Consider the following 71,875-nt stretch of genomic DNA (forward strand, 5'->3'; position numbering starts at 1 on the left):
TCTTGACTATCAGGAGAATAATGTCCTTGTTCCAAGCAACAGAAGCCAGAACCTGCAGCATCTGCAAATACCTTGGCATGTTCACATTCCACCCACTAGATGTGCATCCGCCTCATTACTCCCTGGAATGTGCCATATGCTGGGAAAGCCACTCCCATCAAAACAGGCCTCAGAAATTTCATGTTGGGATACAGTAATGCAGCACAACACCTCTGAGATGTCTCTCTATGCTGCTTCTACTCCAAACCCAACTGCGGCTCCAAAATCACGAAGCAGCCTGAAGGAAACTGGTTATCATGGGCTTCCCCAGAGAGTTACTACTGTGATATCACAACTCTAGATCAAAAAGTGAAAGATGGAGGATCTTTCACTTTCTTTGGGAATTTGTTCCAATGGTTAATCATCCTCCTGGTGAAAACTTTCTTACTCATCATGTTAATTTGCCTGATTCTGGTTTAATTTGCTGTGGGCTCTGGTCATTTGACTTCCTCTCTGAGAAAGTGCTTCGCCATTGCAAACAAGGCACCCCTTATTTTTCTTTCTTTTGGGGAGCAACAGAAAGCCTGGAAGGGTTTACCCTGAAAGTTAACATTCTCCTTCTTCTTTTCTAGGTCTGTGTCTTCCACAGATGAGTCCATAGCTGACTGAGAAGCTAGCTGAATGGTGAAATAACACTGAAATGAAACCTCCTAATTGGCTTGTTTGTGATTCTTTGCTCTTTGTTTGTTTTTTTCACATCTTTTAACTCAGACAATTGACAATCTCTTTGTTATATTACCATCCTCTTAATTAAGGCCTGAGGAAGTTCCCATATCACATTTGTGGCAAAAGTGTGGAAAAATTTGAATCCAAAGCCCATGACTCCCGGCCTTCGTCCAGCACTACACAGAACAATAAAAAGCCTGACTGGGCCTTCACTTCACTCCCTTAGGGTCTTCTCTCACGCTGTGCTGATATGGGTGTGGGATGCACGAATTATGCACCCTGGGCAGCCTGGGCCCCAGGATAAGTATTATTGGAGTTTTTAGAGATTTCAGAAGAAAAAAAAAGTTTTTCTTGTCCAATTACGTGCCACTTTTTCTGATTGCCAGGGAAGCTGCTGCCTAATCAGCTGGACTGGCTTCCCTGTGTACCTTTATCTGGTTGTCATCCACACCCAAGCTGAGAGGGAGTTTTTAGAGCTGTCACAGTTGTTTGCCCATGACTTTTCCATGCGCATATGTAAACCTCATGAGTGTGCAGGCAAAGGGGTGTGCCTTGTGCAGTGAGCTAGAAAAGGAGCTCCCCTGCTGGCGTTCCCCACCCAGGCACAAAGGCAGGTTGTTCTTCCTTTGAATGAGAGTGACTTTCAACTTCCTGCCCAAAAAATTTTACTAGTGAGACAGAATGAGGCTGAGAAAAAGAAGGTTTAGTTGGGAATCTCCAGATGATGCCTGGGCCAGCTCATAGCGTTGTTTCACAATAAGGCCTCACCTCTTCCTATTGGATGGGTCACAGTCAGCTAGGGTGACCTAACTGGGCAGGACAGCCCCAAAATGTAAAGATCAAGTTCTGGTTCTAGGTTGAAAACTCTTGGACAACATGAATTCCCCTTGAGTCAAACCATAGCAGTATCATGTACAGGGATCCAGGTTTTCCATTCCCTGCTTGGGGCTGGGGGTAGTGGGATGCAGGAGCACCATGTGCCTGTGTGCACAGGCACACAGGCACGTGGCCAGCAATACAGCCAGGCAGTGATGGACAGCAGCTCCCCCAGCTGCCTGCAAGTAAGTCTATGGGTGGGGGAGGAGCACAGGCAATATGGGGAGGGGGCAGATTGAATCCCCTCATGGTGAGGGAGGGAGTGGGGCAGAGTTGGCAGCTAGGGCTGGGGGCTCTGCCCAGACGGGGCAGTGAATGGGGCCAAGGACATGGGACCAGGGTGGGAATGAGCAACTGCGGGGCCCAGCCAGGGGGTAGGACAGAGCCACAGGCAGCTCATCCAGGGAGTGGCGGGGGGGCTGGCTCCCCACCACTGCATGCAATCCCAAGGAGGTGGGCATGGGGGGGCACATACCCCGCACAGATTTGTGTGGGGGGCAGGGGCAGTTGTGGGCTGCCCTCGGCAGACACAAGGCTCCCCATCCCGCTGCCCTCCCCCAGGGACCTCCGTAGCCCAGCAGCAGGACCCAATGTGGGAGGGTAGAGCCAGGGCAGGGAGGCTCAGTGTTTCGCTTTTGCATTTTGAAAATGCTAAAGTGAAACACTGAGCCTCCCTGCCGTGGCTCATCCCTACAGTCAGCCTGCCCAGAATGAGCCCAAGAAAATGTTCATTGGGGGCACTATACATCTCCAGTAGAAACAGCACCGCCGGCGAAGACTTGTGCACTGACTACCCTCAGCTGGGAGAGGCATGTCATTAGGAGCAGCTAATAGAAGCAGCTGTCACTCTTGCGAACATTGTTTAAGAAGTGAAAAACAAAACCCCTAAAATAATTTTATCACCAATGGCACCCCTCCAAGAAGTGCTAGCGGTAGTTGAGGTGGTGGTGGTGGTGGTGGTGGTGGTGGTGATGGTGATAACCTCATATCTTCAGTTTGGATTAAGGCTAGAATTAAGAAAAAAAATTAGGGAAATATTTTAGTCCCCAGCAAAATCTAGTCACAATTTGTCAAATACTTACAACGAAAAAGAAATATGGGTGGAAAACCAGAAGTGAAATCTGTTGACTTTTTAATGTTTTTTAAATAAAACATTTTTATTTTTTTATTTCAAAATAATTTTTCCCCTTAAAATTTGCTTAAATTTAATAACAAATTTAAAAGAGTTTAAACAAACATCAAAACATTTTGAATTTTCAATTTGAGCAGCCAATCAAAAAGCCCATTATTTAAACAGATCTAATCAGGGTAGGGAAAGTAGGAGCAGAGAAGGATCTAAAATCTATTAAGTGACCAGGAATGCTACTGAAGTATCTAACTTTGGTGGCATAAGTATTACTTAGTTAGCTAAAGTTGGGTTAGGACTCAGGCCTTGTTGCCATATAGATGCCTAATCAGTAAAACAGAATCTGGATGAGAGTTTCTGCACATTATTTTTTTCAGGAATTGCTACTGCACTTTAAAATTCACAACCTATTTGTTCCCAATTAACTTACAAAGATAGAGTTAACAGATTGAGAAAATTTAAGTTGTGCCTTTTGTTTTCTTAAGCGGAGAGCAGGAAGACATAGAGGAGAGAAGAGAAGAGAGGAGAGAAGGATGGGTATTTAAGCATGCTACACTGAAACAGGTCTGATTTTAGTTTAGCGTTTCTATAAAAAATTTATGAGAGTCAGTGGAGCAGTGGTAAATTCTTCCCATCTGTGGTTTATTCCAGTGTTGGGTTGCAGGATGAGTTCTCTGTTATTCTTTTGTTTCATTCTTTTAGACGCTGTGTTTTATTTGATATTCGGGGGGGGGGGCTGAGGGGGGGTTGTTTGGGGTTTTTTTAACTGAACCTCGGCTTGCCAGGGGTAGTAAAACAAACCAGCAGCTACACATTTTCTTGAAGGACATATTCACAAATAGCCCAAAAGCACATTGTAACACCTCAATCTGGAAGGTATGGCAACTACAGCAAGGCCTGGATCTAAGGGAGAGTTCTTATCTTTCAGGACAGATTGGGGGGGGGGGGAGGAAGCACTTCTGGCCTCAGTGTCTCCTGGGAATCTAGCAGTAGCTAGGGGTCCAAGAACACCTCTGAACTGAGCACCTTGGAGACTAAAATAGGAAAAGCTCAATTCCAACAATATGAGCCTTTCCTGTCTTTTCCTCCAGATCCTTCTCATTTGGAGTACAATGCCAAAGGAGATTATAATAGTTTGTAAATGCCAAAGACCATTTTTATGATTCATTAAGACCATTATAGCCCATATATAATTGTCTATAATGTGAAATAGGCCATTATTATGGTCTATGGGCATTTGTACACAACACAGGGATTTAATTCTCCCTAAATTGAAGCTGTGGTCAGAGCCTGATGCTTACCTGCCTCCCCAGCAATGGAGAGGCGAGAGCAAGCTGCTAGCAGGCAGAGTGGTCCCTGAGCTGCAGGGCGTGGGGGAGCTGGTGCTTCCTGCATTGGCACACCCACCCCAGGTGGCACCCGGGTTGCTGCCAGGCCGCTTGCATGGTCTGCCTGCACAGCCCCTGAGCCGCACTCTGTGGCTGTAGGGTAGGAAACTAAAACTCCCCAGAGGTGTTTTACTTTGCAGTGCCCCAAAGTCATTCGCTGTGTCCCAGAGTCATTTAAGGTGCATCATGCTGCTGAATGTGCTACAGCAGTGGAATTAATGTGCAATACACCACCGAATGTGCAAACAGCAATGCCATTAAAATGGTGCAAAAGGCATTTAACCCACTTTAAACCCACTTTAAAGTGTCATGTACAAATGCTCTGAAATGCCAAAAAATCCTTATCCTTTGATCTATATGCCAGTCTACAATGGCAGCACATGGTCAGGGTCTCATTTTTTTTATCTCCTCTGAGCTCCATCCTTCTTTCCTAGTTCCAACTGGAAATGGGAATATAAGTAGAGATTCCTCCTGCAATCTAGGGCTGCAGGAAAAAGAAACTACAAAAATCTTGCATAGTTTCACTGTGAAAGATCTGATTTTTAAAAGGTCCCTTAACTCTGTGGTCAGTTTTGAACCCCCAGCACTTTCACTATCAGTTTTGGTATCTGTATCTAACTTGTCACTAGCTAGTTCAGTAGACAGATATGCTAATGACAGTATTAGCTTTAGCCCCATTATAAACACTATTAGAAAAAAATGCAAAAAAACAGAGTCCGCCTAGTATGCACGGCTGTCCAAAACTGCATCTGCAAAACTAAAAGCTACTCTGAAAATCTAGGCACAGTGGGCATTTATACTTGTGCTTGGCAGAGGTGGCGGGGGCACTTTAATTAGAGTGGCTCCAAGAGCTACTCTAATTAAAGTGCCCAGAGTGTCATGTGTATCAGTGTCTGCGCACAGAAAAATGGCAGCGGGGGCACTTTATCTAAAGCTCGCTGAATGAGCTTTAGTTAAAATGCTCCCACTACCATTTTTCAGCACGGGGATGCTGATACATGAGACACTGGAGTCTGCTGGAGCATGATAATTACCACGCTCCAGCAGACTCGATTAATCGAGTCTGCTCCGACATGCTGTAATTACAGTGCATTGCTACACATATATAAAACTCAACTACACTTGTAGCTGTGGTGAGAAAACTTATACTGTATTTGGCTCTAGCTGGAGCCTTCACTTCCATCTCCACTGAGCCAAACTTACCAAACATTGTTTTCTGATGCATTATCCTTATTGCATCCCCTATTCCATCTACATAGCACCCTTAATTGCAAGAAGACAAGCAATAAATGCCATCTTCTGCAGCACAGTAAGAGACAGGAGGAGGTGCAGTAACTGGCTCTAGGGTTCATGCACAAGCTGTATGGTTGATGTACACTGTTGGAGTGTTATGGGAAGGTTCAGTGACCATGGGCAGCATTGCTGCATATGCTAAGCGTGAATTGCACTATTTGGTATCAGGTGATTGATGATCTGGTGATTGTAGGTGCAGTGTTTCCATGCACAATTGAAGGATATAACATTTTGTTTTAAACTGTAGCTAGATGTGCTAAATTCGTCCTAAATTCAAAAATAGTTTCAGCTCATTGTTTGGTGAATAAACCTCAAAGCTTAACCAGGGCCTACACCCCATTCCAGAAGCATATTTATTTACAGCTCTGGGCACATCTCTGTGTGCACCTCAGATGCTCTTGCACAGTCCTGACATTACGGGTTTTAAAGCATACAGTGCCCAGCACTGGAGGACACCTACTAGGGTCTGAAGTCTACTATGGTCTTCTCACTGCTCTGAGAGTTGGCTGAAGGCAGGTTCCAGCCTGGAGACTTCAGGCCCTCTCCAGCCAGATGGCTAATGATAGAAGAAATAATGCTGCAAAGGTAAGCCAGAACAGAGGTAACTGGAAAGAAACCCCAGTTTCTTTCCTGCACAGCTGGCTTCTGATGTGACAGCAGCTATAGCTTCACCTATAACATGCTGAGAGAACGTAACCCAAAGAGATCCAGCCAGGACCAAACACAGAAACCAAGTGCAAGCAAAGGTCTTTAAAGTTGTTGTGACGGAGGGGTTCCCATTGCTTCCCAACTGTCTCAGATATCCATACAGATGGTAACTTCTGCTTCCACATTACTGGGAAGAGATTAAACAAAAGGTTCCCAAGATCACATTCCTGTTGCAGCTCATTAGAGCATTCTAGAAAATGGAGCAGACTCCAAGTACTGACATCCTGACAGTGAGGAGGTGAATTCCTCCTTTGGGAAGCTCAGAGATGGCATATAGTTACGACAGGAAACGTGCAACAGAACTGGGTCTGAAGGAAGACAGCAGCACATTCTCCTGCCCAATTTGATTTTGTTTTAATAGGTCAATCTCATCCATCCCTCCTCACATCAACATTTTTGTCTCCCATTGCCCAGCTGTGACTCCTTCCCCTCAGCACCCCAGCCCCAGCTGAGGACCTGGCTCTGTGATGCTGCTTACGTCTCCAGTTCCAACTCCGCTATGTACGATCCCAGCCATAAATGCAGGGATAGCCACAGAATCACAGAGAACTAGGGCAAGAATGGGCCTCTGGAGGCCATTTAGTCCAACCCCCTGCCTGAGGCAGGATCACCACTATCCAAATCATCCCACACAAATCCTTGTAGTAAAACAACACACTCAACCTCATCACAAAATTACAAAGCATAGCACCATAACCTGCTATAGGTAAAGCAGAAAGACAACCGTGGTCAGTGTCCTGCTGCTACAAAGGTTGTTAAAATGCACTTAAGAGATCTCAAGAAGAGGGCCATGCCCCCATCTACAGAGGAAGACAAATGCCCCACAGTCTACACCAATCTGAGCAAGGAGTAAAATTCTTTCCTGATCCCAAATTTGGAGATCTCAAGGGAGAGCTGCAGGTCCAATGAACAGCACCCAAAAGCTGAAGGGAGACACAAAAGCTGCTGTGTAGGAAATCTTATCATTTGTCCTGAGTAGCCTTACAGCTGGGGTTAGATTACTGCCATGCTGTAACAAGGGGGGGTGCTAAAATGGCAAAACCACTCCTCCTGGCCACCACCTGGTCCCCATTGTGTTGCTCCCTTTGGCCTGTGAGGGTCCCACACTGTTATCTCACCCGCCACACCTTGATGTTATAAATTGGCAGAGAGGCTGTCCCCAGATGACAAAGAGGGTTTGGGATGGTAGGCCCTTGTCAGGATTGAGGCCCCTCTGGCCTTTTCCCACTTTACTCTGGCTGAGCCCCTTAGCATGGGTCCATTGTCTGAGGACCACAAGCTCCCAGGTCCCAGATCTGGCCATGCCCTCATAGCTCTGGGCCCTCTGGCCCCTGCTTAGGCCCTGATGGGCTCTGGGTGCCTCAGCCCCTGGTCTCAACCTCTGCAATCTCCGGGCTTGTGCCTCCAGTCTCTGTAGTCCAACACAGAGTCCTTCCACCATCAGCAGCACCTTGGATCTGGGGTGTCCCTAGGCACCCTTCTCAGTTGCGTCCTCCATGCCTACATCCACAACCTGGTCCTCCAGTATAAACGAAAACCAAAAACATGCATATCTGCTCCAAACAAAAAGGTTCCCCATGAGTGTCTGTTCTGAGCTTGCCCTGCAAAAGCCCTTGCTAAAGTGCCTGAGGCACTCATCTACTTATCTACTCCTGGTTCAGGATACAGGGTTTCCTCTACCTCTACTACAGCTCCAAGTCCCTCCTTTACCACCCAGGGTGTTTATAGATGTGCTCCGGGATGCAGGGGGGGAGTGCTTTAATTAGTGAGCCATGCTAATTAAAAGCGCCCGAGCGTCATGTGTATCAGTGTCTCCTCACTGACAAATGGCTGCGGAGCACTTTGAACTAAAGCTCATTGAACGAGTTTTAGTTTAAAGCGCCCCACCACTGTTTTTCAGCACGGGGATGCTGATACATGTGACACTGGAGGTTACTGGAGGGTGTTAATTTCTGGGTGGATTTGCAGCACGTCACAGCAGCCTTGTTGCACATCTATAGGAGCCCTCAGAGTCCTTCCTCTGGGCTCCCCAGCCTGGCTTCTGCCTGGAGCTTTGCCTCCTGCAGGACTGTCCCTCTGGTTTTGGGTTTATGTTCGTAAGTCCCTTCCTGGGTCACTTGACTCCACTTCCACCCCTGGCCTGTCAGTCGCTGCTTGCACCTGGGCTGAGCAGTCATTTTGTTTCAGGGTTTCCTGCCTGCATTAGCTTGTCCTATACAAAAAACTAGAACTCTTCATTCCAAAATGATACCTTTATTTAGTCCAACTGGAAAATGGCAAGAAAACTGTCCTTTTCTGCAAGCTTTTGGGATCAAAGTCCCTTCGTCAGGCTCTGGGAAAAGTGTAGATAGTACAAGATGGTAAAAAGTCCCCATAGGTAGGAAATAAACTTCATTTTTGCACAGAGGGAGCTGAAGATGAAAGGCTGTCACTCTGGGTCCATGAGAGTGTCTTTGTGAGCTGTGCTGAGTAGCTCTTTGATGTGTTGTTCAGGTAGAATTCCTTCCCTGGAGGTGTCAGATGGTAGGTAGGGAGGCAAAAAAAACTTCCTTATTGTTCTGCAATGAAGTTTAAAATCAAAAATCGGCTAAAATTCAGCATCTTCCATGTTTCAGGGGTGTACTTGGTAGCTGTGTTGGTCTGAGACAAAAAGACATGCAAAAAACTAGAACTCTTGGATCCTGGGCATTGGGGAGAGCCAGTTACCCCTGGTCTCCCTCCCTTCCCCTTTTACTAATGGGTAGGGGCCCCATTACACATGCCCATGCCCCACTGGGCAAAGTGTGAGGGGTCTCCTTTCCTTCAGAGGCGTGGGAGGCTAAAAGCCAAGCCCACTTGTCGAGCAAGTGGCTGGGGAGGTTACACGTGCAGTTGACTTTGCCCCTTTGCTGGATAGCTGGGATCACTTGCTTAACATCCTTGTGTAATCAGCTCCTGCCACCACTTTTCATTCCCTCTTAGTGCAGCTCCTAGAGTCCCCCTTCCAGGGACTCTTGACATAAGCCTTGAATGTGAGTCCCTAGAAATGTCTGGTGTTCATAGCAGTGAAATGATCGCATTTCCCAGCTTCCCTCACCTCTGGGGAGATTTTGTTTGGTGAACACCCACCTTGAAGCTTCCCTACACATGTGCCACCACCACGTTGATCTGAGCTCACCCTCCTGTTCCCCACGAGCCAGGACAGAGTAGCTGTCACTTTACCAGGATGCAGCTGGTACAGGAGGAAAAGGAGATTCTCCGCAGTGCTTCCATTTCCCGACTAGGAATAAACAGCTCAAAGAAACTTGGTCTTCACCCCAAATCTACCACCATTACTGTGCTGCAGGAAGTCAACACATCCCTTCATTTCACTTCCCAGTGACATGTCCAAGCTCCTACATGCACAGGGCAACATGATCCTGCTGCTACTCTGCGTTTGGCCTACCCTTAGGGCTGGTTGAAATGCACCCTGGCCACATGCTGTCTGTGTCCCAGGAAAAGCAGCATTCTTGCACCATGTGCCTCCCCCATGCACACCTTTTCCTCCCCACCCCCACCCCAGCACAGCTGCCTGTGCCAAAAGAGAAGCTTGTTGCCTTCTTCCCCCACCGGAGAAGTAGTTTCCTTCTTGCAGAGCCACACAGGAAACACTGCACTATTTTTAACTCCATCCGAGAGTGCATTGCACAAACCTGGGGAAAAACCTTCTGCACTCAATCAAAAACATGTAAGCAAACAAGCAGGCAACCCCCTTCAGCACCTAGTCCCTAAGCTGCAAGTTGGCTCTCCAACGGACGCTGTCAGCCAGCTTCAGAGAGGGGTAGTTTATCTGTTAGTCTGAAGTCAAGCAAAAGGCAAGATAGATTTGAACCTTATAAACTAAATCAGAGGAACATAGCAGAAGTTTTTGTAAACAGAAACTTGCTTACAAAAGCATACACTATGCATCTCTGATCCAGTTAGTATATAAGGTGCAGATCTACCCTACTTTAGGGAAGGAAACATCCTGTGGTAGGAGAGGGAGGGAAGTTTTAAATACCTATTGTCACTGTTATTGTTACAGTTTTGAAACTGCGGCAAGTTTTCAACCAAGTACTCCATAAACACGTTTTTAAGCAGCACTTTGACACCTACTTACATGCAGTACACATTTTTTTTTTTTTTAATTTCATTTCCAGGGCCAAATCAATTCTGAATTAAGTTCCAAATTTCAAATTTCAAGTCTGGGGGTACTACCACTCCAAGTATCATACCTCCTAGACTCATCAGTCTAGGGCTTCAGATGCTCCTAAATATAAGATACTTACCTGGCGGCAGAGATACCATGTTCTTGGCCTTGAATGACTCAAGTGTAGTTAGGGGGTAAAGGCCTATCCCTTGCACTGTGGGCAGGCTGGCCCCTACAAGAGTCCAGGCTGACCCCTACAATGCCTCCAAATGCGAGGATCTTGGCTACACAATTTATGATGATCAGGGATTGCTCTTGGGCTTTCCCTCTAGCTTGCTTCTTTGGCCTTTTCATAGTTTCATAGATGTTAGGGGCTAAAAGAGACCTTGCAGATCATCAGGTCCAGCCCCCCTGCACTTGGGCAGGAAAGACTGCTGGGCAAGCAAGACTATGGGGCATGTCTTATAATAATGCCAATAACTCTGGGCTTGGGGCGTAGGAGGTGCACACAAGTGCACGTGAGATTGGCAGTGCACTCCCTGAGATTGGCTACCGCTGCCGCCAGTCTGCAGGTGATCACAAATTGCCAGTCAGCGCTTGCCACCTGCTCTCACCACCAACACTGCTGCCGCTCACCACCACCATGCCCCCACTGCCAACAACGCTGCCGCTGCCTGCAGGCAGTTGCCAGACTTGAACAATTGAGCTCTGCCCAGTTGATGGAATTTGGAACTGATTTGGCTGATTTGGCCTGAGGCAAGAAATAAAAAAAAAAAAATTGTGATCGACAAGGTGGTTTTCCCAGGGTGAGGCCTGTCCATTGCACTCTGGGCATGCTGATCCCTGCAATTTCCCCAAGGCAGTTCTCCTAAAGTGAGACCTGTCCATTGCACTCCAGGTAGGCTGACCCCTGCAAGCTTTCCCAGTATGGGAAACTTAACTACACAATTTGCTGGCAATGGGGGACTGTTTTTGTGTTTTCCTCCTAGCTTGTTCCTTGGCCTTTTGTCTAGGAGGGTATCTGAACCCTGGGGCATCCAGCCCTGGGGCTTGCATATAGGATGCCTGCCATGGATCTAGGGAGTATCTGAAGCCCCAAACTGCTGAGTTTGCAAGGGAGGATACTTGCCCAGTGGTAGAGCCACCCAGACTTGAACGATAGAGCTATGCTCAGCTGAATTTGGAACTTAACTATAGGGCTTTGCCCAATTGAATCTAGAGCTGGTTTGGCTGATTTGGCCCTTGGAATTAAATATATACAAGAAAAAAGATGTGGTACGTTCTCGTCAGCATGTTTGCCAAATATGGGCCATGTGTTTTATAGTCATGCTGAGTGTTAGCTGCATTCAATCAACTTCATAGTTGGTTTCTATTACTTAGCACATGTTGGTTTTAGCAGTAGTTCAAAGATAGACAATGTATTAGTGCAGTTTCCTTGTATGCAAATATAAAACAAGTGGCTTTCTTTCCCCAGGCTGGTTGGGGAAAAAAACCTCATCTTGTATTTGAACAAACATGGTAATTATTAGGAAGAACTTTCTAACTCTGGTGGTTAAGCACTGGCTCAGGTTACTTAGCAACATGTGAACCACCCTTTCTAGTGGGGACCCTTGCTGCTCTGATTGAAGTTTGTAGCATAACGGGGGCAGGCAAGCAGGGCACTAACTCTGGGCACCAACTTAGGAGGGGCATCAGAATTTACCCTCACCCCTGTGATCTGTGCCCTGACATCAGAAGCTGCCCCACAGTGTTGCTTTTGCAGCAGTATCCGGGTACACAGACACTGCACTGCTGCAGTAAAATCAAAACTAGGGCAGGCATCCCATGCTGCACAGGCATTGGCAGCTGAAGCAGCAGCAGTTGGGGACTGTTTTTGAGCCCTTGGCTTAGGTAAGACTTGTAAGCTCTTCCCCCGCTCCCCAGCCCTCCACCATCGAGATGGTTACAAGGCATAAAGGAAGGGAAACCTCACTTCAAGCCCGATGATGGATTCCCCAGCAGTTCCATTCTTTCCCTGCAAGATATGAGCAACTCTCACAAGCCACTAGGAATGATTCTCCTTCTGGAGAGAGGATGAAACTCCTCAATTTCTAAACACAGGTCTGTGATGATCACCTATCACTGCCCTTTTTTCAAGGCACAGTGCAGTCCTCCTCACTCCGCTATGAATCAAATCCTCCTCCCGCTCTCACTTTCCCCACTTAATTCATCTGCCTTATCTCGATGTTACCAGCAGGCAGGTCCCTGAAGGGAAACAGGACCAAAACCCCTCAGGATCTCCTGGTTTGTAGTGTCCTACAGCTTGGCCTCCCCTCTGCCATGTCCTTTGGGGTTTATTACCCATTCTCACCAGACTCATTCCCATCAGTTATATCCCTTTAGCCTCTGCCAGGTGTTTCCCAGCACCAGCCTTTCCCTAAGTCTGTCTTTAGTCCTTTGAATAAGCCTGACTAGTCCCAACCTTTGCTTTGGACTGCTTGAGTGCCTATAGACATGCTTGGGGATGGGGGAGCATTTTAATTAGAGCAGTTCCTGCAGAGCCGCTCTAATTAAAATGCCTCTCTATCATGTGTATTAAGCATCCTGTGTTTCAAAATGGCCATGGAGTTGGTTTAACTAAAGCTCATTCGACAATGAATTGAGTCTGCGCCGACATGTTCTACTTAAAACGTGTCAGAGCATTTCTATAGGCACCCTTAGGCCTTAGTCAGGTATTTCTTTCATTCTGGCCTTTCCCCAAACCTACTCACTGTCAGCACCTTTGGTCCAGCCCTTTCTGGCAGGAACTTGACTCTCTTCTGCTATTAGAGAACTTCTACCCTGTGCTACTGCAGCCCTCCCTTTATATCCTCTAAGGCAGAGGTTCCCAAACTTTTTCTTATTGTGTACCCACTTCCAGATTTACCAGCTGCCCTTGTATGCCAACCAGTATGTTTTATATTTTAACCCCTTAAAAGTCAAATATTATTATAATGAAAATTAAATCCACCATTACACACTTTTCCCATGTACTGCCCAGACATGTCTTGTGGACCTCCAGGGGTATGCATACCACCTTTTGGGAACCCCTTTTCTAAGGAAAGGACCTTCCAGTCTGTTTTATCCCTTTTAAAGTGCCCTGTGTCTCCCTCCTTGCAATGGGGACATAAAGACACCCTCATAGTTCAGGCATGTGCAGACGTAGGTACTATTATAAGATACAGCTTCCTCACTCTTCCACCTTGCCTCCACTCCTACCTTTCCAATCTGAATCCACAGATTTCAGGTGCTCTGAGGCTCAAGGCTCTTCTGATCAAAAGTCTTACTTCAGCTCATTTGAAAGGCAGCAATTAGACAGTGAATGCCCCAAAAGCCAGGACTGTTTGGAGCTAGGGCAGTGGTTCAGAACTATCTTCACCCCAGAACCACCTGCACCTGAATTTGGGGGAGCTGACATTTATTTTACATTTTTTTATTACAGTGTTATTTATTTTTAAATCCTAGTGCTCAGAGGATCCAATGCAGGCACAGAGCCTGCATTTAACCAGCAGGCAGAACAGAGCTTCAAAATTAGAGAGCGCGCGAGCCATATGCCATACTGGATGACATGGCACAACAACAGTAGGTCTGGTCATAGCCATTAGGACGTATCTGAAAGTATTTTCCACATGGTCACAGTGTGAGTTCCTTCATTTTGGAGTCTCTAACATAGAGCACAGTTGAAGCATGCCAAATCAGTTGCTGCTTTTGATTAAAGTTTTTCTATAGAATAGATACACCTCATGTTCAGCTAGAGAAATCATTCCTGAAATATAAAGCTCTGAGTACAACAGGTCTAAGCTGGGAACCCAGAAGTTCAAGAGTTAATACAGAACCTGGCGATTTCCTCTCTGGAGTGCTGTGATAGTTGGCTTTGTTTTAAGGCAGTTTATTACATTCATGCCCAGTGCTGATTATGAACCATGTGGCTGAGAATGGGATTTTAATCACAAGATAAGAGACCATGGGATAAAAATACTCATTTATTATTATAAATGGAGAAGGATTTGGAAATGAAAAGACAATGAGATCTGAGTGGCAGCCAAATGAAATGTGAGTATGACAGCTGGACATGTTCACAATGAAGTTCCTTTGGAGTGCAGCAGCAGAAGTATGATACAATAATGCAATCTGCTGTATGCCAGCTGGGCACTGTATATGTGGTATTCTACAGAAATACTGCACCCCGGTCTGGGCCAGATGGACATTGTATATGGAGTACTTAAAGAAACACTGCACCTTACTTTGTGCCAGAAGCGCACTGAACGCAGGATACTTTATAGAAACACTGCATCCTACTCTGTGCCAGATGGGCGCTGTATATAACAAAGGAGGCCAACCTGTAGAAAAACAATCCACATGCAGCATGAAGGCAGTTTTGTGTGGCTCAAGTGAACTCACTGAAGATGTGGGCTGAATTTGTAGCATTTCACTTATGATTTAGGAATGATCCCAAATTTCATCTCACCTGCAAACCAGCTCAGCGTGCACCTGTTCTGTTCATCACATCCTCCATATATACAGTGGATTTTCACCTGTTTGGACAGGTAGTGACACAATTATGCAATAGGTACATTATGAGAATAAGCAGCTGACTAACAACAACAGTGAATCTTAGATACAACCAAGATATACTAGAAATAAGTGGCTTCTTGTAAACCATCATAAAAAAGAGAACTTATTTCTGCTCTTTCAATAATTCAGGGGAGGAGCTGTATTTCTTCTTAAAGGTTTTTGGTAAATGTATTTGTCTCATTTGCCATGCCAGCTTGTCTGCTTGCAAGAAACAGAGCCAAGCAGCATTTCACAATGCTGCAGAAAAAGTCCAGTCATCAATATTTTCAAACCAGTAATTTAAAAAAAAGTGAAAGTAGAAGAGCTAAAAACTGCCCTGAATGTTCAACAAGTGGTTTTCACTAAACCCTCAAGCAAATCTAATGCTGCAATTATCACATCTTTCAAAATAGAAAAATCCTTGCCAAAAAAGAAATCACTTGAAGATAGTAAACTAGTGAAAGAGTGTTTACTTGCAGCTGCAGACTTGTTTGATTATTTTAAAAATAACTCAGAAATGCTAAGTGTTCTCAATAATGTCCATCTTCCTGTGAACACAGCATGAAGGGTTGAGGTCATGCTTGGAGATTCATAGATGTTAGGGGCTGGAAGGGGCCTCACGAGATCATCGGGTCCGGCCCCCCTAATGTTGAGAGATGACTGAAAAAAAAGATTTGGAAGCCCATGAGTCCCCAGCTAGGCAAGGCTGTGGATGTACATTATACCAACTATTCAACTGTATATATTTAAATGGTATGAAGGATAGCAGTTTAATAAAACTGTTGGAAATAATGCCAGAGTAAAGGAGGATTCATTAAGAGAACATGTTCCAGTAGTTCTAGCAATGCATAGAAGAAATGGGCATGCCACTTCCAGAGGCATAAAGTGACAAGTGTGCGCCCAGTGCAGTGCTCTCTCACCTTGTTATGAAAATAGTGAATTCCATCAATGCCAGACCTCTACAACACAGGCTTTTTGGAGAGCATGTAAATGAATGCTGATGCACATTGCAGTTGCTTCACCTCACAGACAGAGGTACAATGGCCTATCAGAAGGAAGAGGTTGAAAAGATTCCAAGATCTCCCCCCAAAAATACATGAATTTTTGGAAAATAGAGGTAAACAGAAAGAAAAACTCAGTAATGCCGAGAGCTGCTCTGGCTCCAGTCTGACATCCAAACTGAATGACCTTCATCTTGAACATCAAAGAGAAGGGGAAACTGAGACACAAATAATTGGATCAGTATTTTCAAAATGCAGTCAGAGTTGTGAATAACCCACGTCCACAAAGTGATGGGTTCTTTTCATCATTCGCTTCTCCTTCCAAACAAAACTGAAGGAATAAACTTTAATGGGATTATGTGCTACATTTCATCGTAAGGCTGAGGGCTCAGAAAAGATATTCAGACTTCACTCATATCCAATACCCACTTTCATTCCTAGCACATTTGTTGTTAGTAATATGGACAAACTTGTTAATCATACTGGAATAGTCTTCAAATAAGTGCAGTTGACCTAGAAATAGAAATCATAAACTTGCAAACATGTGCAACTCTAGCAAGAAAATTTCAATCAGATTTCTGGTCATTAGTAGAAAAACTCAGATTTCCTCTTCTGAAGAAGTATATATGGTTAAGTGTATATTTCAGGTCCATACATCTGAGTGGGATTATATCATTGGAGATGATCCTACTTGGAACAGGAAGTTGGGCTGGATGACCTCCTGAGGTCCCTTCCGACCCTAGTCACCTATGTTCTGATGAGTGAAGCTGGATTTTCAACCAGGAAAATATTGAAGCCCAACTTCAGGTTGGTCTGATAAATGACCACAAGAATGGCATGACACAAGGACCAGGATGCTACTTCCCAAGAGAGACAGCCTGCTGCACCCAGATAGAAGGAAAGCTGATAACATGCAGAGGCTGCTAAGAGACCATCAAGACAAACAGGCTGCATATTATTATAATAACAGAGCCAGAAACCTGAGGCCTCTCCTCATAAGGGAGAGAGTTTGGGTTCAACCATCCAGCAGCCATGAAAAACAATGGCAAAAGGCCACTATCCAAATTGCCCTTGAAATATTTACAAAGGGATCACTGGTTGAAAAGAAGCTGTAGACAATTGAGGAGCAGCAACATCAGGGAACCAGTATGCAGGGACAGAAGCAGTTGTCGACCATCCATAAATTTATGGACAGTCCATTAAAAAATGTGACTAAAAGTGCTTGTCCATAAAGTCTGCAAAAAAAAAAAAAAACTGTAGATGTCCATAATATTTACAGAGAACTGGGAACTGCGCTCCCTTGCTGTTGTCCACTGGAACCTTTGAGTGTTTCCAGAAATGTTCTGGGTCTTGTGTGCATGGGATTCCTCCTTGCTTCCTTTCGGAGGGGCAGGCGAGGGCACACCTGGCTGGCAGGGAGCATCATAAAGCATGGGGAGCTGAGGTTTGGAGTGTCCCAGTCCTGCACTCAGGTTCCCCCCTTCTTCCTATTTACCTTGTGACATGCATACCTGTCTACTGCCTTTCAGCCTCCTGTGTGGAGAGGTTCACAGCAGCAAGGGGGAGGAAGGGAGAGGTGTGCAGATCAGGCTCTTTGCTGCTAAAACAGGTCAGAGAGCAGCAGCTGCAGCAAAAGTGGGCTACTCCAAGCCCACTCACAGCAGCAGCAGGCTTTTTTCCCCATCTCCTGCAAGGGGAGGATTGGTCAGGGGACCTTTTTCACCTCAGTCCTCCTCTTGAGGGAGCCTGCAGTGATTTGGCAAAGGTGAGGCACTGCATAGCAGGAGGATGAAAGAGAGACACCTCTATCTTGGAGCCAGATACTTGGCAGGAATGGTGTAGCCACGGATGATCCTGCCATAAGCAGAGGGCTGAACTAGATGACCTTGTGAGGTCCCTTCCAGCTCTACTTTCCTATTACCTTTTCTGCTCCTTCCTGATAAGGGAAGTTTTGAATAGCAGCTACGAGAGAGAATGAGGGAGCCACAGTGCCAGTGTGCCCTAGATTCAGATGGGGAGGGTACTTAGAAGACCTAAATTCAAATACTTTTTGCCTGGGTCAGGGCAGGGAAATGAGCAAAGAGCTCCCGATCTCCAGGCAAATACCCTAGCTTTTAAGTGAAAGAGGAGTAACGACCTCCTCCTTGCTGGTCCATGAATCTAGCTATTCATTCCTTTGGTTTTGCCAGTGCCCGCAAACATTTTTTCTGCTTTTGTTTTGCTTTGTTCTGAGCTTGGATTGGATAAGCACTAATATATATTCATATGCACACATATATGTATATAAATATTGGGTTTTCCTGTTTGGCTGCCAAATCAGTAACTTGTCTGGCCCTACTCCCAGGCCTCAGGCCATTGGCAAAAGGGGAGTTTCCTTTGGAAAACTCAGATGGCTTCATCCTGAAGAGGAGAGAATAATGTTCTCATGAAATGGAAGAGGCAGCCCAGGCATTCTGACCTGGAAAGGCCCTGGCCCATCCCCAGTGCATCACAGGCCAGGCAGGACACCTTCCTCGCACGTGAAAAACAGTGTGACCTCTCCTGGTTCCAAGAAGCTGCTTTACCCATTGCCCTGCTCCTACGTAGGTCTCTGCTTCAAGGTATTTTTAATGCTCTTCACTGGCATGTTACCCCATGACCCCTGCTCATTGCAACTTCCCCAGACACACTATAGAGCAGACTTGGAAACTCTTGCTTGTTTCTTTGCCCTGTCTGGTTTGGATTTTTTTCACTTCTGGTGACCTCTCAGGGGACAGACTGCCTCTCACTGATTTCTGGGACGCTGTTCAAATCTGGAAGGTCAAATTGCCCTCAACCACAAAGTACTATTTGTCTGCTGACAAGAAGACTGATACTGCTAGGTGAAATGTTTGGGGTGAGAGCAACGCTAGTGTTTGAGGCTATGAAGGCAGGATGTACAGAGCATCACTGGCATACAGTGCCCATTATGGTCTGCTGTCTGGTATGGTCTACTGGAAGGGTAGCCAACCTGCATCACGGGAAGCCTCTGAGTGTGACATGAAGCAGATTGGGGAAGGGATAGGCAGCAGAGCAGATAGGGCAGAGAGCAGAAAGCAGGGCAACAACTGGGCAGAAAACAGAATACCACATTGTGAAGGACAAGGGGATCAGAGTGGTATAAGGCTTGATTTGAGGCATGCTTGCCAGAAAGTTGGCCCCCACTGGCCTGCTGCATGGAGGCAACATTCCCCAAGAAAGTTCATGGGCTTTCACCACACATTAGATGTTAGCATTTTTGTGATAGCTTTTATCGGACCAATTGTTTACTTTGCCCACCCACAAAAATCCTTGCCTCTCATTTTTTCCTGAACCATCACAGCTACATCCACACTACCAAAAGCAACATTAGAGTTGGGGCACCTGTCCCATTTTGCCTCAGCTCTAACCCCGAGGAACTTGTTCTGCATGAAAACAGTAACATAACCAGCCCAAATGCAAAAAAGTGATCAGGCCCCAGAGAGCTCTCTGAAATCAATGGGACTGAAAGGATCAGTAACATTTATGAATTGGCCCAATTACTGTCATCCTGTTGCCTCAGCGATGCCAGCCATTTTGACAGAGTGCCACGTGTTGTGCTAGCAGTACCGCTGTTGTCTGTGATGGGGACAGGGGTTAGCATAGAAAAGTTTTTGGCAGCAACTGGCTGTTTAAGTTGAAGAACAGTATATGAGATACTTGTAAAAATGTTAGCATCTATCCTCCACTGATTCTTGCCTCATTGCACGCATTTCAAGTGGAACGGTAGCAGAACACAAGGGAGAGAATTTAAACAAAAGGCTAACTTAGACCTAACCATGGAGACCCAGGGCTGCTCACCTTGAAGTGTAAGAAAGTATAGTCGCTATCTCCACTGGGAACAGGAACTAGCCCTGCATCAGAGCTCTGCTTTCAAGGATGTCTCTCCTCATAGTCCCCATTTCAAATAAACAGGATAGCATTTCACTCCTATTTTTTTTATTCTAGCGTCACATTCATTAGCAATAGGAATCATTGCATGGTGGTGCCAGCACCTCTTGTACATGTGGAAAGACCCTACAGCAGTTTAGGGTTTCCTAGCTGAAGCATTTTTGGTTCTTATTCCAGCATCCATCACCTATTTGCCTTGGGCAGGCTGAGAGGCACAGTCTACCTTGCCATTCAGGGCAAAGAAACAGAGAAATGAGACCCCTATACTCAGCTCTCAGGTGAGAGCAGGGGCAAGCCCAGGAGTCTTGGGGATAGGGTGAGCATGCTTCTGCTCCTTTCACTGGAAGAGAAATTGGTTTCATGACTCAGGCCTGAGAGCTTTGCCTTGTAAAAGCCAAGTGTGGGTCTGGAAACCAGGTCACCAGGACCTGTTTGTCAGGTTCCTATTTTTGTTTTTCATCAGCTCGGTATTCCTGAAAACAAACTGTGTTGTTGTCAGCTAATTAGTGGCATGCTGTGACCGAGCAGTGAGTGCCTGTAAGTCTGTGTTTGCCTAACATGACACAGTTGAGCTTCTGTATTTTGACCTTGCTGTGCCCACTCATATTAGCAGTTCCTTATGTCATAGAAGTAGGGTCGGAAGGGACCTTGTAAATCTTCAAATCCAACCCCCTGCCTGGGCAGGAGGAAAACTGGGCTCAAATGACCCCAGCCAGGTAGGCATCAAGCCTCTTCTTACAGACCCCCAGGGTAGGAGCCAGCACCACTTCCCTTGGAAGCTGGTTCCAGATCCTAGCCGCCCTAGCTGTGAAGTAGTTCTTACGGATGTCTAATCTAAACCTACTTTCCAACAACTTGTGGCCGTTATTCCTTGTTATCCCGGGGGGCACTAGGGGAAACAAGGTCTCCCCCAAACCCTTCTGGTCCCCCTAGTGAGTTTATAGATGGTCACCAGGTCCCCCCTCAGCCTTCTCTTGTGAAGGCTGAACAGGTTCAGGTCGTGTAGCCTCGCATTGTAGGGTCTGCCCTGCTGTCCCCGGATCATGGGGGTGGCCCTCCTCTGGACCCTCTCAATGTTGTCTACATCCCTCTTGAAGTGGGGCGCCCAGAACTGGACACAGTATTCCAGCTGTGGCCTGATCAGTGTTGCGTAGAGGGGGAGGATCACCTCCTTGGCCCTGCTTGAGATGCACCTGTGGATGCACGATAGGGTCCTGTTGGGCCTGCCGACCGTGACCTCGCATTGTCGGCCCATATTCATCTTGGAGTTAATAATGACTCCAAGATCCCATTCAGCCTCTATGCTCTCAAGAAGGGAGTTTTCCATCTTATAAGTGTGCTGCTGGTTACTACTGCCCAAGTGCAGAACCCTGCACTTGTTCGTATTGAAACGCATCCTGTTTCTGTTAGCCCACCCCTGCAACCTATCCAGGTCTTTCTGCAGTCTTTCCCTCCCTACTAGCGGGCCCACCTCACCCCAGATTTTGGTATCATCAGCAAATTTAAACAGGTTGCTTTTCACCCCATTGTCCAAATCGCTAATAAAGAAATTGAACAGTGCGGGCCCAAGGACCGAGCCCTGGGGGACTCCGCTGCCCACTTCCCCCCAGGTCGAATATGACCCGTCCACCACCACCCTCTGAGTACGACCCTTCAGCCAATTAGCAATCCATCTGACCATGTAGGCATCAATGCCACAGTCGCCTAGTTTTTTAATGAGGATGGGGTGGGAGACAGTGTCAAAGGCCTTGCTGAAGTCCAGAAAGACTACATCCATGGCGACACCTGCATCCAATGAATCTATGAATCTATGAATGCTTTTGTGACCTAATCGTAAAAGGCAATCAGGTTGGTCTGACATGACCTGCCCCTAATGAAACTGTGCTGGTTGCCCTCTTCCCATTACTACAGATTCCACCAGTGTTTTGGTGTCCTTCCACACTCTTGTCACCTTGAAGTAGTTCCTGGCACAGTAATGATAGCTATTTTCTAGTGGCCTCACCCAAGGCCAAGGAAGAGCATTATTAGCCTTACTGGCATTTAAGAATTTTCTATTATATAATCAGGGGAGAGAGCACTGCAGCTTTCCAGATGGAGTGATTCTCTTTCCTGCTATGGGGAATTCCTGAGTCCCTGCTATATGACAGTCTTCTCCCTTGGAAAGCCAACACTGGACTGAGATTTTCTGCAGGGCTTTGAGAGTGTACACTAAAAAACCGGAGGTGAGAGCCTAGAGCCAAGATATCCAGAAAGCTTCATTATACTAGAAAATGAAGCCTTTATAAGAAGCTATGCTGAAAGCTTCTAGATTGGGGCCTAGAGTGAGGACGCCTAGAAGATTATAGCATAGAAACAGATCAGACAGAACATAGTAGTGCTGTCCTGAAATATCCCCATTGTGTAGGCAGAGATAAGAAAGCCCCCTACAATTGTAGACATATAACACCACAACTTCAAAAAGGTTTCTTTGGGCTTCACAGGCCTCTCCAACTGCTACTGGAATATATGGGCCAGGGAGGCAGATATTACTACTAAGGAAGAGATGCCTTGGATGGTCTGGATCAGCATCTTTTTGGAGCTAGGCACAACATTTCCATCAAAACCTAACTGCAGCACAAAATGACTTTTAGATCAAAATGAAAAATTTTGATCAGAACTTATTTTAATGATTACTCTATAAACCATTTTGTTTTGATGAGGAAAAAATACTCTCTCTTACTTTTTGACATGGCCCCCTTTTCACAGCGAACAAAAAAGTTAAAAGTACAAGAAAGTTTTCACCCACCAAGCCAAAACACCATTATTTCAGTTTGTAAGTCAATTAAAAAGAAACAATTAAACAAAGTGAAAACTGCTCATTTCTGTTGGCATTTGTAGGGAAACAGACTAATCTTTCTCTGGCCAGATCTCCCTTCCTAGTGACTTTTTCTAACCTCACAGTATCGTCATGACTACCATGGCATAAGCCAACTACTACACTAGTGATCCATAGACAACATGCAACATGCTGAAGATTTAAAATGTCATCTGAACCAATTGGGCCTGATGCTGCAGGAAAAATGGCAACTGAAAAAATGCCCTTTCCTTAGGAAACAAGCAAAATAGACTGTATATGAGGCTTTCTGTCTTTCTTTTAAACAGGGAGCTGCTAGATGTGACATCCTGAAATACATGGTCCTGCCAGTACCTATGAAGTCGACGGGAATCCTTGCTTTAAACACTGTTCAGGAAATGCTGCATGTTTTTGTTGTCAGTGATGAGATTCAAATACATTCTCTTTTTAAAGTGGAATCACTATCTGCTGAGTGCATCTGTTGCAAAGCAGACATGTGGGTGGAAACAAAGCACAAGAGGGCTGAGATAAACATACCTTCTATTTGCCACCAGCAATTCCGTGTGTATTGAGAGGGGATTTTTCAGCGTCTGTTTCTGTTGTATCACATTCCTCCCAAATTCAGCTCCGGAAAATACACTGGTAATGCATTTGACAATGGTGACTAAAGCAAGATAAAGGGAGATATGGTAACAGCCGAGAGATATTGGTAGTTAGCTCTGAGCAGGGTAAAGAATTCTTTAGGATGATTCACTGGAGATGGGAATTGAATTAAGAAAAGGAAAATGCTGGCCAGTGTCATGTAGGTCTGATTGACTGTAAGAGCTTCTGAGTACAGAACAGTCTCCTAATGAAAGTAGCCCTGTCTTGGGGCATTTAAAATGATACTTTAAAATGAGACTTGACAAAGGCCAAGACAATGTGTTGTGCAGGACAATCCTGCTCAGGCCATTGGCAGAGCTGTCAGGTCTAATGAGTCTTTTCCCACCCACCTGTCTCTATTTTATTGTATTGCATTCTTACCTATGGTGAAGCCGCAATACATTGTGCCAGCCCCAGGGCTACATACCAAGTCCTTGTGGGCTCATCTCCAAAGGAGATCCTTGGCTGTCTTTACAAAGAAGCAAATGAGGTTTCACTCCAAGCTCAGTTTCACAACGATGTGTTGAGCACTATCTGATGGGGACAGGCAACAGAGAACATCTTACCAAGGATTTCTCTGAGGGGATGATTTTCTTAGAACAAATTAAGCCAATGCACACCTGGTTCCCTCCTTGGTGTGGTACCCACTAGCAACCAGGTCTGAATTCAGAGCTGCTAACTCAGACCTTAACCTCTGTAACCAGAGCTGCTAACTCAGACCTTAAAAATTCAGCCTACGGGGAAATCAGAGTGACTTCTCAGCTTTTCTGAGGTGAAGACTGCCTGAGCAGGAGTCTTGCTGCTATTTCTTTAAGGATGACAAGCTGCTTGCCCTTCTGGAAGAGACTCTAATAAGTTAATCCATAATGGGCCACTGCCCTTCCACTGGCTTCTGCCATCCTTGGGTCCATCTCACAAATGTTTGGTTGTGACTCTAAAATCACAGCTCTTCAAGTTCACTGTCACCTCCAAACACAGAATAGGACAGCAGGCCAACACTTTGACTGAGTGGGACATAAAAAAAAAAAAAAAAAAAGCAGACAAGCCTTGATTATGTTCATGTAGCTGAGTTCGTTCAGAAAGAAAGACAAAAAAAACACTTGTGGGATGGTCCCATGGTCTTCTGGCTCTGCTAAGCCCATCCCTGAGGAGTATTAGTTGTGTTCCCTTCCAGAGGAAGAGATGCTGGACACTCAGATAAATGGGAGTTAAGCCAGTGATCAAAAATATCTTTGCAAATTATCATCCTGTCCCAAACCTCTTTATTTTAAAGAAGTTTACTGAGCTACTTCCAGCCATCTTTGACCTCCACAGGTTTCTTTAATCCTTATCAGTCTGTGTCCAAGCTTGGGTATAGAAATAAGGCTATGTAGATATGCATGACTATTGATCTTCAAGTGATAGACATGGGTAAGGACCACTGTCACATCCCTGGTAGAGCTCCACTTTCTGGATGCTTATCAAGTTGCTGCACGAGGGGTGGGTTGACATGCTGACCATGCATGTTTTTAAGCTTCCTGAGGCTGAAGTGAGCCCAGGCACTAACTTTGGGCCACAATGTTTGGGCTCTTTTCATACAGCTCCTTGTCCTAGAAGGACCCTTTCCCAACAGTCCAGGGTTGTGAACATTCTGATTTCCAGTCTCTTTCTCCAGGGATGCATAATTGCTGAAGCACAAAACACAGCATCTTTGCAAAGGTTTCTAAGCTCTTTATTGTAGCCAGCACAAGAGAGGTGCAGATCCAGACAAAGCAATAAAGCAGCTGTATGCACTTCATTTCTCTATGGGGGAATCTGGATCAGTGTCTTCTAAGAAGCCCAGGGTCCTTCCTCTTTGACTGCCCTTCTGCAGGTGGCTTCCTCTGTCTCTCTCCCCCTGACCTCCAAATGACTGGTGAGGGACTTTCCCTTAGCATCCCCTTTGTCAGATAACCCCCAGTCAGCTTCATCAAGTGGCCAACCTCCCTGCTCCCCCAAGATTATAGGATCATAGAAAAGTAGGGTTGGAAGGGACCTCAGGATGTCATCTAGTCCAGCCCCTTGCTGTGCAGTGCCCATTGGAGATCTAGCCTATGGATGTTTTCATCAGTTAGACACTTCACTGTCAGAATATCTTGTTTTAGGAGTAGCCTGATGCCTCGGCCTTGCTGTCTCTTTGCCATTCCCCAGTCTCCTGGGCCCTGGGCTGAGAAGTCAGAAAACACAACTTTTCCTATCCTTTTTCTTCCTTCTCATGTTGAGTATAGGAGTGATGTTCCTGACAGAAGTCCTAGCCCAGGTGACTGGCAGACAGACACAGAGCTATTTTTAATGTTAAAGAGGAAATACCAGACAACAGAAGATAATTGCTAAATAATTTCCCTGAAAGTGGTATAAAAGAATAAAAGTAGTTGCATACTCACCATGGCTTCATGAACCGTTTATCAGCACACAGCACAGTGGAAATGGGGCACAGGAAATGCCCCAGTTGTGCTTGCACACACTGCTCACAACCAGCTAAACAAATCCAAGACCTCTCTCGTAGGACAAGCAGTAGCGCACAATCAAGCTACTGTTGGAACCATCCTTGCAGAGGTGAGCTCCCAAAACTCAGCCTCAGGAAAAGAGGCATTTCCAAAATATTTGGGGGGTTTTAAATAGGTGTGGACTTATACTCACCATGATGTCAGTGGAATTTTTGCTGGAGGACAGGAAATGCACTGGACAGGAAACCATTCAGGCACTGTCCTGGTAAAAGGATCCTGATGACCTGGTTCAACTTTTCTTGTCAGAATTGAGGGTTTTGTTGACAAGACTGAATGCTGATGTGGACACATGAGGCTACGCCAACTGCAGGTAAGCTTTGCCAGTAAAGTTTTATAGTGTAGATCAGGCATGCATTGTATAAGCCATTGTCACTCCTCAGGAATGCAGCACTCCTTTCCTGAGTCTTGCATTGGACTGTAAGCCCATCTTACATCTTTTCGGGCTGTGTGTAAACAGGGAAGGAGTGAGCTGGCTTGCGGGCGTGCCCTACATACCCATCAGCTGAAAAATGAAAACAAGCATTAAAGAAGGAACCTTCCTGGGCAGGCAGGCTCCTGGGTTGGATCCTACTTTGCACCTGCACATATTCTGCACATGCACAGAGAGCCCCAGTCCCTCAGCATTCATTCTGCTGCCTTTCCTTTGGGTAGCTGTTGAGGTGGCTTGACAGAACCATGGTGGTGACAAGGGCAAAAGCACTGAGACGGCCTGGAGTGATTCTCACTGTGTCAACAGTAAACTGTCTCAAATTTAGCTCAAGTCCTGGCACATTGGGAGGATATAAGAGAGCAGGGCAGAGAACATGTAAATAGCAGAGACCAAGGAGAGGGTTCCTTCATTCAGCATAAGTCTGTACTGCAATTACTGTTGTGACTGTAGTGTGGCATAGACATACCACAGCTTTGAATAACCTAGCTCAAATCCAACAGAAGTCTACCCACAGCAGTACGGAGCTCAGCGTGGGCCGCACCAATCACCCAAGAAGCAAAACACTCGAGTAACAACTGCATGCTGAGCTAAACTGCTCCTAGTATTTGAGCTATGTAGTTTAAAGCTGGCCTTTCCATCACAGGCCACATCTCTTCACCGAGGGCATGAAGCCAGGAATTACTGAGCATTTCCTACAGAGTTCTGAGTATTTCACTGTACTCTCAGTTCCCACAGGGTAGAGAGGTCACTTTAAAGCTATTTGTGAAGTGTAGGGTGCCCAGCCAACTGCTATGTTTTGTGAACCCTTTGTAGGAAGTTGTGTGTGAGCTCTTTGGAATACTCTGGAGATGTAACTTTGGATCACTGTAAAGTGTGATTAAACATTTCCTCTGATGGGGTTATGTACTCCTTTGTTATCTTAGGGAGCATTCAAAGTATAATCTCTCAAGCACAATCTAAGTTAAATTGGAGGGGAAATTGCCTTGAAAGTGTTGTTTGTGGGTAGGTGCAGTAGTATACCTGAGAGGGGATGACAGGGGCAGCAGCCCTGGGCACCATCTTTTTGAGGGGCACAAAAATAATCATCACCATAGTCGCCATTACCCCATGCATCATAACTCACCCTGTTACACCTCTAGGTTGGCATGACCCTCCTTCCCGAGCTTCTTTTTCTGGGTTCCATATTAACAGGTTTGAAAAACCAGCAACATAAAGAAGCAGGTGTAAGCTGGGAGGGATTACAAATACCCAATGTGCATGGGGCAGAACGATCAAAGATACTGGTTTCCATGACCAGACAGCCAATGTGACCCCCCCTTCCACCCTGCACGGCTGTGCCCCAGATAAGAGAAACCAATGCTGATTTCCTGAACTATCTTTGTCATGACAAAACTAAAAAGCCGGCAGCAGCAGTTTATAAGCAAGCCAGGAAGGAAAGGAAAAAAAAACCCTGTTCTGAGCAGCAATGAAACCTGCAGATTTTCCAGCTTACAGTTTCACTTCTGGTTTGCACCAGATCCAAGCAACCACAGAAACAAAACTGCTTCATCTACAAAAAGAAAAGGAAAGCAAAACCTTCCCATAATGTGACATGCTACAATTCAGAGTCCATCTCGCAGTATTGCAAGGACCCTGAACCACAAATCCTTCCTCCCTTCCCCATGGCTGCCTGTACTGTCACTACTCTCATATAAGCTTCCTTAGCTCACGACCTTCCTGAAGCTTTCATTAGAGCATCTGTTTTCTTAGGAGAAGCCTATGGCTGCAACCAGCCCCTGAACTCACCAACCAGCAAATAGACTCCTATCTCTTTACTCTGCATGTTATCAGAGTCAACATTGAATGTGCAACCCTTCAGACGATTGGCCCCATCTAAAAAAAGGGATCTTTAAAGAGCACCGACTTCACGATGCAATATCATCCTGCTACCACATTGGGGCCTGGCATCTCCATCTCACAGGGGAGAGCAGCGCCATGATGGTGGGAGCTGGACTGAGTGACCGGAGTTGCACCAATAGTTCCCAATACTTTCTTGATCACATGGGTTGTCTGCTGGGAGGAAAGGACTATCTTAATGAAAGGCAGTACATCCTGCACATCCTCCTGTACAGGGCAGCTTGCTCCACCCCAGTCAAACAGTCTCTTCCAGGAACACTTTGACTTTGACTGGTACTGCAGCCATCAAAAAAACAAAGTTTGGACACCAGTGATCATAGCTATAGAAAAAGTCTCAGCCTGGAAGAAAAGGCAAAGTCAATTAACTTAGCTAACCCACAGGTCAGTGGTGAGGTGACTGAGGCACTTGGGCTAGGCTGCTCTGATTAGTCTGGAGAAGGTCTTTCCACATGGAGCAACTGCTCATTGGTATGTTGTCAGGTTTTATCATTCACATTTATAAATGTACTTTTGTTTGTACTAAAATCATCTGATTTGAAGGGATAAAGAAGTGAGAACTTTGCCATGCTGCTGCCTGCCTTTTTGGGTGCTTGCTTCACATGGTGACCCTGCAGGAAATTCCTAGAGAGCAAAATAAATCGCTCTGCAACAGCAGTTTATGGACTGGGACCTTCTGGTGCTTGCACGTTCCTAGAATATGTATCTAGATGTTGTCCTGGCCTGCTCTTCAACACCCTTAGGAGTCTCCCCAGTTTCTAAATTACCTGCCTTTTTTTGATTTCTAAGCCATAGGATCTCTACATCAGTGGTGCTCAACTTACAGATATGCAGGCCCAGGGAGCTGTGTCAGCCAGCCCATGGGGCTCTCCATAGGGCCAGAAATTTGGCAGCATGGGAATAGTGGCAGCATTAATTGCCGTGGCTCTGAAAACATGTTTCCAATGCTCCTATCTCCAGTTCTCACAGCCCAGAAAGATTTTTCAGATCATCTAAGGAGGTGAAAAGGGGAAGCCACCTGAAAAGAGGGACTGTTCTGTACCAGCAGGTAGTGCTCTTGAGTCCTGTGGTTTCCGTGTTGGGGATGATGTGGGGGTGGGAGGGAAAGGTTTCTGGACTGAGAACTGGTGGAACAGAGCACTTCTGCTTTCTTGATAAAATTCATCACAACATTGGTTTAATTTTCAAAATAGTAATTCCCCCTACTGGTCCTCCAAAGGAAGGAAAGCAGTCTGTGACTCTTCAATGTGGACTAACTTACTGGACTTTCCAGGTGTAGGGAAAGCCCCCCAAGCACAGAACTACAAAAAATATGAGGGACATTTTTCTAACACCTGGGAAATGGTCTTTGTATTGTTTGGTTCTTTTTGCTTACTTTGGTGATGATCCTCTGTATGGGTGAGGAGGACTACCACTTAAGTTGAGAGATGGTATAAGTATACATGAGAACAGATAATCTGTGGAGTGAATTAGCAGCCAGTGTTTTTCCTTGAAGCAGGACAATTTGGTTAACCCTCAAGACTGCCGACACTACTGCTTTTAGAGGGTCTTATACATTTCAGAAAATTTCCCTTTGAGGACAATGGGGCTAAAGCCTAACTCACCCAGTAGACACCCAGAGCCAGGTCTTTTCCACATATTACATGCTTAAGTGGACTTATGAGAATAAATATGATTCTATTTCACTCTGCTTGAGCCACTGAAAAAGCTCCATCATCTTTGGAAACACCCTTCAGGTAGTTGAAGGCTGCTATTAAATCCCCCCTCAGTCTTCTCTTCTCCAGACTAAATGAGACCAGTCCTCTCAGCCTCTCCTCAGAAGTCACAGCCCCAGACCCCAAACTATTTTTGTTGCCCTTCACTGGACTCTCTCCAATTTGTCTACATCCATTCTGTAGTGAGGAGCCCAAAACTGGACACAGTACTCCAGATGCGGCCTCACCAGTGCTGAACAGAGGGGAAGAATCACTTTCCTCAATCTGCTGGCAACACTCGGACTAACGCAGCCAAGTACGCCGTTAGCCTACTTCGCAACAAAGGCACGCTGTTGGTTCATATTCAGCGTATTGTCCACTGTAATCCCCAGGGCCTTTTCTACACAGCTGCTGCTTAATCAGTCAGTCCTCAGCCTGTACCGGTGAATGGGATTATTCCATCATAAATTATTGAACTTCATGAGATTTATTTTGGTCCAGTCCTCCAATTTGTTGAGGTCTCTCTAAATCCTAGCCCTGCCCTCCAGCATATCCACTACTCCCCCCAGCTTGGTGTCATTCATAAACTTCCATGCAGTCCATCCCATCTTCCAGGTCATTGATAAAGATATTGAACAAAACCAACACCTGGGGACCAACCCCAAGGCACTCCACTTGATACTGGCTGCCAGCTAGCCATTGATTGCTACACTCTGCGCCCAATGGTCCAGCCAGTTTTCTATCCACCTTATAAGCCATTTATTCAGCCCACTTCCTTAGCTTGCTTGCAAGAATGCTGTGGGAGACAGTATCAAAAGCCTTGCTAAAGTCAAGGTATATCACGTCCACTTCTTTCCCCCATCCACAGAGCCAGTCATCTCATCACAGAAAGCAATCAGGTTGGTCAGGCATGACTTGCCCCTGGTGACTCCATGTTGACTGTTCCTAATCACCTTCTTCTCCTCCAACTGCTTAGAAATAGATTCCTTGAGGACCTGCTGCATGATTTTTCCAAGGACTCAGGTGAGGCAGACCTGTTTGTTGCTGACTGGATCTCCCTGCTTCCCTTTCTATATTTGGCACTTTCCCTTTCTATATAAGGGCACTATATTTGCCCTTTTGGACTAAATGACCGCCTGAGGTCCCTTCCAACCCTAATTTTCTATGATTCTATTTTCCAGTTGTCTGGGATTTCTCCCAATCACCACAAGTTTTCAAAGATGATGGCCAGAAGGTTGGCCCCACTGCTGTAGTGGGTTCAGGTGCAACTCTGACACTCACTACATCTGAAAAAGCTCAACATCTTATATTCCTCAATCACTGATTGAACCACAGTCCCACTCCCTTCAGCTTGGAACTCTGCTGTACCTTAGCTGAACTGTCCCTGGGTCCCTGAAGGGCAGACCCATAGTTATAAAGAATGGTGAAGTTATGCCTGGGAAAGTGCAGAATAAAACAGGAAGTCCAAATAGCAACCTCTTAAGCAGGGACCATCATGCCCTGCACTGGCAAAGAGCAGCCTCCTGCCTGCTGCCTGTTCCCCTTCCCAGGTGCCCTAGCTATCCCCCTGTCCTGCCATGCTATCAAAGAAAGGGAAGGAAAAGTTGCAGATTGTATTGGCTTGCTCTGTTGTTGCATAACTGCTGGGCTAGGGGGGTCTTGCACCAGCAGCCTCCAGCCTGGTCAGAAGTTAGGATTACCCATGCCCTGTGTCAGGTATGACTCCTTCTTGCAAAGAACAAAAGATTTATGAAAATCACATGCCAGAAGGATGCAGGCTAGGGTTCATTTCCCAGAGTTGTGATCCCAGAAAGCAAGTCCTTTGGGTTATGTTTATATTTATCCAAAGTAGCCCTCACCTGCAGCAGAGATGGGAGCTGTTGTGGGCTAGCTGCCCTACCTCACAACAGTGGGGAAGAGCTGAGCAAAAGTTCTTCACAAGAATATTTTTCCCATTGCAAAATGGTGATACATCAAAAGAGAAACTGTCAATTTTGATAATTCAACAACCAAGCAGGTTTCCTGCCAGGCTCACTTGTCTGCCTCCTTGCCAACCTGGGATATTGAGGGACTGTCCCCAGTTCCTCTGCAGCTTGCCTTGAAGTCTGGGGAACTGGGGCCATATTTTATTATCATAACACTGGGGTGTCAGCACTGTGGAGTCATTTCAGTGCTATGGAAACAAAATATTATGGTATTTCTTTTTTTTTCTTTTTTTTTACTTTTTCTCTCTCTCTTTTAAGCTTATCACTTTTTATTTCCGTTTAGTATGAACTGTTTTTGCAAAGTTGTGAAATTTGCTCTTCTGGCCAGCCCATGTTGTCGCAGGAGGCATGACTGCTCTGGCAATGTCAGGTCATCTCTCCACACAAAAGTTACAAAAATTGAACTCATGACAGTATTTAAATAAGCTGTAGTTAAACCACTACAAAAGCCTACGTGGGATGCACCTGAACCACTTTACAGCCAGTCTTGAGTGATTTAGCAGAATGTAAATGAGCTGTAAACTCATTCCAGGGTATGCACACAAGAGTTTTGGACCCACTTAGTTTAGCTAATTGACAAACCAATTGTAGTTAAACTGGTGCAACTGCTGTGGTCTGTGGCTTCTTTGCTGACAACTGCCCGTCCTGCTCATTACACCCCTCAAGGAGAAGCTGGCTGGGTGCTGAACCACTGCATTTATTTGCCCCAAGACCTCTGGCACTCTATGCTTCTCCTTTCTCTGTACGATCCCTTTGGCTCCCTCTTGTAGGACTCGCTACCTAGATGTCCCTTCATACAATGCAGCCCTACTTGGGTGGAGCTTTTGGCTGCTCCTTTTCCCTACAAGAGCCTGATTTCTCTATTTGGGTTTATCAGTGTTTGCATGTATCCCCTGGCATTTTAATAACTTATGCATGCCCTATATCCTGTCCTCCTGCTGGCATTACAGTCCAGGGACAGTGGAGGCAGTAAAAGATCAAAACCTGTGTCATTGCAAGGCCTAAAAATAGCTTCTAGAGGCATAAAAGAGTGCGTGAAACAGGGGTGCAAATCAAAAGCTAAACTGTGCAGGTGTGTTCAGGGCCCATCCAGGTGTTGGTGGCTTGTCAGCACCCTGCTGAGCCCCTTCCTGCCAGCTCTGAGCTCTCCATTCCACTCTGGTGGGTATAATTTCTTGACTGTTTGTAGCAGAGTGATTTGCTGTGTGAAGCAGATTGGGCAGAGACGTACATGGAAATTGCTGAGCAGTCTGAGAAAGCAGTTGTCCCTGCTACAGTCACTAGTGAAACTCTCTGTGACTCAAGTGGGGCCAGAATGGGACCCAATTCCATTGCTGCCCCTTCTCCCCATACTCTGTTTCTCCCATACAGGGAACATTTCACATCTGTCCTGTGGGAAGGGCTGAGCTCAATGAGCCCCTGCAAGAACGTGCTGGGCATGGTTAAGGCAAAAGAAAGTGAAGTCGAGCTTATTTTGAAAGCCTGTGCAGCAGAGAATACTCCCTCTGCAGAGGGAACAAAAGAAGAGGCCAAAGTGCAGTTGATCTGTAGTCAATGGAGGCAAATTCCTGACCAAAGAGACTCCTCTGTTGCTACCTTTCTCTTAATTAAAAACAACCCCCCTGAGCAGAGCCATGGGGAGCGAAGCAGGAAGTGGCTGGCGGAGGAAGCTCACTATTGGCCCAAAGGAAAGTAAACAAGAGCGAGTAATTGAGGAAGTTTGCACCATGTTCTTGTGTGCCTCTGCTGAAGTCCAAAGGGGAGGCGCTTGTAAAGGACATTGGAAAAATTCCAGCGATGTTATCTGCCTCCACAGAGCAAGATTAGCTGAGAAGAAAAGAAAAAAAAAAGTTGTTTACAGTGCAGCAAGCTGCTAAGGCAGGCAGTTTTGCTAAATGGCAAAAGCACAGCAGCAGCTGGGTCTTAGGTCTTCTACTGGTTCTGCTACTCTGACTCTGGAGAAGTGGGCCTGCTTTGTGCCTCAGTTTCCCCACCTTGCCCACCTTTATATAAATCAACTGCAAAAATCACATTTTGCAGAATCCTAAAACAAGAAGCTCTGTACAGAGGCAAATCTTTATTATATCATTGTCTGTGCAAACAGGAAATTTGTGCTTCCATGACTATGTGCTATGTGTGCATATTCTCTAGCTAAGAGACCCCCAGTGCAGGATGGAGGTCTCCAGCGGTGCTTGGTGCCGCCTCAGTGTTGTTTGGCATCACTGCTCCAAAATCAAAACAGCAAAACAGCAGGAAAAAAGAACCATTTCCAAAGGTGCTGACAACCCATTTTGAATCCCATACTCACTCTTAGGGTAAAAATGTCTCAGTACAGGCAAGGCTGCAGGTGGGTGAAGGTGTAAATATAGGGAGACCATATGGGACCATGGAAAATCCAGGACTCTGCCCACCCCCTCAGGTCTCCCAGGGGGACAGAGCCAACCAGGGCTGCAGTCCCTGCCCTGCTCTGCCAGGTGCCTCAGTGGAGGGAGCATCTGGGCTGAGCCTGGGCATTGCCACAGGCAGGTGTGAGCCCCGCTGCTGCCCCAGTGTCTCTGCCCTCCTGGCACTTCATGTCACTGTCCTGTTTGCCCAGTCACCCTCAGCACAGCCCTCAAAGCCCACCAGGGGACTTGAACCCATGGCTGCGGGGAGCCAGGGCCACTGCCCGGAGCTTCCAGAAGCGTAGGGCTGATGTCCCCCCTTCCTGTGGAAAGCCTGGGTGAGCAGGTAGCAGCCAGCACTGCCCCTGCCTACCCACACAGCTGCAGATGGCCAAACGATGCTGTCAAGGGTGGGGAAGGTCCACGGCACTGCCAGGCCTGGGCTGAGCGTGCTGAGCTCCCCAGGGTCCCACCACAGCTCCCTGAGGGCATCTCCAGGCAGTGCTTATCATGCAACCCAGTCACATCTGAGCACGGGGCTGGGGGCAGAGCAGAGTAGTGTGGCCCCCGTGATGATGGTGTACATCCAAGTAGGGCAGGCAGGGGTCAAGTCTGCCCTAAGGGAATGGACTGATTGCTGGTGGGACATTTGGGCTGGGGGTGGCTGGGGCTGTCCAGGCAGGGGCACAGCCTGGAGCCATCCCACTGGACAGGGCAGGGCACAGCACCAGCTCCCACAGCACCCTGCCCTCCATAAGCCTGAGCAAGCGACTGGGGATAGGGACTAGAGCAGAGCCTGGAGCTGCCCCAACAAACACAGGTCCCCGGCAGCCAGGTGGGCAGAAATGGGGAGGGAACCCCACTCCCCTTAGGCCAGAGCTCTGAGCCACCCCAGCCCCCCTGGGAAGCCCCGTCCTCACCCGGCTCTGGGGGAGTGGCTGCTCCCTGGTCCAGACTCCACTGAGCTGCGAGGCAGGAGTCTCTTGCACAGTAGAGTCAGTCAGAAGCCAGGCATGTGTGGGCAGGTCCCCACCAATACAGGACTTTGGCTTCAATTTTCTGCAGCAGCGCGGATGCTGAGACAGCCTCCGAAATCTGGGACTGTCCCCACCAATCCAGGAAATATGGTCACCCTATGTAACTCTATAAAAGCAAACCCTATAACCATTCATGCTGTTAGGCTCCAATCAGCAGTCCCAGTTCAGTGTTTCTAGGTTCATTCAGAAAATGCCTAGGGGCAGGCATCAGTGCTTCTAGCTAGCAGCAGGCAGCTGGATGCTGTCCAGCAAACAACCATACAAAGTCAGGTCTCAAAACATTCACAGATTAAGAATGGGACAAATTACTCTGCTAACTCCTTTGCAACAATGCACTTGGCTCCATCAATCAGTTTGGGCAAAAACTCCAAGCTGTATTTCCCAAACTGTCTTAGTTTCCTGCCCTCCTGCTGGGTATGACCTAGACCAGGCTGCCCAACTGTCCATCCGCAGCCTGTGAAGGAGTAGCATGCAGCCTGTGGACCCCCATTTGGCCCCTGCTCCACCTCTGGCTCTTGCAGCACTGGAGCCACTAGCCAGTGTATCTGGACTTCGCCTCCTTTTTCCTCTGGCTCCTGGGTCCTACCCGTGCTGGTGGGGCAGTGTAGCAGAAGGGGCCAGGATGCTTCTGCTGCATGCTGCACGCAGACTGCCTGCACAGTGTTTATGGCTGGGACAGGGGTGGGTGGGGTTGCTGTGTGCCTGGTGGGAGGAGCAGGGCTGCCTGCTCTGCAGGGTGGGCTGCCCTCTTGGAGGGGAGATGGGGGGCTGTGCACAGGGGTGGGAAGGAGAGGAGCTGAGCTGTGCACATGGCAGAGGGGAGGGGCGAGCTGGACTGTGTATGCAGCAGGGCCGAGGTCTGGGGATGCTGGCCCCTGTCGCATGCAGCCCCTGTGTCTATGGCTCCTGGCTGTCCAGATGTTGAACAGCCTTGACCTTGAACTTTCTCTTCTTTGTACAAAAATGAAGACGCAAGCACCTAGCCAGATGGGCAGACAAAAGGATGATGGTTTGTAGTGCAGCAGCAGACAGAAGCCAGCCAATCTGGGCCCCTTTGTTCTGGAGCTATACAAACATAGCAAACAACTCCTAAATTGCTCAAAGAATGAGGCAAGGCAATAGGCTGGTAGGGTGAGATGCAGGATGGCACAATTAACAGGATGTAGGCAATTAGTAGCCACTAAGAAACAAGGATCCAATCTGCCCATTATGGGGTGCTGCTTCCTGTGAACACTACAGAAGAAGGGTGCCTGTAGATGTGCAGGGATGCTGCTCCAACACACTGTAATTACAGATTAATTGTGTCTGCTGGAACATGCTAATTAGCACACTCCAGCAGCCTCCGCATCTTGTGTATTCAGTGAACCCATGCTTCAAAATCGCAGGGGGGGCGCTTTAACTAAAACGTGTCAAACAACCTTTAGTTAAAGTGCCCCCATTTTAAAGTATGGGATGCTGAATACATGAGATGCTGCAGTTGCCTTCATTAGAGCAGCTCTTGGAGCCACTCTAATTAAAGCACCACCCCCCGCCCCTAGAGTATGTGTAAAGATGCCCAAAGTGTCTTGTGCTGGATCTTGAGGTAGAGGGAAGAAGAGGAAGGTCTAGAAAATGTCTTTCCATTTGAAGTGCAATGGGTTCCTCATTGGGGAACACACCCATACCTGCCTACCCTAAAGGGGAGGGAGTGGAGGTAGCCAAACACTGGGAACCATAGGTGACGCATAGGGGATTGGTCCCTGAGTTTGGCCCTTGCCAGCTGGGGAGTGGGGGTCGACTGCCAGGAGCTGTATCCTTAGGGTGTCTGCATCTCTGCCTGGGACCTGGGAACTGGAACCTATGGCTTTTCTGGGTCACACATACATTACATCAGGGGTTTTCAACCTTTTTTAATAAGTGTACCCCTTCTGACTCAAAGTTTCAACTCCTGTACCCTCTTTTTTTTCTTATTTTTAAGGTGGGGGGAGAGGCAGATTGAGGCCCCTGTGGTGAGGAAAGGAATGGGACTGGGGCAGGTACTGCACAGCCAGGGCGGGTTTGGGACAGAGCCGTGAGCAGCTCATATGGAAGGTGCGGGGGAGGGAGGGCAGCTCTGGGGCATGGAGCGTGCATGCCTTCACATCTACAAGCTGGGTCCAGGGCAGCGCTGGGCTCTTCCCAGCAGGGGGCCAGGCCAGGCTGTGCTCAGGGCAGGCAGCAGCAGCACTGGGAGCGGGACTACAGGAGGGGCTGCAGCCACTCCAGAATTTGCCATAGGTCCCCCAATCTCCCTCCCAGTGCTGCCACCCCCCAGCCTGAGCACAGCATGGCCCAACCCCCATGCCAGGAAGAGCCCAGCACAGCCCCAGTCCCAGCCCGCAGTGGCAGCCCACGCAGATCTGGGGGTATGCATCCCCCCCATGCCTTCCCTGGGGTGCATGTAGCAGTGGCACTGGGATGGATGGGGGGGGGCCAAGCGGTGGGGGACTTGCACACAGTGACCACTGCTGCCATCGCCACCCACCGCCATTCACCACCACCACCATCACTGCCACTCACTGTGCTGCCGCCGCCACTGCACCCACACCACTTTCCCACAGCCAGTCACACATGTGGCTCCATGGGCTGCTGACAGGCCTTGCGCCCGGCCAATCACATCCACCCAACAGCAGCCCATGGAGCTGCATGTATGACCAGCCGTGGAAAAGTGGTGCAGGCGTGGCAGCAGCCCCGGGCAGTGGGTGGCGACAGCAGCAGCGGCTGCCACGTGCAAGCCCCCTGTTTGGCAGGGCGGGCAGCATGTGTGCAGTCTGCAAGGGGGCGCCACTGCCCTCATCCCCTCCCCCCCCCCCAGCCCTTCTCCTGGGAGTGGGCACAGAAGCACACTTCCCCCTCCCCGCTATTCAGACCCTCGCTGCTCTCCAGGAAGGGGGTGGAGGAGAGCAAGATGAGGTGTGGGGGGAGGTGCTGCAGTGTGCCATGTGGGGCCAGTGGCAGGTGGCACGCTCCTCCTCCTCTTCCTCCCCTGGGTAAGAGCCAAACTCTGGGAACACACCTGGGGAGATGCCACCACCATGCCCTGGGGCATGCTCCTTCCCAGCCCTCCTGCCCACGCATACCACCTACAGCCTTTCTAAGTACCCCTGGGGGTATGCATATCCCCTGCATTACATCATTGTAAGCTCACAAGTGAGCAGACAACCTTCAGCAGCAGTAGAAAAAAGTGGCCAGGACAAGGAGATACTGGACTGGGGCTCACATGTCTCTGGGAATAATTAACCTGGATCTCTACATTATCCCTACAATATTCTGGTGCAAGAGATACCGAATTAGCAAATCCTATAGAAGTACTACACCTAGGCTAGGCTGGGACCTAGCTGGCCAATTTCACAGGCAGATTGTGGGGCTGGCCACCATTTCCATGGGTTTACTGTGGCAGCACCCCCCCCCCATACCTCTTATTAGTCAAGGGGTCCCAGTGGCTCTGCCTTACACCACTGATTGGTGCAAGGAAATGCTAGGTCTAAGGAGCAAACCAGCACCACCTGGACATTTCTACTGCTGGTATTCAGTCTCTATCTCTATTCTGGATACACATATCTGCCTGCATGTGGTGCATCAACATCAACGGTTACAGTCTGTTTTGGAAGACAGGGCTGGGAGAAAAGGTGGTGATATTGCCTTGTATGTCAAAAACACATACTCGTGTTCCCTGGTTCAGGAGAAAGACAACAGCAAATCAGAATTCATTTGGGTGAAGATGAAAAGTGAAAGATGCAGCACCAATATAATAATGGGGATTTATTATAGGCCACCAAATCAGGACAAGGAGGTGGATGAGGCGCTTTTCAAGCACATGACAAATCTATCCAAAAGCTATGGAATGGTACTGATAGGAGACTTCAATTTTCTGGAAATTTGCTGGAAGAACAATACAGCCAAACATAAAATGTCAAGCTGATTCTTAACTTGTGAAGACAACTTTCTTTCTGTTCCAGAAAGTGGAGGATACAACTAGGGGATCATCTATCTTGGATCTTGTTTTGACCAACAGGGAAGAAGTGGTTCAGGATGTAAAAGTGATGAGTAACTTGGGAGGAAGCAATCATGATACAACTGAATTCCAGGTCATGAGATAGGGAAAGCATTAGGTCAGCAAAATTAGGATGTAAATTTAAAAAAGGTGGATTTCTTCCAACTCAAGGAGTCATGGTGTCATGGGAGGATAGACTAAAGGATAAAAGTGCCCAGAAGGGCTGGGGGTTTCTAATGAGCACACTATTGGAAGCCCGACAAGAAACTCTCCCAACATGATGAAAGCACAAGAAGGTGCTTTCATCATGTTGGAGGGAAGGTTGGAGTATCCCCTATTCCTGCTGTGCAGTTTAACAAAGATAAGTGCAAAGTGCTGCATCTAGGGAGAAAGAATCACCAACACACCTACAGGCTGGGAGGTGACTTTCTAAGCAGCTCAGCAGCAAAAGGGATCTCAGAGTCATAGTCGACTCCAAAATGAACATGAGTCATCAATGTGACAAATTAAAGCCAACTGCACTCTTTCATGCGTTAGTAGGTGCAACACGAGCAGGTCTAAGAAGGTGATGCTTCCCCTCTATGCGGCATTGGTAAGACTGCAGCTGGAGTAATACATCTAGTTCTGGGCACCGCACTTCAAGAGGGATGTGGATAACCTTGAGACAGCCCAGAGGAGGGCTACTCGCATGGTTATGGGCCTGCAGGTAAGTTCCTACAAGGAGAGATTGAGGGACCTGAATCTCTTCAGCTTCCACAAAAGAAGCTGTATACGAGAGGTATGCTGCCTCCCTGGAGCAAAGATTCGGGATGTGACGGAGGTAATCCAGGCCAGGATCAAGCCCACCGATTACTACCCCATGGTGCTAGTCCATGTGGGTACTAATGATGTGGCCAGGAGAACCCCCGATCACCTGATGGCGGACTACTGTGCTCTGGGTGGCGTGCTGAAGGAGTTCGGTGCCCAGGTGGTTTTCTCTTCCATCCTACCAGTGACCGGACGAGGAAGACGGCAGGAGAACTGCATCCGAGAAACCAACTGGCGGCTTCGGCAGTGGTGTCTCGAGGCAGGCTTCGGCTTCCTGGACAATGACCCGCACATCACGACGAGGGACATGCTCAGCTGGGATGGGCTTCACCTGTCCCCCAAAGGTAAGCGTGTGTTTTCTTCTAGGTTGACGGATCTCCTCCGGCGGGCTTTAAACTAGGCTCGTCGGGGGGAGGGGAGTACGAGGGCGGAGGAAGCTGTGGACCACCAAACCATGTGGCACCCACAAGGACAGACCAGCCTGAAGAAAGAGAGCATTGGAAACCTGAAAGCCATGGGGAGACCAGCACTACAGAACAGGTAAGAAACAAAAAGGTAAGAAACAATGGGCCCCTTGGGACTCGGAGCAGGGGGGCAGCAAAGGCACCAGTTGCAGGGCTCAAGTGCCTATATACTAATGCTAGGAGCATGGGGAACAAGCAGGATGAACTAGCGCTCCTGCTTGCACTAAACACCTATGACTTAGTGGGGCTAACAGAAACCTGGTGGGATTCATCCCACGACTGGGCGGTACATATTGAGGGCTATAGATTGTACAGAAAGGACAGGTCGGGGAAGGAAGGGGGGGGGGGTTGCACTTTATGTCAGTAAGCAATATACATCAACCCTCATCAAGACAGAATCCGAGGTTGAGGAAGTAGAAGGATTGTGGGTTAGGCTACATGGGGGGCAAGGAGAAAGGGATTTGGTGGTAGGGGTCTGCTACAGACCCCCACACCAAGGGGAAGAAATAGATGCGGGGCTCCTGAGGCAACTCTCAGAGACCATAAAAGCTAAAGAGGCGGTAGTCATGGGGGACCTAAACTACCCAGACATCTGCTGGGAGACGCAGACAGCAAAGTCCCACCGCTCACGCAGGTTTCTAACCTATGTACAGGACCTCCACCTGACACAGGAGGTACATGGTCCCACTAGGGGGAATGCCATACTGGATCTGGTATTGGCAACAGGGGATGACATGATAGGGGACCTCCAGATCGGTAGCCATTTGGGAGACAGTGATCACCTAATAATAGAATTCAACATAAGACATCGAGTGGGTAAGGTAACGAGTAGGGTGAAAGTGCTAGACTTTAGGAAAGCTGATCTCAATGCACTCAGGCGATTAGTCAAGGACGCACTGCAGAGTAGGAGTTTTGAAGGGATGGGAGCCCAAGAAGGGTGGCTGTGCCTTAAGGAAACAATCCAGGTGCCTGTCCAGTCTCTTCTTGAAGACCCCCAAAGATGGGCGAGCACCACCTCCCTTGGGAGCCCAATCCAAATTCTGGCAACCCTGACCATGAAGAACTTTTTCCTAATCTCCAACCTAAACCTTCTCTCTAGTAGCTTATGGCCATTGTTCCTTGTCGTTCCAGGGGTGCCCTGGTGAACAGATCGTCACCTACTTCATGTTGCTCTCCACTTATGAATTCGCATGCCACCACAAGGTCCCCTCTCAGCCTTCTCTTGGAGAGGCTGAAAAGGTTAAGGTCCCTTAGCTTTTCCTTGTAGGGCCTTCCCTGCAGGCCTCTAACCAGGCAAGTGGCTCTTCTTTGGACCCTCTCCAGGTTGTCCGCATCCCACTTGAACTGCGGCGTCCAGAACTGGATACAATACTCCAGCTGAGGTCTGACCAGTGCCGCATAGGGGAGGAGAATCACTTCCCTGGACCTGTTTGTGAAGCACCTGTGGATGCACGACAAGGTTGGCTCTACCAACTGCTTAATCACATTGGCGACATGCGGCCATCTACAAATTCATCAGGGTGTGGGGGCAGCAAGGAATAGGGGATACTCTGCTTACCAGGACACCCCTTGGGGTTAGTAGGAACAACAGCCATAAACTGACAGAGAGCAGATTTAGATTAGACATTAGGAAGATTTTTTTTATGGTGAGAGTTACCAAAATCTAGAATGGATTTCCAAGGGAGGTGGTGCTCTCCCCTACCCTGGAGGTCTTTAAGAGGAGACCAGACAAGTACCTAGCTGGGGTCATCTGAACCCAGTGCTCTTTCCTGCCCAGGACAGGGGGTCAGACTCAATGATTTACTGAGGTCCCTTCAGACCCTAAAAATCTATGAACTCTATTAAATGGTCTTGGTAATGACTGTCCAAAATTATCTCCATCATCAGCTAGTGTCATCACCATTCCTGTGCTAATGAGACACAGAATTACATCTATCCAAGAGCTTTATGTTCATTTTCACTTCTAAAACTTGGCTTGTCGACATATTGACTTCATGTCAAACTGAACAAACTGTGTTTACTTGTGTCTGTGTTTTCTCCCAGCTTTGCTTTCATGTATCATTACCTGCACTGAGTGCAATGATGCCTTTAAACCATTTATGATGTTCCTAAAATAAATTTTAAAAGTGTGAATTACACTCCTTTCTTTTCTCCTGATCAGTTTATTGACAGCAAGCTTGCAGAGAGCTACATGTGCAGTGTAGTGTGGATTAGATTTTTTGTTAAGGCTTCTTTCTGGACATCATGTAGAGAATTCTAACAGCTAACAATGAACATTAAATTAAACTTGATATTTTACCACAGCAAGATATCAAAGGTATAAAAGCTTTACAACTCTCAGCAGTTCAAGGAAAGACTTACAATGTAAACTCCCTTGGAACAAATATTCTGCCTGATAAAACAAATAAGGAAGAAATCTCATTGCTGAGAATTTCACCATTGCAGCCATGGGAGAGCTACAGTTCAAATTCATATGGTGCAAAACAATCCAAATGTAAAGTACAAAGAGAATGGGATTTGTCACCAGGCACAATTTATTGTTAAAATATAAATATTGCAGACCTGTAAGGGAAAGAAGCCACAGACATGTGAAGATAAGTATATAATGTCATAAGCATAGATTATTTGCACAGGTAGAACTGCCACCTAGCAAGTCTAAGAGATCACTATGCTGTACTCTTCGACCTCTAAGAACTTCACAGCAACAGTGGTAGGAAGAGAACATTTAACGCCTTATGCTGAAATCACAAGCACCACCTCTTGTTCCTAACAATGAATTCACTCTTAGTGGTGTGCCTGATATCTAGCTCAGTAAACCTGCTTCCATGCAGTAAAAGTGATATGCAGGCCTACATGCATGCATGCACATCCACCCATGTTAGCTAGTTCTGTGGAATGCTACATTGGGAAGCAGCAACATTCTAGTTATGATTAAGAGCAGTTTAATGTTTAACAGCTACTTTATCTACTTGCTGTTAAACTTAATCACTAAGATTTTCTTGAGGCTCTTGATTTCTCTCTACCTCACTGGGACTCCAGGTACTTCAAAAGTTCAAATTGGGGTAGCTTGAGGAAGGAGTCTTTTACAGTGCCACCAATAAATCTCACTTGACATTAACATTTGTAGTTCTCATGAACACTCTTATGCACACATTTGAGGGTCAAATTATTGCACTGATCCACCACAAACTGATTGGTTTCATTTCAATGAGTATTTGGAACTCATTGCCTTTTAGGGGAAACTATTTCAAGAGCAAAAAGGCTGGCACAGCCCTTGGTCCCAAGCCCGCAGCAGGCAACCTGCCCTCACCCCATGCACAAATCTGGAGGGGCAGATGCTCCCCATGCCTCTCCCGGGGGTGCACACAGTGGTGGGGCAGCTCTCCCCCTCCCCACCCCCTGCACCCCCCAGATGAGCTGCCTGCAGTTTCATCCCATTCACTGCCCCACTGGGCAGCACCTGTCCTTCTCCCTCCCTCACCATGGGGGCCTCGATCTGCAGTTCCCCACACCTCTTTGCCCCTACAGACTTACCGACCACATGCTGCTCTCCAGGCTGCCGGACTGCATTCCTGTAAATCGGCTATCAAATTGGTATTCACCAATATGGTTGGCTAATAATCAGCCATCAGTACAGCCAAGAAATCTTTATTGGTGCACCCCTATTTACCAGCCCTAGTGGAGGCATGTGCCCCCCTTCCTACCACCACTTCCTTTAAAAACAAGTGAAATTCTTTGCCCAAAACAATCTGTTAATGCTAAGTAGGCTTGGGCAGGGGTGTCTTGTATTCTTCCAAAACATCAAACACTTTAAAAAAGGAAATATAAAGCTAAAGTAAAGCAAATGTAAACCTCTGGAATTCAGGAAACCCAAACTTAAAGCAACATCTCCCATAATACACCCCCTCATAGCCCTAGCCCCCCCCCGGAACAATGCCCCAACTCATCTCCAGCAGAGATCAAAGAGTCCTTTAGAGCCTGTAGAAGACTACAGAGAAAGTACATAATGTGAGGGAATCTCCCAGACTTTGTGCTCACTGGGATACAGATCCAGTTTAGATCTGGCTTGGACTATGTTTTTGTATCATTGTAGCTCTTTAGGAGTGGTATTTTTTCTACTGCAAAACTGGTAAATCAGTACAACCCTTAGCAAAGAAAAACTTGTCTAATACTGGTGCTACTCTTCCCCCCAACCCCTGTTTCCAGCCATACTGTGTAAAGCAGATTGTTCTACCTGTTACCTGTGAATGAGCTGAAAACAGTTCATATGCAGAAAAGCTCCAACTTCAGTCCTCCTTCATCCAGGGTTAAAGTTGGAGCAGGTTTGCTGCATTTGAATCATTCTCAGCTCATTCACACATAAGCTGCTGCCCTTTTAAAAACATTGGCTTTACTTAAACACAGCAGGCAGCCCATGGGATAGCTCCTAAAGTAGGTTCAAGCTCCTCTGTGATTCTTGAGCTAAGGATCTTTCTACCTACCTCCACACAAGCATCCAGTAAATTGTTGCTTATGAAAGCTATGCATCTGTGATTTAGTTGGTCTGTAAGGTACAATCTACCCTGCCTTCTGCCTGACTTAAGACTAAAGCTAAAAACAGAGAACAGGTTTTCTGGGAGTTGGAGGGGGCGGGGGGGGGCTTGATTGTTCTGGGCTTTGACGTGGGGGGGGAGGGGACAGCCATTTTCACATAGGCTTCAACAGCAATTAACTCAAATTAGCCCTAATTTTCCTGGAGAGAATTTTCCTGGACTAATAAAACCCTCCTATGGTTTAATAGCAAAGTTAAGGAAGCCATTCAAAGCAAAAAGTCATCCTTGAAAAAACTTGGAAGGCATGCCCAAATGAGGAAAACAGGAAAGCCCACAAACTCTAGCAATTAAGTGTAAACGCAAGATAAGGCAGGCTAAAAAAGAATTTGAGGAGCACCTAGCAAAAGATGCTAAAGTTAATAATAACAACTTTTAAAAATTCATTAGAAACAGAAATCCAGCTAGAAAATTGGTGGGACCATTAGATGACCAAGGTATAAAAGATGATTCAGGGATCATAAGGCCATAGCAGAAAAGCTAAAGAATTCTTTGCATTGGTATTTACTACAGAAGGTACTGGGGAAATTCTCATGCCAAATTAATCCTAATAGATGGGTCTGAAGAGTTGGACCACACTGATATGACAACAGAAGGAATTTTAGAACAAACTGATAAATTAAATACTAATAAGTTACCAGGACTGGATGGCATTCATCTAAGATGAACTCAAAAGTGAAATTGCAGAACTGCTGGCAATAGCATGTAACCTATTGTTATAAATGGAGTCTGTGCCAAAGGACTGGTGGGTGGCCAACATAACACCTATCTTCAAAAAGGGCTTCAGAGGTGATCCTGGGAACTACAGACCAATGCGTCTCACTTGCATCCCTGACAAATTCATTGGTGATGCACCTTGGGTGCACATGCACCCCGAGAGTGCCAGTGCATCCCCTGATCAGCCATGCTTGCCGCTTAGGTGATGGACGGTGGGGGGCAGGTGGGAGCACCGATGCCCCCCCACAAGTGCCAGCCAATTGCTGCAGCCGCTCCTAAAAGTGGCTGCAGCTAATCCCAGAAGCAGCTGCAGCAATTGGCCGCAACGATCAGCCACAGGGAACTCTGGGCAGCATGATCTGCCGTGGGCCCTCCCTGGGCAGCGATCGGCTGTGGGGGATGCCCCCGGGCAGCAAGACTGGTCACAGGGGGGGCACATCCCCCCCCCCAACTAAGGTGGCACCAGTTGCCCATGGACAAATTGGTAGAATCTATAATTAAAATTAAAATCAACAGTCACCTGGATTTGCTGGGGAAGAGCCAGAATGGTTTTTAAAAGGGAAATCCTGCCTCACAAATGTGCTGGAATTACATGAGGATGTTAACAAGCAAGTGGACAAGGCAGATCCATTTGACCTAACATATTTGGACTTTCAAAAAGCATTCAAAAAGGTTCCTTATCAAAGGCTTTAAAAAAAAACTGCACTGCCATGGATTGGAGGGAAGGTTCCTTTCTAGATTTAGAGCTGGTCAAATGATAGAAAGCAAAGGACAGGGCTTACAGGGATATATTTCAGGATGGAGGGAGGTCGAAAAGGGAGTCCCACAGAGAACTGTGTGGTGCCCACTTTTGTTCAATATTTTTGTGAATGACTTGAAAATGAAGGTGCACTATGAAATCTCCAACTTTGCAGGTGATGCAAAATTATTCAGGGTAGTTAGGTCCTGAGCTAATAAAGAAGAGTTGCAGAAAGATCTCACCATGTTAAGTGAGTGGGCAAAAAAATAGAAGATGAACTTTAATGTCAACAAGTACAAGGTAATGAACCTGGGGAAAAATAATCTAAACTGTAAGTACTCAATACTGGGTCCTGAACTAGCTGTTACAACTCAGGAAGGAGACCTTGGAGTCAATGTAGATCGTTCTCTGAAAATGTCAGTTCAATGTGCAGCAGTAACCTAAAAAACAATAAAATATTGAGCATCATTCAGAATGGAATTGAAAACATAATGGAAAACATCATTATGACATTACACAAACCCATGGTGTTTCATGCGCATAGATCTGTGCAATGATAGAGGAACTCCACTTGGATTGCCAGAACTCAAATCTTTATTAGAAGAGTTGTGTGCTCGGTGCTGCTGCTTGCAGCCATGTGGTACAGTATATGCTCAGAGCTATTGCAAAATTCTTCAAGCATATGAGTTCCTGGTGTCACCTTCCAAATCACTCCACTATAACTTGCATTCCAATCTGCAGAAACATGGAGGTTGTTGCATATGGTACAGCCACATCTTGAATAGTGTGTGCAGTTCTGGTCTCCACATCTCAGAAGGATGTAATAGAACTAGAAAAGGGCAGCCAAAATGATCAGATGCATGGAGCAGTTGCGATACCAGGAGAAATGAAAAAGGCTAAGACTCTTCAGTTTGGAAAGGAGAAAGCTGAGGGGTGATGCAATAGAAGAATAGAAGTCTATAAAATCATGAAAGGTGTGGACCAAGTGAACAGAGAATGTTTGTTCACCAAATCCAGAAAACTAGAGCTAGGGGGCACGCACTAAAATTAGTAGATGACAGGTTTAAACCTAACAAGATAAAGCACTTTTTTATGCAACATGTAGGTAACATGGAATTCTTTGCTATAGGGTTTGGTAGTGGCAGATAGCATATCCAGGTTCAAAAGGGAACTAGATAAATTAAGGGGTGATAGATCTATTAACAGCTATTGGATTGGCGTCTGCTAAGATTAAGCAGCATACCATCCATTTGGTAGTTTAGCTCTGCTCTGACTTGTTAGTAGTCAGATGTAGTATAGAGGTAAGGAATATTGAGAAGAGTGTTGGAGTGATAACGCAGCTTTGCTTAACTCCAATCTTAACCTCAAAGGAATCTGTGATAGATCTGGTACTGAGAGCTACCACTCACATACCATCATGGAGCAGGCAAATAATGGTGATGAATTTCGGTGGGCATTTGTACTTCAGAAGGATTCTCCACAGCATTTCACGGTCGAAGGCTTTTGTGAGGTCAAAGAAGGCCAGTAGAAAGATTTATGCTGTTCCAAGAAGTTTTTCTGCAGCTGGTGAGCTTGGAAGATCATATTAGTTGTGATTCTTGATGCCCTAAACTCACATTAAGATTCTGGGAGCAGCAATTCAGCAAGTGGAGGGAGACAGCTCAGGAGCATTCTCGCAATGATCTTTCCTGTGGTGGGCAGCAAGGTGATCCCTCTGTAATTTCCAGTCAGACTTGTCTCCTTTCTTGAAGACTGTCACAATGATGGTGTCTCTGAGATCATCTGAGATTTCCTCATCATTCTAAATCCTTAAGATGAGGGCATAATGTGAGCTCCTCTCCCCACTGCTTGACGAGTTCAGCAAGGATTCCGGAAACTCTAGATGCTTTATTGTTCTTCATTTGCTTGTTGGCTTTCCTCATCTCATCAAGGGTTGGAGGGATTTTTAGATCATCTCTGACTGGATATTGCAGGATAGCATTGAGAACACTCTCATCAAAAACAGTCTCAACTGAGAAGGTCTTTAAAATGCTCCTTCCATAACTCTCCTTTCATTATTCAGGTCTCCTCCATCCTTAGATCTCAAGGGGGTTAGTCCCTGAGTGCTCAGATTGTAGATGGCTTTGATAGCATTGAAAAAAAATGCATATTGTGGATGTCAGTGACATGTTGAATCTCCTTCATCTTGTCTTCCCATCACCTGATCATCATATTGTGGGTCTTCCTTTAGACCTCTGCCTTGGCTTGTTAGAAATTTAATTTCTTTTGCTTGGAGTTGGTGTTGTTCTGCCAAGCACAAAATGCCTTGCACTTGCAGTCAATCAACTCTTGGATCTCCTAGTCATTCTCATCAAACCAGTCTTGATATTTTCCAGTAGACATAGTCAGTCAGGTGCCAACACTTAGATCGCAGATGTTGCCATGATGTCTTGTGCCTGTTTTTCTGGCAGAACAGGGTGTTTGTGATGGTGAGTCAATGTTTCACACATTTGGTGAAGAGAAGGATGCTGTTGGAGTTGACCAGGCTCTTTCTTTGCCAATGGTTCTGTTTCAGAGGTTCAAGTCCCTTCTGACTCTAGCATTGAAATCACCAAAAACAACAAGTCTGTCTGCTTCTGGAATGTCAGAAAGGACTTGTTCAAGGGTGACGTAGAATTCCTCCTTGGTTTCATCAGCGGTGTCAAGAATCAGGGTATATGTGTTGATGACAGTGGCGTATTGGCTCCCCGCCACTTTAAGACAGAGAATCATGAGGTGCTCATTAATTCTGAGAGGGAACTCATTGAGCTGGTTTATGAGTTCACTCCTGATGGCAAAACCAACCCCATGAAGTTGTCATTCTCCTTCCTGTTTGTCCTTCCAGAAGAAGATATAGCGGCCCCCGTGTTCTTCGAGCTGCCCATCTCCTGCTCACTGGGTCTCACTCAGTCAGTGACATGGATGTTGTGTCTCCTGAGTTCTCAAGCCATAATTGCAGTGTGGCACTCTGGGGATTCACTATTAGGACTGCCCAGGAGGTTCCTGTTGTTCCAGGTCCCAAAATTGATTCTGTGTCTTCAGTAATTTCAACTGCAGTAAAGGTGATCCCACTGGACGTGGTTATTCAGTCAGGGAGAAAACAGACAGGTTATATTTAGGGCACCTTTTCTAGCCCCCTCTCCATGTGGGGCAAGCAGAGAGGATCCTGAAGAGGGTTGCTCAGTTGCAGTTACAGCTGCCAAATCACGCTTCTGCCAAAACCAAGACCACCCTGACCACATTCATTAAGCTCCAGTATGATGATGCTGTAGTCAGTGCTCACTCAGAAGCAGACCTTCAGGCACTCGTCAACTTTTTTACCAAGGTGCACAAGACAATGTGACTGATGCTTAACATTCAGAAGACCAAGGTTCTCCATCAACAAGCTCTTAATGAGCAGTCCCCAGCTCCAGTAATTCAAATTTAAGGTGAGACTCTGGAGAATATTATTTCCCATATCTCAAAAGCCAACTCTCGCAGAAGGCTGACATTGATGAAGAAATCCAACATTGCCACAAATGTACAAAAGCAGCATTTGGACACTTGAGGAAACAGATTTCCAAAGATCATGACATCAGATCCAAAACCAAGCGCATAGTTTATCAAGCAGTTGTGATCCTCACTTTACATTACAGAACTGAGATATGGACAACATACAGGAGAACATCAAATCATTGGAGAAGGACCATCAATGTTGCCTGTAGAAGGTCCATCGAATCCAATAGGAAGACAGGTGCACCAAGATTAGCATTCTCTTGCAAGCAAACACTATGAGCATGACAGCAATGATTATCTGACATCAACTTTGCTGGGCTGGCCATGTCATCTGGATTTCCAATTCCAGGCTCCCAAAGTAAGTTTTATTCTCCCAGTTCAGTCAAGGCATACATTCAAGAGGAGCAGAGAAAGCGCTTCAAGGCCGTCCTCAAGATCAATTTGAAAAAATGAAACATTGACATCAACTCATGGGAGACTATCACCCAGGACCACCCCAAATGGAGAAAGTGTCTGCTGCAAGTACTTTGAAACCTTACAATGACAACAGGAGACAGAAAGGTGGGAGTGGCAGAAACAGTGTTCCAGACCACAGCAAGAATCCAGAGCCTTCCACCCCGCCTGGAAACACATGCCCAAATTGCGACAGTCTGTCAATCCCCGATCAGCCTCATCCGCCATATTCAGACCCACAAATAGAACAATCATGTACAACAGTCATCCTTGACTGTGCGGGATTGCCAAAGAAGAATAACTATTGAACAGAATGGTTGCAGATGTTTCCTTGGGCATCTCTAAACCTATGATGGTGGATGCCTAAGAGGGTACTGAATAGGAGATAGATCACTCTAGATCAGGGGAGGGCAAAATGACAGATCCGGCTGGTAGCCGGACTCCATTTCCCAGCAGCTCCTGCCTGCATCGCTGCAGCCAGTTTCCATGGAGACCCCAGCAGCAGTGGCACCATGACAGCATAGGGTAGGGGTTTCCACGGAGACTGGCCCCAGCAGCACTGGCAGGGAGTTGCTCCGTGGCCAGGGCTGGGATCTTGAAGTGGTGGCCGCATGGTGTGGAGCTGGGGCAAAACCATGATCTGCTGCCCACATGCCCCTACCTAGGACATGTGGGCAATGGATCACAGCTCTGCCCCAGCTCCAGATCACACTGTCACTGCTATAAGATCCCAGCCCCAGATCAGCTCCCTGCCCAGCACTGCAGAGGCCCATCTCCATGGAAACACTTGCCCTGCCCTGTCACAGCCCCGCAGCTGCTGGGGTCTCCATGGAAACTAGCAGCAACGCAGGCAGGGTCTGCTGGGAAATGGAGTCTGCCAGGGGCCCAATCTGGCCTGTGGGCCGGACTTTGCCCACCCCCATCTAGATATATCTGGTTCATGCTTCCTCTCTATAACACCCACTTCTGCTGCCTTTGGAGATAGGATGCTGGTTTGACCTAGTATGGCATTTCTTAAGTTCTTATGTACTTAGGCTGGGACAGTAGGCTTGCACTTCTCTAGGATCCCAGGTTTCGTCCCTGGAGAAATCCAAAAAGATAGAGAGAGAGTGCACACATGCACAGGTATACCTGTTTGCCTCTGTGCATACAAATATGCATATCTGTGGGCATGTCTACATATGCATTTACATCAACTTAAATTTACTGCACAGTAAGTTACTGCACAGTAAACAGAAGTAGGTGGGCATCTATACATGCAGGTGTTAAAGCACATTAACACTGCATGTGGACTGACTTGGGACTAAAATTAGTCCCAAGTCAGTCCACACACACAGTGTTACTGTGCAGTAAGTTGTCTACACGTGTGTTACTGCGCAGTAACTACTCGGGAGTAACTTTGATACCTGCACAATGCAGATATCAAATTTACACTCAAGTCAGCATAAGTCATCATATGTACTGCACAGTACAGGCGTGCACGTGTAGACGTGCACCTGTACTGCACAGTAATTTTGGTTACTGCACAGTAAATGCACACATGTATATGCACCCTGTGTGTGTATATTTCTTGATTTATAATGCACTTGTAAAAATATCTGAGATAAAACAAATTAACCATTACATAATTAAATGATTAACTAACTGACTCATGATTAGCTGAAACACTAAAAATTAGACTTCTCTAAACAACAGAAGAAACCCATCCCAAGTATGTATTGAGGTAAAAGCCAGCATAAACATAAGAGTCTTGCAACATGTCCCAAAGGTCAACATCCCTGGGCTCTGTTGCACCAGTAGGGGGTAAGATCCAGAGCTAATGTCTTTTCACAAAACATCCACAGCTCCAGATGCTCAGATCTGGGAGCTGCTGGCTCTCAGGCCTGATCTGATCTTAACTGTTCATAGAAGGAGCAATAATTCGATAGCTAGATATTCCATATAAATAATAATGTTGTGTAATTAAGCTCTGGTAAGCCAAGAAATACTGAAGTTAAGGTTGCTCACATACGTTTAACTCTATTCCCTTATGATATAATGTTTACTTACACACAGCATCTCAAATAACTTAGTTAATAACAAACAACCTTTTTCAATAACCTCTGATAACCTTCTCTAGTATTTTCTCTTTCAGGCTGACAGAGTCCACAATAACAAGATGAAGAGCACTACCTGCCCATTGCTTCCCAGACTGTGTATTGCATTACCAGTCATTGAAAAACAGCACATAATTGTGTAGTAAAGTATGCAAACAAGGGTCAGAGTAAAGTTGGAGCAGGCACACTTAGGTTTGCTTTTTCCTGCCTTTGACTCCTTAACCATACAATTTTAATGTCTTTCTGATGTATTTTTTAAATAACTTTCAAAAGAAAAGAACAGGGGAAGACAAGAGTCCTCTTCTTTGTAATTTTGTAGCAGGGCCATAAATGTCTCAGGGAGTTACTGTGGATAACTGAGGCCAGGTCTGCAGCTCAGGCTTCTAACACAGCCTTGTGGGTCAAGCATGTGAGTGTGTGGCCCAAGACCTCTGGCCTTGGGGCTTACACATAGGATACCTGCCAGAGATTTGGGAGTACCTGAAACCCTGGACTGATGAGTCTGGGAGGCAGGATACTACTTGCCAATGGTAGCACACCACAAACTTGAACAATTCAGCTCTGCTAAGTCCAAATTTGGAACTCCATTCGGAACTGATTTGGCCCTGGAAAGGATTTTTTTTTTTTAAGCAGTACCAACCGGAGGCTCTCATGTACCAAATCTATACTATCAAAACTGCATTTCAATGCCACAGCTTGTTTCACTCCAGGAGTGGCTTTAATCTCTGAGTTCAAAGGGTAGTATTACCAAGGTAATGGCATTCACATTACGGGTGATATGTCCTATATGTAAAGCACTCCTACTGTAGACGTAGTTTGATTGTGTTGTTGGCAATGGAAAAATGACAAAATATGTGATATTTCCATTAACTTCTGATTTCCATGCTTTTGGGATATGCTTAATTATGCAGGCTGAACTGTCATTAACCCAGGTTTTGTCTCGGTTAATGTAGACAAATAGTCCCTGAAATGCTCAGTACTGCACATCCTGTACCCTCAGAACAAGAACATTTCTGCTGAACTCAGCCACGCTGCAGCAGCAGCCTTGTGTCCCACACCTTTGCTTCAGTCAACATGCTTCTTAGGAGACCCCTCACCTTCCCAAGAATTCCTGAAGTGGGGGACTCCAGCTCAGCTCTGCTTACTCCTACATAATTTAGTATAAACTTTATGGCCATGAGTTTAATTAAAGGGGGGACTGTACTGAAGTGGTAAAGCCAAGAATGAGTTGTACAGATAGATCATGGGAACCAAGTACCCCTTTGTGTTGCACAAACAGTCGTGCACTCTGAACATCTGCCACAGAACAGCTGCCTGAGGCTTGTTTAAACACATTATTGATGCTATTTCCATATCTGCTCCTCGTACAGGAACCTTGGCTTACCCCATAAACCTGCTACACACATTCTGAGAAAGAGCGCTCATGCAGCCCCTGCCATTGTTTCTCTCTACAGAACAGCTTGAGAACTTGCTATCCACAAGGCCTGGAAGCAGGTGCATCTGCTGCACCCACTGGAGGTCCTTTTCCCCATGCTATGAAAACCACCTCCTCTCCATCCCCCTGGAATCGCGGGTTATCTAAACAACTGTCTGTCACCAGCCTCCAAGGATCGGGGGGCCAGGGCAGCAACAACAGGAATAGGCCCCAAGTTCATTGAGTCTCCTGCTCTACCTACTAGGTTACCTGGCTGCACTCTGCCCCTGAAGAAGAGCAGTGCACAAGTCCTGCATGCCCTTGTGGCTGGTGCCAATGCCCCCAGCGCAGATGCCCACCCTTTCCAGCTCAGTCCCGCGTGACCGCGGGCCACAGCGAGGGGTCCGTGTGCAGCCATCTCCAGACCATGGGTTGGCCAGGCTTCACAGGAGCACAGCAGCTCCAACAAGGCAGGACCGGCACAGTAATGCAAACTGCTGCAAAAAAATCGTGAGACTCGCAATTTCTAAGTCAAAATAACTCCAACTTACGATCTTCCAACAGACCTCTCAAATCTAGATTTTTTTCTTCTGGTACATGGAGGGGAAGGGAGTGGGGGAGCAGATCGAGGCCCCCATAATGAGGGAGGGAATGGGGCAGGGGTGAATGGGGCCCTGGGGTCAGAGTAAGTTATGTGACAGCCCCGAGAGGCTTGTCCAGAGCCACAGGAGGGAGGGGACATGGCTCCCCACAGCTGTGCACATCCCTGAGGGAGGCATATGCCCCTTGGAATTGTATGCAGCAGCATGCAGACTTTGCCCCAGGAGCTCAGCCGTGTGACACCAGCCTGCCTCCTGCTGCCAGGCAGGCAGGGGATGCATGGTGCAGCCAGTATGCAGCTCCTGAGGCAAAGTTTGGCCCGGAAGCTGCATGCTGGCCGCTGTGCACATCCCCTCCCCTCCCTGTGGGTGGCAATGGCCTCACACAGCTCCCAAGGCAAAAGCACCAGGGTACAGAGCCCCAGCCCACCTCTGCCCTGCGGGGGACACATGCCAGCGATGCCTCCCCTGGAGGGTGCACGCACCCGCTGGGAGCTGGACCCCTGCCTCCTCCTCGGAGCTGCCTGCGGCTCTGTTACACAACCCGCCACGGCCCTGGGGCCCCATTCACCCCAGCCCTGCCCCCTGCCTCACCCTGGGGACTTGATCTGCTCTGCTTTCCCCTCCACTTGGGGGGGGAGGGGGTGTCCATCCTCACACCCAAACCACAGCCCTGCTGCAGCCCCTCACTCCTGACCCACAGCACCATGAAACCTGCCAGAGCATGGAGGACCCCCTTTCACAAATAACCCCCCTTAAAAACACCCGGAATCTCATGATTTACAGGCCAGATCTCTTGATTTTGAAGAGTCTGCCTCGTGATTTTGGACGGGCCGCGGGCGCTCACACCGCCAGCCCGCAGGCGCCCCCCGAGGAGCCGGATCCGCGCCGTCCGCAGGGCGCCCGGCCCATTGCGCTGCGCCCGCGGCACCGCCCAGGGTCCGCCCCCGGGCCGGGCCCAGCCGAGCCGAGGTGCCCGCCCCCTCCCGCGGCCCCAATGCGGAGCGCGGGGCGGAGCTGCCGGCCCCGCCCGCCCGCGCTATAAGGCGGGCGCGGAGCGGCTCTCCCGGCTGCGGGGACGCGGGTGCGGCGCACGGGACAGCGCAACCGGCGAGCTCCGCGGACCTGCTGCCGGTACGTGCCCCGGCCGGGCCGCGCTGCGCTTTTCTCTGGCTGCCGCTTTGTTCGGCGGAGCCGCTCGGGGGGGCTGGCCCCGCTCCGGGCGCGGCTGCGGCTGTGGCCCCGGGGGCTTCCGCGGCTGGTGCCGCCTGGCCATGGGAAGGGCTTTCCCCTGGCGAGCCCCTCTGACCTGTTCTCTTGTCTTCCAGTGAGCTGGTCCCCATGGCCGATCACATGATGATGTCCCTGAGCCACGGAGCAAACGGGCTCCAGAACTACCGTCTGGGCATGAACGGGCTGCAGGGGCCCCCGCAGCACGGGCAGCACGTGTTACGGACTCTACCTGCCACCGGGCAGATGATGCAGTACGGCGGGGCCGGCATGGACGGGGCCATGAGAGCACGACCCAGCATGAGCGGACCCATGGGCCACCACCAAATGCCCAGCGCTATGATGTTCAGCAGCCCCAGCCAGCAGCAGCAGTACATGGGATCTGTGGGCACTCAGCAGCTCATGGCCAGCATGCACCTACAAAAACTCAACACTCAGTATCAAGGCCACCCTCTGATGGGCATGAGCAATGGTCCTATGGGAGCAGGTGCACAGCAGTATAGGGTGGGCCCCACCCAGCACCCTGGCATGCAGCATATGCCCTCGCCGGCTCTGACTTTGAATATTATGGACACTGATCTCATAGATGAGGAGGTTTTGACATCTCTAGTCTTGGAGCTGGGTTTGGACCGGATTCAGGAGCTGCCTGAACTCTTCTTGGGACAAAACGAGTTTGACTTCATTTCGGACTTCGTCAGCAAACAACAGCCCAGTGCCATCAGCTGCTGAAGGGCTTCGCATTCAGTCCTTGTTCTTTTGTTGGTTTTGATTTTTTTTTTTTTTTTTCCCTCCCCCCCCCCCCCACTCCTTTCTTTCCCTTGCCCCCCCCACAGTTCCTCCTCTTGCCCCTGTCCCTCCCATGCTCCACCTCCTTTAAACTTGACAGACAATCATTGGACAATGATGGCTTGCACTAGATTGCTTGTATTTTTATTTTTTTTTTCCTGTGTGGGGGCAGCCTTTCTTGCTTTTAAGGGTGGGGAGAAGAAGGGGAAAGTGTTTTGATGGACTAAAATGCAGACTGAGTGGTCTTGGTTGTTTCCTTTTTTTTGTTTTTTTGTTTTGTTTTTGTTTTTGTTTTTTTGGTCATCCCAAATGGCATTAAAAGGATTTCTGTCTCCGGTAGAAACAATGGACTTTGTGACTTTCCGTAATTAAGCTTCTAACTGCAGGAGGCAGAGGCACAGCTAGCTGGGTTTGCCTGAGCACTCTGAATTGCCAGTGAAGTTGACAAAATCATCTCTGTGCCTGAGCTGCTGCTGTCTCACCTTGCAGAGAAGGGGTAGGGCTTGGCTTTTGCTGTCAAATTATTATGATTTTTTTTTTTTTCCTCCATAAAATCAAATCTCTCACTTTTTTTCCCTTCGTCTCTGAAGGCTAATAGGTTTTGAATGGTCTCTACTTCTAACTTGAAAAGGGATCATTATTTATGCCCTCCATTAGTTCTGACCATCTTAGCAGCATACTCATCTGTAAAGCTAGTAGGTGGGTTGTTTTTTAGGCATAAAGTGGAGCTAGACTGCAGCTTTAAGTCTCATACCTCTGAAACCAAATGCAATCCATGTCACCTATATAATCCCTGATATAATCTTTTATTTATAATTTTCCCCCCCCCCCCCCCCCAATGATTATTTATTTGCAAGGGCTCCATTTGCCATTTGACTTTGAGACTGTCAGGAGAATGACAAAAAGAGTACTGCAGCTTTAAGATCATGGCTGTTTGAAAACTAGTCCAGCAATTTTTAAAAGCCTTACAGACTGTTCTAACAGCAGAATTGTCATGAAAATGTGGGACCATGTAAATGCAGCACCTGCCCTGATGTAATAAAGGGTGACTTGGTTTTTAATTACCTCTGTCAGAAAAGGTAAAATGTTAATGCTAGCTGGTTTTTGTTTCCCCTTCTGTCTCTTGTTTCCAGGTCCTTTGCAAAGTGAAAAGCTAATTGGCAACTCCTAGTTGCTACTGCCCCCTGCTGCTGATAGCACATGGCAGCACATCACTGCTGATTGACTTGGTGATTTAATGTACAGTACAGACAAAAAAAAAAAAATTTTTTTTTTTTCCAAATAAAAGCTAAAGCCTCATCGACCTTCATGTTTTGGTGGTGGTGTCTGTCTCCCCAGCTGTGCTCAAGGCATCATTGGCCATTGGCAAATGCTTTCTTACAAAGTTCTTCCCACTAGTGGACTTTTGATTCGGGCTGTGGCAAATCTGGCTTTGCTGTATTGGTATTTGAATGAAGGATATACTACTGAAGCTTCCCAGAATTAAATAAGCCTTTTAAATGGAGCATGGTTTAGATGAAGGGACTCCTACATCCCTGGTAGCTACCTTTTTTTAAGAGGGCAAATTCTTGTTTGACCCACTCTAAAATGTGGCTTGTACCCATTAGCATTGGCCATATGCCATTGGATATGAACTACTGGAGAATTGCTTGTCTTTTTTTTTTTTGTGGACTACTAAGTCAATACTACAGACTCTTGTTGGTACTTCTTAGGCTGGGGAGAAAGGTTCCCTGACAGCTCTGCTGACAAAAACCCTTAGTGTGGAAGTAGTTATACTATCAAAACTGTAGCTATTGGTGTAGGGTTCTTTCTGGTCTTGCAAGGGTGCTCTTATTATACTGGGTACCAAGTTCATCTACACTAGAAGCTCCTTGCTGGTACAGTCTATATTCTGATGATAGAGCTTTTCTGATGCAGACATGGCCTCTGACTCCTGCACTTGACGAAAGGGCTATGGTGTTTTTTCCTGAAGAGTTTGCTTCCCAGTGAAAACCGCAACACATTCGTGGAAATAACCTGCCCTGCCCCAAAACAATAAAATGAGAGCTCTGGGTACTTGCATGTCTTTCTGCAAACGGTCACTTCCTCTGCCAATTCTTCTAAATGCATTTACTACCTGCTATCAAATGGAACAGCATGCCACACCATTACCTGGAATACTGTAGTAACTGGCAGTTGCTACCATAATGCTTAGCAATGGGAAAAAAATGTTTTGTCTTTCCTGGTTTAACTGAATGCTAATGAAGAAGACCCTTCTAAGTTTAACCCTTTTCCCCCCCCCCCCCAAAAAAAAACAAACAAACGAACGAACAAACACTGACTGTATGGCTAAGAGCTTAGCTATGAACAGGTGTTACATTGCAGTATGGGGATGTGGCAGCACCACAAAAACTTGATGAGAAGAAGGGTGTACAGGTGTTCCAGTGACATGGCTGGAGAGCTACACAGCCACCTCAAGGCTGAACCCTCCAACCAGGGGGTGATAATGGGAAGCACCTTGGCTCCCCATGGCCCCAAGGAAGCATGATCATTGACAGCTGGGAAAAGAGACAGTCTATTAATAATCAGCTGGCATCTGAAAAGCAGCAGTGTCCAAGGAGCTTTGCCAGCAGATTGAGAGAAGTGATTATTCCCCTTTATTTAGCACTGGTGAGGCCATATCTGGAGTACTGTGAACAGTTTTGGGCACCCTACTACAGAAATGATGTGGACAAATTAGAGAGAGTCCAGCAGAGAGCAACAAAAATGATTAGGGGGCTGGGGCACATGACTTATGTAGACAGAGGCTGAGGGAACTGGGCTTATTTAATCTGGAAAAGAGAAAACTAAGGGGGGATTTGATAGCAACTTTCACCTGTGTGTTGGTTCTTTTGTGATGGCTTAAAGGGTGTTCTTCCCAACAGAGAATATGGACAGACATTACATCTTAGTTGTGGGATCCTATGCTACTTTAACAAAATAGTGATATCATTGTATTGCAGGGATCTGCTTAGTTTTTTGCAAAACACTTTAAGTTACTGGAAAAGGATAAAGTGGTTGGTCATTCACCTCAATTCTAGTTTGTGGGAGTAAGTCTTTGACATCACCTTAACTCCAATTACTACGTCAGTTTTCTTAAAAATATAATTTTGCATGTAAATTTAGAGGAATGTATGACCTTTAACATCATCAGTGGCACTTCCTATACTTAATGTTTAAGAATTCTCATAGATTTAAGAACTGACATAGACCATTATGATTATCCAGTCTGACCAACATAAGAGAATTTCCTATGGTGGGGGAATGGAAGTTGAGCAAGAAAAGAACTTGAAGCCTTTGGCCTCAAAAACCAGCATGTGTTGAAGCTCTGGGTCAGGATTTGGGATAAACAAAATTTAAGAATATGTTGGTTTTGCTTCTAAAATTTTTTTAAAAGTGTTGTCTGAACACAGTTATATTTGAAAGTATCCACCCCATGATTTACCACTGATTTCAGTTGCTAGGGGTGGAAAGGAAATTGTTCCTTTGCTTACTGAAACTGTGGAGCACTTGTGGTGCCAAGCCAATGGACCCCAGCTGGGCTAGATTCTGGTTATCCATTCCCTCAATATCTCTAGGGATTCTTCTTATGGAAACTAAGCCATCAGCTTGGGAATCAGACGGGTGTAAAGAAGGCTTGGAAATGCTGGGCTGCCCCAGGTTCTCTCTCTCACAGGGTGTCAAGCATCTGGCCTGTGGAGCCATATGATCCAGCCCATGGGTCTCAGACTAACCCCAGGCATCACATGGCACATGTGAACCCTGGCCCTGTGCACTGCATGCAGCCCATGTCCCGGACTGATCCCCTGTGCTCTGTGCAGCACCGAATCCAGCCTGCACACTGCATGCAACACAAGCCCCAGAGTGGGGCCAGCACATGCAGCATGCCATGGACAGGCTGGACCCAGTGCCACAGGTACTATATGCAGGATGGGGAACAGCCCAGCAACCCTCATCTGCCCCTCAGGGTGGGATGAGCGTGATGCCCCTATGTTACATATTAAAATACAGAGCAGCTTCACTTCAGGTGTGTGTTTGCCAGTACTAGCTCAGTTTCTAATGCACAAAAGGAGCCTTGATATTTTGGCTCCTATGACTGTCAATGTGACTTATGTTTCTAGATGCCTGAATCACTGACAAATTTGAATTAGACTCCTAAATCACTTAAGTGCATTGGAAATTTTAACCTAGTCTCAAAAATTATTAAAATAAACTCAGCCCTACATTCTCAAGGCCACTGCCTTATGTGGCAACTCATCACCATCCTGGATAGCCAGGATGTGAATACAGTCCCCTGCAAGGAGAACTGAAGTATTGCTCAGTGCAGTGGCTACTGTTGAGCCCTCTTAACCTGCTTTTTGCAGTGTCACAAAGTTAAGCGGGAAGGGGAAACCACACAGTTTACTAGGGAGGGACAGGCTACAGCTAGATCTGAGAGCTAGAGAAACCAGCAGCATACCTACAAGCTGGAGAACTCCCTTCTCATCAGCACAGAGGCAGAAAAGGATCTTGGAGTCATTATTGATTCCAAGATGAACATGGGCTGCCAATGTGAGGACATGGTCAGTAAGGCTAACCGCACCTTGTCATGTATCCACAAATGCATCATGAGCAGGTCCAAGAAGGTGATCTTCCCCTTCTATGCGACATTGGTCTGGCCGCAGTTGGAGTACTGCATCCAGTTCTGGGCACCGCACTTCAGGAGGGATGTAGACAGCATTGAGAGGGTCCAAAATAGGGCCATTCGCATGGTCAGGGGGCAGCAAGGCAGGCCTACGAGGAGAGGCTATGGGACCTGAACCTGTTCAGCCTCCACAAGAGAAGGCTGAGAGGGAATCTGGTGGCCATCTATAAACTTACCAGGGGGGACCTGTGGGGAACAGAAGAGTCCCTGTTCCCTCGAACACTACCAAGAGTAATGAAGAATAACAGCCACAAGTTGACTGAGTGTAGGTTCAGGCTAAATATCAGGAAGCATTACTTCACAGTCAGGGCGGCTAGGATCTGGAACCAACTTCCAAGGGAAGTGGTGCTCACTCCTACTCTGGGGGACTTCAAAAGGAGACTAGATAATCACCTAGCCGGGGTCGTTTGACCCCAGCACTCTTTCCTGCCCATGGCAGGGGGTCATTCTTGGTGATCTCAGGTCCCTCCTGACCTTACCAACTGTTATGAAAGTACGAAACTATGAAAAAGGCTCCAGTTCAAACGATTGCTTTAATGTTTCTATTTTCGGGAAACATTTTTCTCTAACATTCCCCATCTAACAGGGATAGCTATTATCTAATGCTAGTATCTCCTGTAGATGCAAAAGTAACTATCCTTGAAATTTTGAGCCACTTTGCTGGCAGAGGTACCCCACTTCTGCAGAATGGGGAGACAGTTCTGTCATAGCTTAGTGCCTGGGAGATGGTATGTGTAGATGCTTTTCCTCCCTGCACAGCTGCAACAGAGGTGCACAGAGCCTCATGAAGCATCTGAATATGTATTCATGGGCTCTGGCAATTTGGTAGTGGCAGTTGCTAGCTGCAGCCAAACAATCTGCTGGAAGTAGGCTAAGGCTATTTGAAGCTCAAATCACAAAAACTAGGCTTTGAAGGAGAAATGCAGAGTAGCTGCAGGGATCCCCTGCCCTCACTGGTGGGAGTTGTTTGCTACACCAAACATCTCAGCATGCTTTTGGTTTTGAAAACAAACAGCCTCTTTCCAGTGAATGGATGACACACAAACATTAATGTTTTGCAGTTTGAGCTGCATAAGTCACCTGTTCATTTGTTAAGGGCTGTAAATGAAGAACATGTATACAGTCCTCATACACCTGCAGGCTACCTTTTAGCTATTCTAGAGAAAAACTATCAACAACAATTTCTCCATATGGCTGGGGAGTTGTCCTGGCAGTTTCCTATCACCTTGGACTAAGGAGGCAGGGCACAGTGAAATACTACCAGGCTGAATAATGGGAGGATCCCTAACACATAGTTATTTACTTACTGGTTTTGAAGATAGTTACTCAAAGTTAGAGGAAATGATAGGTCAATGACTAGCTGAGTATATCAGCAGTTCTCAGCCTGGAAGGAGTGCTGGTATTTCCCATTAAACACAAAGGTGAATAGAATGGGAGTTCTTGACAGCATCTTCTTATTGTGTTATCAAGGGAAAAATATTAAGTAGGCAGAGCACGCATCTGCATGTGCATATTAATGCAAAGCAATACACTGCTGCACATACACTGGAGCTTATTGCTCCCAGGCACCATGTTTACATCTGTGCTCGGGACCACAGCATGTAGAGCCAGGTCGGAGCAACCCCAGCTAGCAGGGGGCCTCAGGGGTCAGCCTGCCAGCCTGGGGCTGCTTGGACCCAGCTCAGTGTGCTGAAGCACCCTCAGGCCCCAGCCAGCCAGGTTAGCATCTACACATGCCTTGCTATGCACAAAAAAACTCCGCAGCAGGATAGTACTTGTATTTACAGGTACTAACCTGCTGTGGAGATTATTAGTTTCCTGTGTCCTAATAGGGCTGCACATGTAGATGCAGAGACATTTACTGTGGAGGTAATTAGGCAACTCCACAGTAAATGTGTCATGTAGATGTGCCCAAAGGGTAACTAAAGGCAGGCTAAGTTACAGTCTGGTAACCTGCTGAGTTAGTCTTTATTTAATTCAATGTAAAATTTCCAGGTCTTTCCTTACTAGCTGGGAAAAAACACTTTAGATTTGCCTTCACGTAAGTGCCATATCTTCAACTCAAAAGCAGTGTTAAGCCATATGCAAACCAGAGATGTTTCTGTGCCTCCTTCCTCTTTGGCATCATTCATCTCAGGACCTCAAAGTGCCTTGCATGCTCTTATAATGACCTCTTGCAGTACTGCTGGGAGGGAGCAACTTTATAATAACAACAACTTGCATAATTTCAGGTTTCCCCAGAGGCCTGAAATGTAGTTCCAAACCAGTTATAGATTCCAGAAGTCTGGATTTCAAATGCTCTGTTCTAGCTGCTTAATGGATATAACAAAGAATGCAAGAAATTTCCCGCTTGATATGGAGAACTTCAGTTTCAGACTGGAAGGAATTGAGTCCAGTCCCTTGCGTTCACAGGCAATGGTTAATCCAAGGTTAATCACATAGGGCATGTCCCCACAAGTGTGTACACACAGAGGCATACATTTCCCATGGGACAAATAGAAGTGGCACATATTTGTGAATATGTGAATATATGTGAATATATTTGTGCCACTGCTATTTGTCCCCTAGCATGCCCCTGTACGTGTGCTCTGGCACATGGCAAAGTGACCCAGGTAGTGTAGGCCAGGGAAGCTGAGGCCAGCACCTGTGCTGGCCCAAGCAGCCTTACCTGGGTCCTGAGGGCTTCCCAGGGCAGCTGCAGTGATGAGTCGACCACTCAGAGCCTGGCTGGCAGCCAGTGCATGACTCTGGCCAGCCAGGCTCATTTTCTGGCAGCATACACTGCTGTTGCATGTGGCACACTGCTTTTTTGAGCAGCACAGGATCTTCTGGTGTCAAAAAACCCTCCACACTGCAAATTAGCAGCACAACACATTGGTGCACAGGCACCACATGTGCTTTGCAGCAACTCAAACTTCTCTGAGGCACCACAAACCATACATGTGCACTCACTGGGATGTGCCCATAATGACTACTTCAAACTCTCCCACACAACTACAAGGCATAATCCCCAATATATCAATCCCACCCTCTTGCATGTCATATGTAAAAGCAGGGGAGATGAAGGCTCTGCTAATGTCCTACTGCTGCAATGACAGGGAAGTAGTGGTAGTTCATTAATCTGTATTCAGAAAGTCTCAGAAAAAGGCTACTAGAAAAAGCTAGGCTGGTAATGAACACTTGCTCCCAGATAAAACCCTTGAAGTGTTCCGTACTATAACTGAAAACTCCCACAGCAGCAGCTTGTTCCAGAACCCTAAAGGATCTGTGTACTGTACACACAAACCCTCTCTTGTGTTTCAGAAGTGACCAAAAACCTGCCGAGCACCAGCATGTATATGTAGCTGAACCTTGCACATCGTACCTAATTAACATACAAGGTAATTTGGACTCCACAGTACTTTCATACAATATATGTTGTGTAAAGGGCAAAGACTTGGCAGGAAATGAAAAAGCCTAATCCAGGGGTGTAGGAAAATAGGAAATGATGTCACAGACTCAGGGTCAGTGGAAAAAAAAATACAGTCACTAGGACTAGGAGGAATTGTTATTTAAAGATTCCTGTTATTTAAAGAAGATATTTAAAAGTTTTCAAAAGGCTGGCTGTTTGGCAGGAATGGGTTTGTTTTATAACTTGGTCAATGGCCAGCTCATCCGCATGGAGAGACTGGGAGGATGTAAAAGCTCATAGTATCAATCATGACAAAAAGGTAGCAGTTTTACTCAATGAATAGGTGGGCCAAAACCTATAATATGCTGAAAGCTTAAGATTTCCCATTTAATACAGAAACAAATAATTTGCTGAGATTGTGGAAATTCTGCAAAATCCTGTCCCTACAGACATAGCAACTGCAAAACATTTCTTTTTTTAGCAAGGATCCCAGACCAGCTGGAGTAGGGGCCACCTGAGGCTTGCTTCCTGAGCCTTGTGTGTAAGGCTGATCTGGTGGCATGTGGGTCAACACAAACCGCGGGGCTGCACCAGGGGCCAGGTGAAGGGGCTGTGAGCCAGGTCTTTGACACTCCTGATATACAAAGAAAAAGATTCCACTACTTCACTGGGCAGTTTCTCAAACTCTTCCTAAATATTGATGTTGTATTTTTAATTTCTGCATTTAACTTCCATCCATTGGTTCTTATCCTGACTTTCTCAATAAGGTTACCACATTATTGCACAGCCATTTCTGTCCATGAGATATTCATACACTTTAACTGGTGTTTCCAAATCTTCCCATGTTCATCATCATCTAACACTTGAAAGCATGTACTTTACTAGCACTAATATTCATTGCAAGTTTAAATACATTTGCTGAATTTCAGGTACTCTTTTCATTCCTAAAATTCACAGTTCATGATATCTCGATCAGTTGTATGAGTCATTCAATTAGTGAATAGAAACAAAACCATGTGACTCAGGTAGTCAACACTTCACATGGTGAATATTTGCAGCAATCTGTTGATGACCAAGACTGATCTGCCAAAGAAACTGGTGAGCAATTTTCAATTATCAAAAAAAAAGGATGTCATTATTTTGTTGGCAGACAGAAAAATGAATTCCCATATCAGAGGGCAGAAGTTAATCACATTCATAGAATCATAGAAAATTAGGTTTGGAAGAAACCTCAGGAGGCCGCTAGTCCAACCTCCTGGTCAAAAGAGGACCATCCCCAACTAGGTCATTCCAGCCAAGGCTTTGTCTAGCCAGGTCTTAAAAACCTCCAAGGATGGAGACTCCACAACCTCTCTGGGTAATATGTTCCAGTGCTTTACTTATCCTCCTGGTGAGAAAGTTTATTCTAATATCTAACTTAAACTTCCCTTGCTGCAACTTGAGCCCATTGTTCCTTGTTCTGTCATCTGCCACCACTGAGAACAGTCCAGTTCCATCTGCTTGGAACCACCCTGCACGTGGCTGAAGGCTGTTATTAATGCCCCCAACCCCGTCTTCTCTTCTGCAGACTAAATAAACCCAGTTCTCTCAGCCTCTCCTCAGAGATCATGTGCCCAAGCCCCCTAGCCATTTTCATTACCCTGCACTAAACTCTCTCCAAGAGAGAGTCCACATCATTTCTGTAGTGGAGGACCCAAAATTGGACACAGTACTCCAGATGTAGCCTCACCAGTGCTGAATAGAGGGAAAGAATCATTTCCCTCAATCTGCTGGCAATGCTCTTACCAATGCAGCCCAGCATACTATTAGCCTTCTTTGCAATAAGGGCACACTGTTGGCTCACATTCAGCTTACTAACCTCTGTAACCCCCAGGTCCTTTTCTTCAGAGCTGCTGCTTAGCCAGTTGGTCCCCAGCCTGTACCAGTGCATGGGAGTCTTCCATCCTAAGTGCAGGACTATGCAATTATCCTTATTGAATCTCATAAGATTTCCTTTGGTCCAATCCTCCAATTTGCTGAGGTCTCTCTGAATCCTAGCCCTACACTCAAACGTATCTACTACTGCTATCCCCAGATTTCTCTTCCTAAATAATTTTACCTGACCAATTTGACAGGTAATACAATCAGAACTACAGACCAGACCCCATTACTCACATTGCATTGTACCCAGGTGAAGCTGCTCTCTGCTAGCTACAGAACTTACTTGGGCTATAAGGAATGGGGCACCACTCCACTTCTCCCCAGTCAGTAACCTACCCCTAAGACAACCTAAAACTACAGTCCTGGGTCACATTCCTCTGAGGTGGCATTAATCACAAACCCTTTTGTAAGTCATTTGGGTAAATGTGGTAGCTTTTATTAGACCAACTAACTAATTGGTTAAAAAATTTTTTTTGCAAGCTTTTGGGTACAAACACCCTTCTTCAGGCAGAGGGAGAGTCTACAATTGTATTGGGACTTTGCAAGTCACAAGCACTAAGCCTTGTTTCTAATGAGTTGTATTTCCTGGTTAATTGGCTTATGTGTTGCCATGGTTGGCCTTAGAATCTCTTTCTGTAAAACAAGCTGTTCATGTCTCTTGTTGTGTGGAAGCTGAATCAGAGGAAATATTTTGTGAACCTTTAAAGAAGGGTCAAAAACACATGACCGGCCTTAATTCCAGAGGCTTTCTCTTATCTTTCTTAGGACACTGCTGATAGCTCCACCCTGACAAGTAACAGCCAGGTTTTGTGCCCTGGGCAGTATGTGAGTAGAGGCAGTAGGAAGAATGGGGCTGGCTGCAGCACCTGGGCCTAGGAGGTCCGGGGAGGGTAGCTGCTGATCATGTGCCCCCTCTATGTGAGCACCCAGGGCAACTGGCTGCACCCCAAGGGAAACATTAGTACCCATGCAGGAAGAAGCAAGGCAGATGCCTGCCCTTGAGTTTGAAGGTGAAAGAACCTGTTCACTCACTAGTGGCCACACAAACAAGATTGAGTGGCACGATATTTCTCAGCTTCTCTGGGAGTCGCATGCAGGCTAGTCCAGAAGAGCCAGCAGCCCCTTTTCCTGGAGACTGTGAAATGTGGGTGACTGTAGAGATGGCAGAAAGGCAGCTAAGGGAAGGAGGACCTATGGAATTTTATATGTGTTTTTGATTATTCTTCCCAAGGTGTAGCATCTTGCATTTATCAGGAAGCACTGGGCAGTTCACACAATACTGTATTGACTCTGCCCCTGGTCTCATGGCTGGGTAACTCCCCCCAGCTGCTTTCCATCAAGGAGCTGATGGCTCGCCCCTTGTTCTCCTGGTGGCTCTGCCACCACCGCCCTCCAATTGGCTTCCAGCCCACCTGCAGCCTCAGGCACCCAAAGGCTTACCTGGACCTACCTCAGGCCCCCGTGCTAGCTGGGCCTCCACTCAAGTCCCTGCCCACAGGGCCCTAACTCATGCCCCTCACTCACAGGGCTTCATAACTGCCACTCTCTATTCCACTCCGTACTCTGGGATCAAACACTCCCGCAGACTCAGGGGCCACTTGTCAGCATGCCTGGCCCACCACTCATTCCCTCTCACCAGGGCCTCAACTGATCCTCTCCAGGATCTTCCACCCCTTCAGGCTCAGGTGCTTCTCAAAGTTTACCTGGCCTTCACTACTCCCCTTCAGGGTCCTGCACCCCAATAGGCTCAGGTGTCCTGTATGGATGTCCCTGGCCCCACTACTCCCTCCAGTGTTACCACGTGACCCACCGGATGGTGGGAGCAGGGGTTTAGGCACCCCAGCCCACCTTACGCTGGGATGGTCCTCAAACCTGGCATTTCCTGGCCCTGCCCCACCACAGGCAGGACCACCAAGCCTCCCTATCCCAGCAGGGTGCAGTTTTAGGTCATTCCCAGGACCAATGAGGCCTCCTTTTTTCCCATAGACTCACCCTTGCCTCTGAGCTGTTCTCCGAGCAGCAGCTCCTCCAGGAGATGTTGCTTCCTCTGTGTCTGGCAGCAAACTGCTGCCTTCAGCCCTGCTCCTCAGGGCTCAGCCACACCTGCCTGCTACCTGATCCAGATTTTAAAGTGCTTCTGCCACCCACCTTCCCCCTTACAGTGTTTATCAGGGAATGCCAAAAACAGGCTTCCCCAGAGCCTGCAATAGCCCTGAAGTGACAAGCACCCCACTGGTGCTCCAACACATGAATCCATGCTGATTGTTTCTAATCACCATCTTCTCCTCCGAGTGCTTAGAAATGGATTTCACGAGGATCTGCTCCATGATTTTTCCAGGGACTGAAGTGATGCTGACTGGTCTGTATTTCCCTGGATCCTCCTTCTTCCCTTTATTTAAATATGGGCACTATGTTTGCCCTTTTCCAGTCATCTGGGACCTCTCCTGATCACCATGAGTTTTTAAAGATGATGGCCAATGGCTCTGCAATCACATCAGCCAATTCCCTCAGCACCCTCGGGTGCATCCCATCCAGCCCCATGGACTTGTACATGTCCAGCTTTTCTAAGCAGTCCCTAACCTGTTCTTTCACCACTGAAGGCTTCTGACCGCCCCAAACTGTACTGCCCAGTGCAACAGTCTGGGACCTGACCTCGCCTGTGAACAGAATCATTCCTAGGGGTGGGCAGGACCCAGGGCACATCAGCCTGTGCAGGGCCCAAGGTGGTGGTGAGCAGCTGGAGCTGGCGGTACTTGGTGGCAACAGCAGAGCCGGTGGCACTTGGCAGCTGTGACACATTGCAGCCACAATGGGGCCTCTACAGCACTCTCCACGGGGTCCCCTAAAGTATGGAGCCCGGGGCAGTTGCCCTGATTCGCACCCCCGCCGGGACGGCCCTGCCTGTGAAGACTGAGGCAAATAAGGCATTGAGCACTTCAGGCTTTTCTACATCCTCTGTCACAAGGTTGGCTCCCCCATTCAGTAAGGGACCCACACGTTCCCTGATCCTCCTTGTGCTAACGACATATTTGTAAAAACCCTTTTTTGTTACCCTTCATGTTCCTTGCTAGCTGCAACTCCAATTGCACGTTGACCTTCCTAACTTCATCCCTGCATGCCTGAGCATGCTTTTATATTCTTCCCTAGTTATTTGTCCAAGTTTCCACTTCTTATAAGCTTCCTTTTATGATTTGTTTACTGAAGAGTTTCCTGCTAAGCCAAGTTGGTCTTCTGCCATACTTACTAGTCTTCCTGTACATCAGGATGGTTTGTCCCCATACTCTCAGTAAAGCCTTTTTAAAGTACAGCCAGCTCTCATGGTCTCCTCTCCCCCTCAGTCTGGCTTCCCAAGGGATTCTGCCCATCAGTTCCCTGAGTGAGTCAAAGTCTGCTTTTCTGAAGTCCATAGTCCTTACTCGGCTGCTCTCCATCCGTCCTTTCCTCAGGATCCTGAATTCAATCATCTTGTGGTCACTGCTGCCCAACTTGCCATCCACTACTACATTCCCCACAAATTCTTCCCTATTTGTGAGCAGCAGATCAAGAAAAGCATGGTCCCTAGTTGGCTGCTCCAGCACTTGTACCAGGAAGTTGTCCCCAGCACTCTCCAAAAACTTTCTGGATTGCTTGCATACTGCTTTATTGTCCTCCCAGCCAATGTCAGCCGGGGCTGGGGTGAGTGGGGCCACGGCCCTTTCCCCTCACCCCACAGACTTACCTGCTTGGGTGGGGGAGGGAACTAAGCTGATCACATAAGAGCAAATTTACCTCGCATATAATGAATTATGGGTCTAAATATGCTCATCACATAAGAGTGAATTTGCATATAAAGAACCCGCATAAATTGAGGGAAACCTGTAATTATAAATGGATTCATGCCAGAATGGCAGGAGGTTTGGAGCAGAGTCACACAGGGGTCAGTCCTGGGCCCAGTGCTGTTCAATATTTATTAATGCTTTAAATGCTGGAAAAGAGAGCTTCTTAAACAAATTTGCACATGACACAAAATTGGGAAGGATTGCAAACACACTGGAGGGCAGGAGCACAATTCAGAAAGATCTTGACAGATTAGAAAGTTGGGCTGGAGTTAACAGGATGAAGTTCAGTGCTGGTAAATGCAAGATGCTACACCTGGGGAAGAATAATCAAAAACACAAATATAAAATGGGTGGCACCAGGCTGGATGGCAGCACTAAAGAAAAGGATCTAGGAGTCTTGGTGGATCACAGACTCAATATGTGTCTGCAGTGTGATACAGCCACAAAAGTGGTGAATGGGTTTTTTGGCTGCATCAATAGAAGCATTAGGGGCAACATACAGGAGGTGACTGTGCCTCTTCACTTGGCACTGGTAGGCCTCATCTAGAGTATTGTGTACAGTTTTGGGCTCCACATCTTTAAAAGGACATGGAAAAGTTCAAGAGGATCCAGAGGCAGGTGACAAAAATGATAAAGGGCTTGGAAGGCAAGTCATGTGAAGAGGTTGAAGGAAATAGGCATGTTCAGCTCATGGAAAATGTATACAAGAGGGGACATGATAGCAGTCTGCTAATATCTGAAGGGCTGTCATCAAGATGAGGGAGAACACTTTTCCTCTCTAGCTTCAAAGAACAGGATGCGAGTCAATGGCTTGAACTTGCAGCAAAGCAGGTTTAGACTTGATATCAGGAAAAACTTCTTCACTGTTAGAACAGTGAGGCAGTGGAGTAGACTGCCTAGGGAAGCTGTGGAATTCCCATCCTTGGGTGTGTTCAAGAAGATGTTGGATAAGCATTGGTCAGGAATTATCTAGGAGCAGCTATGCCTATGCTGTACTATGTTCCCATGCTTCTCGGCTTTGCTGGTTGTTGCATGGGGCCAAGAAGAAATTTGTTTTCCTCTCTTACTGCTGCATGTATCAGGGTTTTATTTGTGTGTTCATTTTTAACCCTTCCTCAGAGGCACTGAGTTTCTAGGTTTCTAGCTAGAGGGTCTTGGCCCTCTGCTCAGGGTCAAACCGATCATCACATTTGGGATCAGGAAGGAATTTTACGTCATAATCAGACTGGTACAGACTGCAGGATGTTTGCCTTCCTCGGTAGTGAGGGAGTATGGCCTTCTTCCTTGGAACTTTTGAGTGTATTTTAAGAACCCTTGCAGAAGCATGACATTAGCCATCATTGTCCCCCTGCTTTAGCTATGGCAGGTTAGGGTACTATGATTTCTGGTTGCATGAGAGGGTAGTTTTAGTAATAGGTTAGAGAAGGATTTGCTTAGGACAGTTTAGATAGGGAAGAAC

The 71,875-nt window shown here is 46.9% G+C and overlaps 1 protein-coding gene and 1 long non-coding RNA gene across 4 annotated transcripts; one reads left to right on the plus strand and one right to left on the minus strand.

The window, feature by feature from the left end:
- Positions 1 to 8,333: 8,333 nt before the first annotated feature.
- Positions 8,334 to 35,617, minus strand: LOC106738287 (uncharacterized). Of its 3 annotated transcripts, none has more exons than XR_009462962.1 (5): positions 35,050 to 35,617; positions 25,877 to 33,572; positions 23,114 to 23,752; positions 14,730 to 14,796; positions 8,334 to 8,736 (listed from the first exon to the last, which is right to left on the minus strand). It is a non-coding gene; the product is annotated as an uncharacterized LOC106738287 (long non-coding RNA). The 3 variants fall into 3 exon arrangements; XR_009462961.1 differs by having other exon boundaries at positions 23,114 to 23,240; positions 23,646 to 33,572; XR_009462960.1 differs by having other exon boundaries at positions 23,114 to 33,572.
- A 19,990-nt stretch (positions 35,618 to 55,607) lies between these two features.
- CITED4 (Cbp/p300 interacting transactivator with Glu/Asp rich carboxy-terminal domain 4) lies at positions 55,608 to 57,889 on the plus strand. Its single transcript, XM_006273976.4, has 2 exons — positions 55,608 to 55,703; positions 55,898 to 57,889. The coding sequence occupies exon 2, from the start codon at positions 55,911 to 55,913 to the stop codon at positions 56,526 to 56,528; it is 618 nt and encodes a 205-aa protein (XP_006274038.1). The 5' UTR covers positions 55,608 to 55,703; positions 55,898 to 55,910; the 3' UTR covers positions 56,529 to 57,889.
- Positions 57,890 to 71,875: the final 13,986 nt, after the last annotated feature.

The sequence above is a fragment of the Alligator mississippiensis genome, chromosome 6 (genome assembly GCF_030867095.1).
Source record: "Alligator mississippiensis isolate rAllMis1 chromosome 6, rAllMis1, whole genome shotgun sequence".
Classification (NCBI taxonomy): Eukaryota; Metazoa; Chordata; order Crocodylia; family Alligatoridae; genus Alligator; species Alligator mississippiensis.

What these genes read in the sequence shown, in the direction of transcription:
- CITED4 (XM_006273976.4), top strand. Translation starts at nt 55,911, where the DNA reads ATGGCCGATCACATGATGATGTCCCTGAGCCACGGAGCAAACGGGCTC.